The 72,089-nt window shown below is 41.9% G+C and overlaps 3 protein-coding genes and 1 long non-coding RNA gene across 4 annotated transcripts; 3 read left to right on the top strand and 1 right to left on the bottom strand.

The window, feature by feature from the left end:
• The first annotated feature begins 43,458 nt into the window (after positions 1-43,458).
• On the top strand, positions 43,459-45,764 carry LOC124661957 (pentatricopeptide repeat-containing protein At5g44230-like). The gene is given in 2 exon segments (XM_047199850.1): positions 43,459-44,998; positions 45,001-45,764. Coding segments are annotated over 2 exon segments (1,959 nt in total). The 3' UTR covers positions 45,420-45,764.
• On the bottom strand, positions 45,440-47,860 carry LOC124698298. Its single transcript, XM_047230794.1, has 3 exons — positions 47,269-47,860; positions 46,791-47,041; positions 45,440-46,441 (listed from the first exon to the last, which is right to left on the bottom strand). The coding sequence occupies exons 1-3, from the start codon at positions 47,285-47,287 to the stop codon at positions 45,986-45,988; spliced, it is 726 nt and encodes a 241-aa protein (XP_047086750.1). The 5' UTR covers positions 47,288-47,860; the 3' UTR covers positions 45,440-45,985.
• On the top strand, positions 47,190-49,875 carry LOC124698319. The gene is made up of 3 exons (XR_007000933.1): positions 47,190-48,057; positions 48,897-49,172; positions 49,353-49,875. It is a non-coding gene; the product is annotated as an uncharacterized LOC124698319 (long non-coding RNA).
• A 1,094-nt stretch (positions 49,876-50,969) lies between these two features.
• Positions 50,970-52,072, top strand: LOC124698307 (nifU-like protein 3, chloroplastic). Its single transcript, XM_047230803.1, has 4 exons — positions 50,970-51,152; positions 51,224-51,299; positions 51,396-51,685; positions 51,843-52,072. The coding sequence occupies exons 1-4, from the start codon at positions 51,069-51,071 to the stop codon at positions 52,032-52,034; spliced, it is 642 nt and encodes a 213-aa protein (XP_047086759.1). The 5' UTR covers positions 50,970-51,068; the 3' UTR covers positions 52,035-52,072.
• The last annotated feature ends 20,017 nt before the right edge of the window (positions 52,073-72,089 follow it).

Genomic DNA, 72,089 nt, shown 5'->3' with positions numbered 1-72,089 from the left:
ATTATCATATACTTTAAAAGAATAACTTTGGAAGAACATGTTCTTTAATAAAGAACAAATATGATAATTAGGTTGAGGGGTTCTATGGTTAACTATGGTTCCAATTGGCTCGGAGTAGATTTTAGATGGATCCAAACAAGGTTGGATTCATCAATACCAAGGGCTTGTAAGGTTGAGTTAAGCCTAAGCATCTTGAGCAATCTATTATAAATAGTTGCTATCAAGGTTGGTATACCTTGCTGGTGATAGCTGGCTAGGGTTTATAGGTCCTTATAAGCAGGGTTGATGATGATTCCTTATTTTCTTCAAAAGAATAACTTTTGAAGAACATACTTCTTAATTAATAAGAAGTATATCAATTAGGGTTGAGGTGGTTTAGGTTTTACTATTGGTTCTATTAAGTAAGGAGTAATTGGCTTCCGAATAGGATGGTTGATAAATATCCAATACTAGTAGGGTTTAGTGGAATATGGTTAGGTAATGCTCGGGTTTTGGCATAGTTGCTCTCGAGGTTCATCACATTGGTGTGATGCTAAGTAGGAATGAATATGGATGATGGCTTTGGTAATAGGATCTAGGGTTTACACTTGGTTCACCCTACTTTGATTATCTAGGTTTGATGAAGATGAACACATGGGATATCTATATATTAGTGCTAGGTCTTCTACATTTTATGTGGTCAGGACAGGTATTTACTTGCTACTAGGGTTCTATGCTTTGAACGAAGGTACCATGATCACATGTTCTAACCTAGGGTTTAGGTTAGAAGCAATTTAGGGTTCACATGTAATAATGGAACTAGGGTCTAAATGAATTTAGGGTTTAGGGTTTCACATGAAATGATATGGTTGTATTATCATTCCATGTGGAATTTAGGTTTTGCTATTTATCATTTAATTCTATGATTAATAACTTCATGTTAAAGTTGAAGTTATTGATAACTTGGAAAATAAAATAATATGGAATTTGGTATTTTATTATTTTTAAACAATTTATAATTAAGGTAATTATTATTTAGGGTTTTAAATCCTCCTAATAAGGATTTAACAAGCTGATAGAAAAGGAAAATTAATTTTAATGTTTTCCTTATTTACTTACTGGTTTTTGTTTATTTTATGAAGTTTTCCTAATTATTGAATTTTAACTGAATTTAGAATGAAAATTAAAGGCTTAAATATCAAGTATTAAATAATTAAATTTTTATTAAAAATAAAAATTTCATTTTATATTTTTATTGGATAGAGTTTTCTTTTCTAAGAATTTTAATATCTTATTTATATTTTTTTGACTTAATATGAATTTTATATAAATTTGCAAAGTTGCAGTAATTATTGAATTGAAATTTAAAAGGAAATAACTAAATACACCCGGCTAACCTACCCACCCAGTCACTGACTGGTGGGGCTGCTGCCAGGTCAGCTGCCACGTGTGGCTGACCAGGTCAAAATAGGTGAGTTGGCCGGGGAAGCTCCTGGCCGGCGGGATTCGGCGACGGCGCCGCCGTTCCCGGGCTCGGGCGGACGATTCACTAGCACCAATCGAACAAGCACACCACCGTGAGCAATATGGTACTAGCGCCGCCCCTATTTGGTCACCGGAGCAAGCTCAACGGCGAGGTACTGCGGCAGCGAACACGGGCGAGTGGCGTGGCGACGATGCAGGGCGTAATCAAGCGAAGCGAGGGTACTGGGAGGCTCGTGAGCTCACCAGGAACACAGTGGTGAGGTCGGCGAGGCGACGGGAGGTCTATGGCGACGGCGAACGGCGACGGTTGATGGTGACCGGCGGGGCAGTGAGGTCGCAATTCGAGGTCCACGAGGCTTCCGGCAAGCGTGCGTCGACGAGGATGTTGCCGGGGCCTTGGCGGAGCTCCGTGGCTTCTCAGTGTGGCTCGGTGATGCTTCAATCGACGGCGACGAACAAGACCGGCGAGCTAGGTTTTCCGTCTGTGAGGAATTCGAGCGGAGGAGGAAGGAAACGGAGCTCATTTGTCGACCTGGGTTACTTATAGGGCTCCGCAGGCGAGCCTCGTCACCGCTTGGAGCAAGGGGAGGTCGACAGCACGACGGGGAAGACGAGCACGGCGTCGCCGTGGCCTCCTGCGCACGGAGGGGATGAGGACGACCCCCTCCCATTATTTTTTAACGAAAGGGTATCCAGGCTGCTCATGGGCTGGTGCTTGGGCCGCGTTGGTGGGCTACTGCTGGGTTGCTACGGCTTGGTTGCTGGGCTGCAGCCTGGGCTGCGGTGCAGGTAAGGTCCAGGTAGGTTTTTCCCTCCTCTCTTCTTTTTCTGTTTTATTTTCTGTTTTCAATTCTGTTTTTTTTTAAATTCTTGTTTTAATTCAAATTTAAATCATGTGATACCATGCAGGTATCAAATAATTTGAATTTCAGTAGGACTATTAAAGGATGAATACTTTCCTGCATTGTTTTTGGGATAAACATTTAATATATGTGAGCTACATTGTAAATTTTTATTAATCATGATTTTATGCACTCATTTTAACTTTCTTTTTCTTGTGTAATCAACTCTGTTTAAAATTATTAGAATTGATAATTCTAGCTCAAGGTATTTCAGGAGTTATCATTAGGGCTTGTTATCTTGTTTGAGGAGTTGGTTGTTCACATATGATTTTATGTGAGCATCAACTATTAGGGTTTTATGATTTCTATTACAACCCCCTTGTAAAGTTAACACTATTATTATATTTGAAAGTATCTAAGGTAGGCATTGTTCCATCATGGTTGATCTTGGTTACAAAGATAAATAGTTGATCACCATGTGTGGGTTTTAACTATAGGACTTATCATTAGATGTCTCTTTTGTTTAGTAATTGAGCATGAGAGTGCAATGCTAGGGTTCTAATGATGTTTACCTAATGGCCATGGGTTTGATTCACAATTATGGTCTAGGTTTATATTGCAATCTCCATAGTGGTGTGTAAACTAGGGTTGAGATACAATTCTAATTTATAGAATTGGGATGACATCATATTACATGTGCTAGGTTTAATCTCCCCAATGCATGGTAAAATGGTTACTTGTTTATTATTTCATGTGCTTCTCTAATTACTAAGGATTTGAGAATTGGTTTTATCTTCTACCAATTAACTTCTATTAGCATTCTCAATTAATCATTAAAGTAACTACAGTGGTTATAGTTCTTTTTATAGTTAACTTTGGTCATATGGATGGATGGTTTCTCACCATTTAGAGTATAGAGTTTAACTCTAAGGTTTTCTTAGGTTGTTTAGTTTCTGAAATATGGATATGGTAGGATTCTTCTTATAATCACCAAGTGGTTCACAAGTAAAGGTTGAGATATAAGTCTAGGTTTGCTTACTAGTTACCTCCCTATGATTTCATGTGGGGATGATATCTACGAATCATATAAGTGTTAGCATTTGAATTATTCTCCTATTTCTCCAAAGCATGGTCATGGATTAGGCATGATCCACTTGTTCTTAATATCTCTACCTCAAGTTCTTAGGGTTTATGATCATCACTCAATTTATAATGATCAAGGTTTGTATTCCTAGGGATCTCTCATTAAATGAGTTCTCTCTTCCATGATCAAGTATTGTCTTGATCAATCAAGGTATAGCACTTCTAATTTACCTTCTTGTATGGAACTACTATGGTTGTTTCAATAATTTATATCCCAGGAGAATGCTTGAGATATTATGTTAGGGTTCTACTTGATCAATGATGATATAATCATCTGGTATATGGATAGTTATCTTCCTTATATTCAAGTGTTGCCCCAACTACTTGTGTGTAACACCATAGCTTGGGCTCTCTTATAAAGGGATGGTTATTCTAGGGTTTATGGTGTACTCACAAGATCTCAATAGGTATTTAGTCTAAAACTCCACTTGGCTATCTTGGTTATCTCACCACTCCAAGATGAAATGGTTTACCTAATACTTTAGTTCAAAGTTTATCCTTGATTCTTAAATAGGTAAAGCTAGAATTAGTATGATTGGTCTCTCTCATTTGGGAAGGTCTTTAGTACTAACCTAGGGTTAGGCTCCCTAGAGGTTGATGTGATCATCAATATCTAGGTTTAACATAATTAGGTTCTCTCTCTAGGAATTGTCTTGAATAATATTCTAGGGTTCCTCTTAAAGATGATGGTTTGAATACTTGGATGTATATCCAAGGTTCGAGTTCAAGGTTTGTTATTGCTTCTATAATAAATAATATAGAGCTCTCACCTCTCTCGGTTTTGATGTATAATAATTTGGACTAAAGAAGAATTATATTCCTTAGTTGGATCTCCTTGTCTTGTTTTCAAGATTAAAGTAGAATGAATACCATGAGGTTCATGGTAGGATCAAGGATTAGTTTCAGACATGGAAAAGATAAGTTAGGAATAGTTACTCCTAATTATTGTTACTTGATTTCCAATTAAATGGATGTTCATATGTTGTGGCAAGGATTATCATATTATAATCTTTTATAAGATCAAGCAATTGATCATTGAGTAAAGTGTTGTTGTGTTGATTATTAGTTCCATTTGATCTAACCTCTTAGATCAAATCATCTCTACCCAAAACAATGTTCTAACCAAAGTCACATTGAGGTTTATAGCGCTTGACTTGATGAGCTACTTCAATTCCACCAAGGTCAAGTGAAACTTCAGTTACTGTGACTGTTTTACTTTAAAGCGCGAAAATTCCCCGGATTTTCTATGCATGAATGCAATGCACACATCTGTTTCCTCTATTTTTGTAACCCCAATACCTGGGATATTACAGCCTCTACCCCTTAAACTAAACTTCGTCCTCGAAGTTTGATCTCTCTCACGTTTCCGGAATGTGAATCTGACTTGTGCAGACTACGACTTTTCTCGAACTCCGTGGTGATCTCACTGGATATAATTGAATATATCCCTTGTCCAGATCCTTCCTGGAATCCATTAGTGTCTGACATCAAACAACTATTACTTCCTTTACTTCCATGATTTCTTCCCATATTATAAGCTTGTTTCCTTTCTCATTGAAGATTCAATGATTGAGACTTCTTCTGATACTGCTAGTCTTAACTGAAGACTAGTTTGATAACATATTCCTAATTGGTAAATAGGTCTTTGTTTTCCCTTACTACCAAAACTGCAATAATGGTACTAGTAAGGTACTTAACATGGAAATGATCATGATGGTTTATTCCTCTAAGAATGGATTAGACTCATTTAGTCCATCCAATCATGGTTTATAGTTGATACCTCTAACTATTTTGGGTTATTTAGGTTCCATGAAAGGAATCATTCTATTAGTCTATGGTTCTAGAATGGTCAATCTCCTTCGGTCTTTGGCCTTCTTGAGTTGTATTTGGTCTATGGTATTTTCTTCGTCCAACTTCTTTATGATTAACTTACTTGAGTTTCCGTACTTTTGAGTAAATACTACTCACTTTCTCAAGTTATAGTCCACTTCTTACTTCCTCGAGGTATGAACCTCGGCTTCTGGTTTGACATACTTCTGAAAGTAGTGTTCAACAATCTTATGAAAATAAGATCGAACTTCCTCTCAGTTCAGACCTTCTGCTTCTATCTAGCTTAAAGTATTGAGTTATTGTACATCCAACTCAATCTTTACTCTACCCCTTTGAGTTTTCTTATGGTCTTCAACTCCTTTTCTTCCAACCATTATGGTTAGAATATTGGTCTGGGTCTAACTTATGATTTATACTTTTCTAATACTCTCACGAAGAATGTTTGTGGTGTATCCACTCAATTGTGGACATCCAATGTGAATCCTTCGACTAAATGATTATAGGTCATTGCTATTTGGCTAACAAAGTTTTATTTGTTCATAATTTCTTGGTAAAAATAATCTAATGGTGGACTACTTGATACCAATTGTGGCTATTTGTTATCTAAAAATGGATTCTATTATAGGTTCTGATCAACTGGACGAGACATCTTCTACTCTATCTCGCAGTATTGATCCAATACCACAACTGTGGTCTTCTGTTACCAACTATGGTCTTCTTATATCTGTTATGGTTTCATAAGTCATCTTCCTTTCTTCGAGGGTTTATTGTTGCAAGAAAACCACTAGCTGACACTGATACGTCCAATTTGCATCACTATTTTATATCATAATTTGCTGTTATTCATTGATATATTTCATATTGGGACACAATACTTATGTTATTTCATCTATTTTGCATGTTTCATCATTATTGGAGGATCAAGCACCGGAGCCAGGATTCTGCTGGAAAAAGCACCGTCGAACGCAATATTTCGGAAGATCAACTCGTGGAAGGAAATTATACCAAAAATCCTATTTTTCAAGATGACGAAGGAAGCCGAAGGAGGGGCCAGGAGGACCCGGGGTGGGCCCACACCCTAGGGCGGTGCGGCCCATGCCCCGGCCGCGCCGCCATGTGGTTTGGGGGCCCACGACCCCTTTCGCCTCCTTTTCTTCGCGAAATCCTTCGTCCCGAAAACCTAAGCCACGAGAGGGTACCTCGCGAAGAGTTACAGCCGCCTCGCGGGGCGGAGAACACCGAGAGAGAAAGAGCTCTCCGGCGGGCAGGAATCCGCCGGGAAATTCCCTCCGGGAGGGGGAAATCGACGCCATCGTCACCGTCATCGAGCTGGACATCATCGCCATCACCATCATCATCATCTCCACCATCATCACCGCCGTCATCACCGCTGGACACCGTCATCGCCGTAGCAATTTGGGTTTGATCTTGATTGTTTGATAGGGGAAACTCTCCCGGTATCGATCTCTACTTGTTGTTGATGCTATTGAGTGAAACCATTGAACCAAGTTTATGTTCAGATTGTTATTCATCATCATATCACCTCTCGATCATGTTCCGTATGATGTCTCGTGAGTAGTTCGTTTAGTTCTTGAGGACATGGGTGAAGTCTAAATGTTAGTAGTGAACTATGGTTGAGTAATATTCAATGGTGTGATATTTAAGTTGTGGTGTTATTCTTCTAGTGGTGTCATGTGAACGTCGACTACATGACACTTCACCATTTATGGGCCTAGGGGAATGCATCTTGTATTCGTTTGCTAATTGCGGGGTTGCCGGAGTGACGAAACCTAAACCCCCGTTGGTATATCGATGCGGGAGGGATCGCAGGATCTCGCAGTTTAAGGCTGTGGTTAGATTTATTCTTAATTACTTTCTTGTAGTTGCGGATGCTTGCAAGGGGTATAATCACAAGTATGTATTAGTCCTAGGAAGGGCGGTACATTAGCATAGGTTCACCCACACAACACTTATCATAACAATGAAGATTATTTAGCCGTATGTAGCGAAAGCACTAGACTAAAATCCCGTGTGTCCTCGAGAACGTTTGGTAATTATAAGTAAACAAACCGGTTTGTCCTTTGTGCTAAAAAGGATTGGGCCACTCGCTGCAATTATTACTCTCGCACTTTACTTACTCGTACTTTATTCAACTGTTACATCAAAACCCCCGAATACTTGTCCGTGAGCATTTACAGTGAATCCTTCATCGAAACTGCTTGTCAACACCTTCTGCTCCTCGTTGGGATCGACATTCTTACTTCTCGAAAATACTACGATACACCCCCTATACTTGTGGGTCATCAAGACTATTTTCTGGCGCCGTTGCCGGGAGTGAAGCGCTATTGGTAAGTGGAATTGGTAAGGAAAACCTTTCATCGTTGTGCTGATTTTATTTCTGCTCGCTGCTATAAGTCATTATGGAGAGATCTTCTCTTCAATTTTTATTTGGGAAATCTACTACTACTGCAACGGTAGTGGATGAGGCGCCAGGTGAGGAAGTAATACCATATAAAATACCTATGAAAATTATTGAACGTGTTATGGATAACCGCTATGAAGGGGATGGAACCGTCCATCCTGGTGATCATTTACTGTTTTTGCATGAATTATGCGGGTTATCCAAATGTGCAGGTATTGCTATGGATGAAGTGAGGAAGAAACTATTCTCTTTATCGCTGTCTGGTAAAGCGGCGCATTGGTATAAATTACTGGATAATGGGGATTCTCTTGAATGGAATGATATTGTGCCCCGGTTTTATTCTAAGTTCTATCCTCCAAGTGAAATTCACAAGGATCGGAATCGCATATATAATTTTTGGCCTCATGATGGAGAGAGTATTGCCCAAGCTTGGGGAGATTGAAGTCTTTAATGCTCAAATGCCCCATTCATGAGCTTCCTGGTAATGTTATTATTGATAATTTCTATGCAAGACTTTCTTTTCAAGACAAGACCTTGCTGGATACTTCTTGTTCTGGATCATTTACATGCAACAAAGAAGAGTTTAAAAGGGACCTTCTTGATCGGATCCAAGAAAATACCGAAGGTTGGGAGAACGACAAGGATAGAGAATCGGGTATAATTTATGATTATAAATGCATTGAAGCTTTTATGGATACCGATAAATTTCGTAATATGAGTGCTACATATGGTCTTGATTCTCAAGTTGCTGCAAATCTTTATAAAGCTTTTGCCTCTCATTATGAATTGCCAAAGAAGAATTTTGATAAGTATCATGAACCGTATAAAGATAAAATTGATTCATCTATTAATAAATGCGTTGTAGTTGAAACTGCTGATCATGTTATTCCTGAAGCTTATATTGAAAAAACTCCTTTCCCTGCTAAAATGAAGGAGTACTCTGTTATAAATAGTGCGGTTCATAAAAGTGAAAAGAAACCTGTAGAACTCGAAGAACAAATAAAAGTTGAACTCTGTTGTTGCAATAGTTAAAGATCTTGTGATCGAAAATGTGGAGGATGGTCATATTATTTTCCGTGAAGATGCTTCTAATATTGTTTCACATCCTAATAAACCCAAACAAGCTAGTGTTCCTATGCTATCCGTTAGAATTGGTGATCATTGCTATTATGGATTATGTGATATTGGTGCAAGTGTTAGTGCTATTCCTTATGAGCTTTACACGGAGATTATGCACGAAATTGATTCTTGTGAACTTGAAGATATTGATGTGGTTATTCAGGTAGCTAATAGAGAAACTATTTCTCCAATTGGTATTGTTCGAGATGTGGAAGTTTTATGCGGTAAGATTAAATATCCTGCTGACTTTTTGGTACTTGGTTCTACGCTGCTAGTGATTATTGTCCTATTATTTTTGGTAGACCTTTTCTAAATACTTGTGGAGCTATTATAGATTGCAAGAAAGAGAAAATTTTGACTAAATTTGTCTGGTGAATCTTATGAGTTTAACTTCTCTAAATTTACTAAAACTCCTTATAAAGCTGATTTGCCTAGTAATGATTTTAAAATGGAACAGTGTGCATCTATCGTTCTTGTTCCTAACAATCCTTTGCAGCAACATTTGGAGGATAGCGAGAGTGAAGTTTTTAGGAAAGAAAGAGATGAGCTCGAGGAAATTTTTCTCCGCCAACCTATTCTGAAGCATGATTTACCGGTGGAAGATCTGGGTACAACACCGCCACCAAAGGAAGATCCTATTTTTGATTTAAAGCCTTTGCCTGATAATCTTAAATATGCTCATATTGATGATAAGAAAATATATCCTGTTATTATTAGTTCTAAGCTTTCAGAGATTGAGGAAGAAAGGTTATTGGAAATATTGAAGAAGCACCGAGGCGCTATTGGCTACACTCTTGATGATTTGAAAGGGATTTCTCCTTCTATTTGCCAACATGCTATTAATATGGAAGATGATGCAAAGCCTGTTGTTGAACATCAGCGTTTTCTAATTCCGAAGATGAAGGAAGTGGTAAGGAATGAGGTATTACGACTTCTTGAAGCTGGTATTATATATCCTATTGCTGATAGTAGATGGGTTAGTCCTGTGCATTGCGTTCCCAAGAAAGGAGGAATGACTGGTTGTGCCTAATGATAATGATGAGCTCATCCCTCAAAGAGTAGTTGTAGGGTATAGAATGTGCATTGATTTTCGAAAAGTTAATAAAGTTACTAAGAAAGATCATTACCCTTTACCATTTATTGATCAAATGCTAGAAAGATTGTCTAAAAATACTCATTTTTGCTTTCTTGATGGTTATTCGGGTTTTCACAAATTGCTCGTTAAAGCTAAAGATCAAGAGAAAACCACTTTTACTTGTCCTTATGGAACTTATGCTTATAGACGCATGCCTTTTGGTTTATGTAATGCTCCTGCTACTTTTCAAAGATGCATGTCCGCTATTTTTCATGGTTTTTGTGAAAGTATTGTAGAGGTATTCATGGATGATTTTTCCGTCTATGGGAATTCTTTTGATAGTTGCTTGCGAAACCTTGATAAAGTTTTGCAGAGATGTGAAGAAACTAACCTTGTTCTTAATTGGGAGAAATGCCACTTTATGGTTAATGAAGGAATTGTATTGGGACATAAAATTTCTGAGAGAGGTATTGAAGTTGATAGAGCTAAAGTTGAAGCAATTGAGAAGATGCCCTATCCGAGGGATGTTAAAGGTATTCGTAGTGTTCTTGGTCATGCTTGGGTTTTATAGGAGATTTATTAAAGATTTCTCCAAGATTTCAAAGCCTCTTACTAATCTTCTTCAAAAAGATGTACCATTTGTTTTTGATGATGATTGTAAGGAAGCTTTTGAAACTCTTAAGAAAGCCTTAACAATCGCTTCCTATAGTTGAACCTCCCGATTGGAACTTACCCTTTGAGATTATGTGTGATGCTAGTGATTTTGCTTGTAGGCGCTCGTTCTTGGACAACGAGTAGATAAAAAACTGAATGTTATTCATTATGCTAGTAAAACTCTTGATGTCTGCTCAAAGAAATTATGCTACAACTGAAAAAGAATTATTAGCTGTAGTCTTTGCTTGCGATAAATTTAGATCTTATATTGTTGATTCAAAAGTTACTATTCATACTGATCATGCTGCAATTAGATACCTAATGACAAAGAAAGATGCTAAGCCGAGGCTTATTAGATGGGTACTTCTTTTGCAAGAGTTTGATTTACATATTGTAGATAGGAAAGGTGCTGATAATCCTGTTGCTGATAACTTGTCTAGATTGGAAAATATTGCTTATGATCCTGTTCCTGTTAATGATAGTTTTCCAAATGAACAATTGGCTGTGATAAAGGTGAACTCGCGAGACAGTCCTTGGTATGCTGATTATGCTAACTTTATTGTTTCCAAGTACTTGCCTCCAACCTTTTCAGCTCAAGAAAGGAGGAAATTCTTTTATGATTTGAGGCATTATTTCGGGATGACCCACACTTATATAAAGAAGGAGTGGATGGTATTATGCGAAGATGTGTTCCCGAGTATGAACAACAAGAAATATTGAGTAAATGTCATGGTAGTGCTTATGGAGGACATCACGCCGGAGAAAGAACCGCACATAAGGTTCTACAATCAGGTTTTTATTGGCCAACTCTCTTCAAAGATGCGAGAAAGTTTATTTTATCTTGTGATGAATGCCAAAGGGTTGGTAATATCTCCAGACGCAATGAAATGCCTATGAATTATACTCTTGTTATTGAACCGTTTGATTGTTGGGGATTTGACTTCATGGGACCTTTTCCGTCTTCGGAAGGTAACACTCACATACTTGTTGCTGTTGATTATGTTACTAAATGGGTGGAAGCTATACCTACAAAAAGTGCTGATGGTGAGACCTCTTTAAGAATGCTTTTAGATATTATTTTTCCTAGATTTGGAGTACCTAGATATATTATGACCGATGGAGGTTCTCATTTTATTCATGGAGGTTTTAGAAAAACTCTTGCTAAGTATGGTATTAATCATAGAATTGCTTCCGCTTATCATCCTCAAACTAGTGGTCAAGTAGAATTATCAAATAGAGAGATTAAATCTATTTTGGGAAAGACCGTTAATAAAACTAGAAAGAATTGGGCTAGTAAATTGAAGGACGCACTATGGGCTTATAGAACTGCTTATAAAAATCCCATGGGAATGTCACCTTATAAAATGGTTTATGGGAAAGCTTGTCATTTACCTTTAGAACTAGAGCACAAAGCTTATTGGGTCGTTAGAGAATTAAATAAAGATCCAAAACTTGCCGGTGATAAGAGGTTGTTGCAATTAAGTTCTCTAGATGAATGGAGAAGTGAAGCTTATGAAAATGCTAAACTCTTTAAAGAGAAAGTTAAAAAATGGCATGATAGGAGGATTATCAAAAGAGAATTTAATATTGGGGATAAAGTCCTATTGTATCGGTCTCGTCTCGATTCTTTGCAGGAAATTACTCTCGAAATGGGAAGGACCGTATGTTGTCGAGGAGGTGTATCGTTCAGGAGCAATCAAAATTAGCTCTCTCCAAGGCAATGCCACGCAAGTGGTGAATGGACAAAGACTCAAGCATTATATCTTAGGTGATTCTTATAATGTTGATGTTGATATTATTCAAGTGGAAACACCGGAAGCTTTCATCAAAGGGCAAATTGACAGTCCGCCAGAACTCGACTTTGAATAGGTAACAGTCCTAGTAATGAAAAGCACGCAATTTACTTTCCGAACAAAATTTTTGCTGTTTTTGGAAAATATGAGAAATTACGAGTTCGAAACGGAGTGGAAAGGACGCACGAGGGTGTGGCACCATAGGCCGGCGCGGCCTGGCCAGGGCCCGCGCCGCCCTATGGTTTGGCCGCCCCGTCGCTCCTTTCCGACTCTGGTTCGATCTGGTACTTTCCTTGTGTCGCGAAAAATTTTGCTATATAATCCCCCGGACCCCTGGAGGTCCGTATATCGTGTTTTCGACGTGTTTTGTTTCGAGCTGTTTCTGCCAGGATCTGTTTTCAGTTTAGAAGCACCATGGCCTCCAACAACAAGGGCAAGGGGCTTTCGGAGGAAGAAGTGAAGGAGGTGCCATCAAGACAAGAGCAGCAAGCCGGAGGGAGCAAGCAAATCTTGGTGGGATCTGTTGACACTCGACGTTCTTTTTCTCATAACCTCGCGGGGACCTTTACCACCCGCTCTTAGCCTCGACTCCTTCCCCATGTTGGAAGAAGTTCTACGGACTACCGATGAGTTTTGTGATCAATATCGGGCTCTAAGAAGAGAAGTGGAGATACTCCAAGAGGAGAATTGCCGTCTTCGAAGAATGCTGGAATACCACTCGATTCGCATCACAAGGTCGTCATCGCCAACTTCAGATAACAATGAATCTCTCCGAATCTTAGTGCAGAATTGTCAAGCTGAGAAACTGAAGATGAAGGAGCTTATTAAGAAGCGCGGGAGGAGTTCATCACCACCATCGCCGAAGGAGTAATTCATCATCGGTATTGGCATCCCCTTGGTTTGTTCCAAGCTTGGGGGAGTGCCGCGGTATCACATTATCACTACCTTTTACTTTTATTGTCGAGTAGTGTCATATCATGAGTAGGGAAGTTATCATATAAGATGGGTTGCGTTTGGAAGTATCTCTTCTTTAGTTGGTTGTCTATGTATCCCTTGGTGTGAGTTATCGTTATGGAATATTAATGAGAAGTCTTATCATTTACATATTGCACATCTTATTTTAGTTTGCAATCTCTACTATATGATTTACCTTGTTGTTAGTATTGGTATCACTTTGGGAGCATTGAATAAATCTATTTGGTTTTGGCAAACTTAGCATTGGTCAATAGCAACAACACTTTGAGTTTAGTTAGAAAAGAGAAATACATATAGATGTTTCATTGTCTTTCTTTCTTGTTAGCTCATAGCTTATTATTCTGAAGTTAAGATTGTTTGTGCTTACAAGGAAGATGCCTGATTGTTTCTATCACATGTATATTTGTTTGTTTCCCTCGACTCTTATGCTTGCTAAATAACCTTGCTAGCCAAAGACCTGTACTGAGAGGGAATACTTCTCGTGCGTCCAAACCTTAACCCAAACCTATGCCATTTGTGTCCACCATACCTACCTACTACATGGTAATTTCTGCCATTCCAAGTAAATACTTCATGTGCTACCTTTAAACAATTCAAAACTTAGTATCTCTTATTTGTGTCAATGTTTCATAGCTCATGAGGAAGTATGTGGTGTTTTATCTTTCAATCTTGTTGGGCAACTTCCACCAATGGACTAGTGGCTTCATCCGCTTATCCAATAATTTTGCAAAAAGAGCTGGCAATGGGGTTCCCAGTCCCAAATTAATTAAACTAAATAGACACTCCTCCATGGTATGTGATTGATGGACGGCACCCGAAGGTTTCGGTTAGCCATGGCTTGTGTAAGCAAAGGTTGGGGGGAGTGTCATCATCATCATAAAGCTAAAATAAAAAGGCACTCCTTCATGGTATGAGATTGTTGGCAGGCACCCGAGGATTCTGTTAGCCATGGTTTGTGAAAGAAAGGTTGGAAGGAGTGCCACACAAAATGAAAATAATATGGGAGCCGCTCTTAGGAGGTTGTCTGGCAAGGGGGTTAGAGTACCCGCTACCAGTCGTTGACAACAACAAACACCTCTCAAAATGTTACTTTTATTCTCTTTATATGATTGCAAAACTGAAAAAGCTCTAGCACATGATTTAATCCCTGCTTCCCTCTGCGAAGGGCCTGTCTTTTACTTTATGTTGAGTCGGTAAACCTATTTCCCTCCATCTCAAGCAAGCATTTGAGTAGTTGTGATCAAACCATTATATTGTGATTTGCTACATCATGTCTTTTATTCTTCCTTGTTTAGTACAAGTTTTATCCGAATGAATATAGCTTTGCAAGTTATCAATGATCATGAAAAGACCATTATGATTGAGTATGCAAGTTGTGCCTTATAAACTTTAACATGAGAGCGCTGCTCAATGAGATAAATATAATCTGTTAATTGTTCTCTGACCAAGAACGAAGTTTGCCATCACCAATTATGATTTCTTATGCACCTTTACTTGTGATTACCTTATACTTGTTTCAAGATGAGTTATAAGAGGTTGTTTACTATAATGTCCTGTGTGAATGAATATGATGCTTCTTGTCCGTATTTTATTTATCGACTCTTCACTCCATAAACATGTGGTCCCGTCTATCGAGTTCGGTTTCGCTTGGGGACAAGCGAAGTCTAAGCTTGGGGGGAGTTGATACGTCCAATTTGCATCACTATTTTATATCATAATTTGTCGTTATTCATTGATATATTTCATATTGGGACACAATACTTATGTTATTTCATCTATTTTGCATGTTTCATCATTATTGGAGGATCAAGCACCGGAGCCGGGATTCTGCTGGAAAAAGCACCGTCGAACGCAATATTTCGGAAGATCAACTGTGGAAGGAAATTATACCAAAAATCCTATTTTTCAAGATGACGAAGGAAGCCGGAAGGAGGGGCCGGGAGGACCCGGGGTGGGCCCACACCCTAGGGCGGCGCGGCCCATGCCCCGGCCGCGCCGCCATGTGGTTTGGGGGGCCCACGACCCCTTTCGCCTCCTTTTCTTCGCGAAATCCTTCGTCCCGAAAACCTAAGCCACGAGAGGGTACCTCGCGAAGAGTTACGACCGCCTCGCGGGGCAGAGAACACCAGAGAGGAAAGAGCTCTCCGGCGGGCAGGAATCCGCCGGGGAAATTCCCTCCGGGAGGGGGAAATCGACGCCATCGTCACCGTCATCGAGCTGGACATCATCGCCATCACCATCATCATCATCTCCACCATCATCACCGCCGTCATCACCGCTGGACACCGTCATCGCCGTAGCAATTTGGGTTTGATCTTGATTGTTTGATAGGGGAAACTCTCCCGGTATCGATCTCTACTTGTTGTTGATGCTATTGAGTGAAACCATTGAACCAAGTTTATGTTCAGATTGTTATAGAAAATACTTGATGCTGTCCAGGACTGGCGCGTGGTTGACGAGGGAGGAAATTCCTGTTGTGTAGCTTTCTGGTCCCCGGCAACGGCGCCAGAAAATAGCTTGATGTCTACTTCCCCCTCCTTTTCCTGTAGACGGTGTTGGGCCTCCAAGAGCGAGAGGTTTGTAGAACGGCGAGCAAGTTTTCCCTTAAGTGGATCACCCAAGGTTTATCGAACTCGTGGGAGGAAGAGGTCAAAGATATCCCTCTCATGCAACCCCGCAACCACAAAGCAAGAAGTCTCTTGTGTCCCCAACACACCAAATAGGTGCACTAGTTCGGCGAAGAGATAGTGAAATACAGGTGGTATGAATATATATGAGCAGTAGCAACGGTGCCGTAAAAATAGCTTGTCAGGCGTGTAGTTGATGGTGGTAGTATTGCAGCAGTAGTAACACAGTAAAACAGTAAACAAGCAGTAGTAACGCAGCAGTATTTAGGAACAAGGCCTAGGGATTAGAGTTTCACTAGTGGACACTCTCAACATTGATCACATAACAGAATAGATAAATGCATACTCTACACTTTTGTTGGATGATGAACACATTGCGTAGGATTACACGAACCCTCAATGCCGGAGTTAACAAGCTCCACAATAATGCTCATGTTTAAGTAACCTTATAGTGTAAGATAGATCAAAAGACTAAACCAAGTACTAACATAGCATGCACACTCGTCACCTTCATGCATATGTAGGAGGAATAGATCACATCAATATATCATAGCAATAGTTAACTTCGCAATCTACAAGAGATCATGATCATAGCATAAACCAAGTACTAACACGGTGCACACACTCGTCACCTTTACACACGTGCAGGAGGAATAGAACTACTTTAATAACTTTGCTAGAGTAGCACATAGATAGTAGTGATACAAAACTCATATGAATCTCAATCATGTAAAGCAGCTCATGAGATCATTGTATTGAGGTACATAGGAGAGAGATTAACCACATAGCTACCGGTACAGCCCCGAGCCTCGATGGAGAACTACTCCCTCCTCATGGGAGCAGCAGCGGTGATGAAGATGGTGGTGGAGATGGCAGCGGTGTCGATGGAGAAGCCTTCCGGGGGCACTTCCCCGCTCCGGCAGCGTGCCGGAATAGAGACTCCTGTCCCCCAGATCTTGGCCTCGCGATGGCGGCGGCTCTGGAAGGTTTCTGTGGTTTTCGTCGAACGTGTCGAGGTTTTTAGGTCAGGGGCTTTATATAGGCGAAGAGGCGGCGCGAGAGGGCTTCGGGGGGCCCACACTATAGGGGGCGGGCCCCCCCCGGCCGCGCCGGGGTGTGGTTTGGTGGCCCTGTCCCCCTTCTCTGATCCTTCCCGGGTGTTCTGGATGCTTCCGGTGAAAATAGGAACTTGGGCGTTGATTTCGTCCGATTCCGAGAATATTTCGTTACTAGGATTTCTGAAACCAAAAACAGCAGAAAACGAGAACCGGCACTTCGGCATCTTGTTAATAGGTTAGTTCCGGAAAATGCACGAATATGACATAAAGTGTGCATAAAACATGTAGATAACATCAATAATGTGGCATGGAACATAAGAAATTATCGATACGTCGGAGACGTATCAGCATCCCCAAGCTTAGTTCTGCTCGTCCCGAGCAGGTAAAACGATAACACAGATAATTTCTGGAGTGACATGCCATCATAATCTTGATCATACTATTTGTAAAGCATATGTAGTGAATGCAGCGATCAAAACAATGTATGTGACATGAGTAAACAAGTGAATCATATAGCAAAGACTTTTCATGAATAGCACTTCAAGACAAGCATCAATAAGTCTTGCATAAGAGTTAACTCATAAAGCAATAATTCAAAGTAAAGGCATTGAAGCAACACAAAGGAAGATTAAGTTTCAGCGGTTGCTTTCAACTTGTAACATGCATATCTCATGGATATTGTCAACATAGAGTAATATAACAAGTGCAATATGCAAATATGTAGGAATCAATGCACAGTTCACACAAGTGTTTGCTTCTTGAGGTGGAGAGAAATAGGTGAACTGACTCAACAATGAAAGTAAAAGAATGGTCCTCCATAGAGGAAAAGCATCGATTGCTATATTTGTGCTAGAGCTTTTATTTTGAAAACATAAAGAGAGCATAAAAATAAAGTTTTGAGAGGTGTATGTTGTTGTCAACGAATGGTAGCGGGTACTCTAACCCCCTTGCCAGACAAACCTTCAAAGAGCGGCTCCCATTTTATTTTATTTTGGGTGGCACTCCTTCCAACCTTTCTTTCACAAACCATGGCTAACCGAATCCTCGGGTGTCTGCCAACAATCTCATACCATGAAGGAGTGCCTTTTTATTTTTAGTTTTATTATGATGACACTCCTCCTCACCTTTGCTTTCTCAAGCCATGGCTAACCGAATCCTTCGGGTGCCGTCCAACAATCACATACCATGGAGGAGTGTCTATTTAAGTTAATTAATTTGGGACTGGGAATCCCATTGCCAGCTCTTTTTGCAAAATTATTGGATAAGCGGATGAAGCCACTAGTCCATTATTGAAAGTTGCCCAACAAGATTGAAAGATAAACACCACATACTTCCTCATGAGCTATAAAACATTGACACAAATCAGAGGTAATAATTTTTGAATTGTTTAAAGGTAGCACTCAAGCAATTTACTTTGGAATGGCGGAGAAATACCATGTAGTAGGTAGGTATGGTGGACACAAATGGCATAGTGTTGTTTGGCTCAAGGATTTGGATGCATGAGAAGTATTCCCTCTCGATACAAGGTTTAGGCTAGCAAGGTTGTTTGAAACAAACACAAGGATGAACTAGTACAGCAAAACTCACATAAAAGACATATTACAAGCATTATAAGACTATACACCGTCTTCCTTGTTGTTCAAACTCAATACTAGAAATTATCTAGACCTTAGAGAGACCAATTATGCAAACCAAATTTTAGCAAGCTCTATGTATTTCTTCATTAATGGGTGCAAAGTGTATGATGCAAGAGCTTAAACATGAGCACAACAATTGCCAAGTATCACATTTACCCAAGACATTATAGCAATTACTACATGTATCATTTTCCAATTCCAACCATATAACAATTTAACGAAGAGGAAACTTCGCCATGAATATTATGAGCTAAGAACACATGTGTTCATACGAACCAGCGGAGCGTGTCTCTCTCTCCCACACAAGCATGATGTAATCCAATTTATTCAAACACAAACAAAAACAAAAGCACACAGACGCTCCAAGTAAAGTACATAAGATGTGACTGAATAAAAATATAGTTTCAAGAGAAGGAACTTGATAATTTGTCAATGAAGAAGGGGATGCCTTGGGCATCCCCAAGCTTAGACGCTTGAGTCTTCTTGAAATATGCAGGGATGAACCACCGGGGCATCCCCAAGCTTAGACTTTTCACTCTTCTTGATCATAGTATATCATCCTCCTCTCTTGACCCTTGAAAACTTCCTTCACACCAAACTTCTCATAAACTTCATTAGAGGGGTTAGTACATAATCAAAAACTCACATGTTCAGAGGTGACACAATCATTCTTAACACTTCTGGACATTGCTCAAAGCTACTGGAAGGTAATGGAACAAAGAAATCCACCCAACACAGCGAAAGAAGCAATGCGAAATAAAAGGCAGAATCTGTCAAAACAGAACAGTCCGTAAAGACGAATTTCTAATAAATACTTCCGTTGCTCAAATCAGAAAACTCAAAACTAATGAAAGTTGCGTACATATCTGAGGAACACGCACGTAAATTGGCATATTTTTCTGATTTTTCTACAGAGAGAAAATCCCAGATTCGTGACAGATAGAAATCTGTTTCTGCGCAGAAATCCAAATCTAGTATCAACCTTCGATTAGAGGCTTCACTTGGCACAACAAAACACAAAACTAAGATAAGGAGAGGTTGCTACAGTAGTAAACAACTTCCAAGACACAAATATAAAACAAAGTACTGTAGCAAAATAACACATGGGTTATCTCCCAAGAAGTTCTTTTCTTTATAGCCATTAAGATGGGCTCAGCAGTTTTAATGATGCACTCATAAGAAATAATATTTGAAGCAAAAGAGAGCATCAAGAGACAAATACAAAACACATTTAAGTCTAACATGCTTCCTATGAAGAGGAATCTTGTAAATAAATAAGTTCATGAAGAGCAAAGTAACAAGCATAGGAAGATAAAACAAGTGTAGCTTCAAAAATTTCAGCACATAGAGAGGTGTTTTAGTAACATGCAAATTTCTACAACCATATTTTCCTCTCTCATAATAACTTTCAGTAGCATCATGAGAAAATTCAACAATATAACTATCACATAAATCATGAGTCTCATGCATAAAATTATTACTCTCCACATAAGCATAATCAATTTTATTAGTTGTAGTGGGAGCAAATTCAACAAAGTAGCTATCATTATTATTCTTATCAAGTGTAAGAGGCATATTGTAATCATAATCAAATTCACTCTCCATAGTAGGCGGCACTAAAAGACCAATATCATTATAATCATCATAAATAGGAGGCAAAGTATCATCAAAGAAAATTTTCTCCTCAATGCTTGGGGGACTAAAAAGATCATGAAAACCAGCTTCCCCAAGCTTAGAACTTTCTATATTATTATCAACAATGGTGTTCAAAGCGTTCATACTAATATTACTACCAGCATGCAAATAGGATTCCATAGGTTTTTTAATTTTCGCATTAAACCATTCATGTCTTGACTCAGGAAATAGAATAAAAAGCTCACAGATGTTTTCCATTATGCCTTACTAGTGTAAACAAGAAACAAAAAGATGCAATTGCAGGATCTAAAGGAAATAGCTTTGAGTACTTACAGCGCCGGGAAATAGCTTAGTAGCCGAGGTCCGGAGTGTGAGTACCTTTTACCTTTCCTCCCCGCAACGGCGCCGAGAAAATACTTGATGCTGTCCGGGACCGGCGCGTGGTTGACGAGGGAGGAAATTCTGTTGTGTAGCTTTCGGTCCCGGCAACGGCGCCGTAAAATAGCTTGATGTCTACTTCCCCCTCCTTTTCCTGTAGACAGGTGTTGGGCCTCCAAGAGCGAGAGGTTTGTAGAACAGCAAGCAACTTTTCCCTTAAGTGGATCACCCAAGGTTTATCGAACTCAGGGAGGAAGAGGTCAAAGATATCCCTCTCATGCAACCCTACAACCACAAAGCAAGAAGTCTCTTGTGTCCCCAACACACCAAATAGGTGCACTAGTTCGGCGAAGAGATAGTGAAATACAGGTGGTATGAATATATATGAGCAGTAGCAACGGTGCCAGAAAATAGCTTGCTGGCGTGTAGTTGATGGTGGTAGTATTGTAGCAGTAGTAACACAGTAAAACAGTAAACAAGCAGTAGTAACGCAGCAGTATTTAGGAACAAGGCCTAGGGATTAGACTTTCACTAGTGGACACTCTCAACATTGATCACATAACAGAATAGATAAATGCATACTCTACACTTTTGTTGGATGATGAACACATTGCGTAGGATTACACGAACCCTCAATGCCGGAGTTAACAAGCTCCACAATAATGCTCATGTTTAAGTAACCTTATAGTGTAAGATAGATCAAAAGACTAAACCAAGTACTAACATAGCATGCACACTGTCACCTTCATGCATATGTAGGAGGAATAGATCACATCAATATATCATAGCAATAGTTAACTTCGCAATCTACAAGAGATCATGATCATAGCATAAACCAAGTACTAACACGGTGCACACACTGTCACCTTTACACACGTGCAGGAGGAATAGAACTACTTTAATAACTTTGCTAGAGTAGCACATAGATAGTAGTGATACAAAACTCATATGAATCTCAATCATGTAAAGCAGCTCATGAGATCATTGTATTGAGGTACATAGGAGAGAGATTAACCACATAGCTACCGGTACAGCCCCGAGCCTCGATGGAGAACTACTCCCTCCTCATGGGAGCAGCAGCGGTGATGAAGATGGCGGTGGAGATGGCAGCGGTGTCGATGGAGAAGCCTTCCGGGGGCACTTCCCCGCTCCGGCAGCGTGCCGGAACAGAGACTCATGTCCCCCAGATCTTGGCCTCGCGATGGCGGCGGCTCTGGAAGGTTTCTGTGGTTTTCGTCGAACGTGTCGTGGTTTTTAGGTCAGGGGCTTTATATAGGCGAAGAGGCGGCGCAGGAGGGCTTCTGGGGGCCCACACTATAGGGGGGCGCGGCCCCCCCCTGGCCGCGCCGGGGTGTGGTTTGGTGGCCCTGTCCCCCTTCTCTGATCCTTCCCGGGTGTTCTGGATGCTTCCGGTGAAAATAGGAACTTGGGCGTTGATTTCGTCCGATTCCGAGAATATTTCGTTACTAGGATTTCTGAAACCAAAAACAGCAGAAAACGGGAACTGGCACTTCGGCATCTTGTTAATAGGTTAGTTCCAGAAAATGCACGAATATGACATAAAGTGTGCATAAAACATGTAGATAACATCAATAATGTGGCATGGAACATAAGAAATTATCGATACGTCGGAGACATATCAACACTATGATTATAGTATCCTAAGTGATTTCCCATGCATTCCCTCTTCTATATTAACTATGGATCTGCTTGAGCTTCACCATAATCATTATATTTCTCACCTTCATGCTTCTTCCGTACTAAAGTACTCCTCTGTTGAGGTAAAGCATGAGTTTTAATTGGTACTTCCTTCTGAATATTGTGGTTACTTCCCACAACTTGGTTTCGTTCTTCTGATTAATCTTCATCTTGTCTTCGGAATCTTCCAAAATTCGTCGCTTCCTCACACGAATACCATTACCCTCTAGATCTATAACATCAAGTAAGGACTTGATATTGCAACATGCATTTGCATATCAATGTCAAACTTCATGTATGTATCTAGTCAAACATTGAAAATCCAATAAAATCCAAGAAAATTCAGCTTTGTGTTTATAATACACATCATCATAAGCCTGAATATAATAGTTGAGTAAGACATCTCTAGACATCAGGCTGAGATGTGTAGTATATAACACCACATAAGATAGGTTTATATCGTGATACTTACCACGAGTATATGGGATTCTACTATTTGTCTTGACATTTACCTGAATTGCACAATTGCAATGAGATAAACTTGAAACAAAGTGGTCTAGGATGGTTAAGGTTAACCTAATTTTCTTTGGAAGTACTAATTTAACTTCTATCTTGGTTGAGGACTATTTCACATGGTATATCTGGGTTCTAACATTGCTATTCTAAACACATACTATGGAAATATAGCTCCTAAACTTCCAAGTGTTTATATCATAAGCATATGGTCATGATGTGCTTGGCACACTTCCCATATTTTTGGAACACAGTTCTTGCACTATCGTTTCACGTCTAACTTCTTATCAAACTTCTCCTAAGTATTTATGATGTTCTAGTCCATCATATAACGATTCTCAGGTGAATCATATATGATTTCTATCTCTACCATGTAAGTAGACATATATTATTCCTATCTCTTTCTTACCTCCCATGATTGACTCATCATGGTTTATACTACCTTATATGACTTACATTTATCACTTATTATCAAATGTTTCACTTGTCTAGATAATTTTAATTACTCATTACTTAACTTGGTCTACATCTTCTATTAGGATTTCTTAATTATCTTCATCACTTGATTCACTCCTATTACATGTCTGAATAATTCTTACTTAATCATAACTTGAGTTGGTACACACCTTCCAATAGGATAGCTTCCTTATGGTTGTATCCTTTCTTTGGACTACCATGTATTGTATACCAACTGTGATCTACTCATCTATTGTTTTAAGGACTTAATGGTATGCTACATACTTGGGATTAGCTAACTATCTTTACTTAGAAAAGATAGATAAAAAGGTTGACTCAAGTGTGTCAGGATTATTCTCAAGTGAATATCCATCTCAAGTCATAAGAGGTATTTGGTTTAGCTAAACCAACTTCCTATAGACACTACCAATCCTATAGGTCTCCTTTAAAGGGTTTTAATCCTAAGGTCAAAGCATTGGCTCTGATACCAACTGTGGTGACCCGGCATACCACTGCATGGTGTAGTATGCAAGTCTGATATAACACCAATGAAACACCGTTCCACTAGTATTATATCGCTCAGAGTGGTACAACAGAAACATATGCGGGTCCAAGGCATGTCTATAGAATTACAACATCGACTCTTTACAAAAGATCCACACAGACCTCCTACTTTACAATGAGGTAAAACTGCAGATAACTCCAGAAGAACGACTCGTAGTCTAATCCTATCACGAACTCTATTTGTAGAGTGTTTAACTAGCTATAGAGGCTAAGAATAGATTCTAGCTAAATAGGAGCTAGGTTTAGGAAGCTAGTTCCCTTCTATGGCTAAACTAGGTTTTTTCCTTGATGGATGTGATATCTGACTCCTCTGACAGGGTCCTGTATCTTGAAGTAGTTGTTGACTCCTCGGTCTTCGAGTTGCACGGTAGATCCTCCTTCGATGCCTCCATATCTAAGCAGGGGATTTTAGAGTGGGATGAGTACGAGCGTACTCAACAAGTTCATTATAGGAAAGAGGTGTTTAATGCACTAGCTACAGCATTAGACCGTAAAGTCTAATACCAATGCAAGTTTTCATAACCATTTCTTCAAAAGGTTGCTTTTATTCGGAAGAACTATGTCCGTCAGCCTTCACCGGTTTACTAGAACTTCATGGAGCTCCTTTCCGGCCGCGTTCGCAGCTTCCATATCCCGGAACGAGGAGTGACAGGTCACGGTTCTTTACACTCTGCAGAGGTGTGTTGCTTTACCCATAAGAGATCTTAACCTTGGTGCCAACCGAGCCGCGAGCTCGTCCACACTTCCTATGGTGTGAGGCCCGGTATAAGGTCTAGCCAATCATGTTCCTCCGCTACCTCGAACACCCACCCTTTGTTGCATGCCCCGACCCCGGGTCCTCGCCGGTCCCATTATTCCCACTCACGGGTGGACCCCGACCACGACGACAGCTTGGGATCGAACCAAACTCCTTCGCCGGTAGCCGCAACCCATCATAGACCGCAATACCGTGGGGACTTAAGGCTTCCCCAGCCAACCGCTTGCTCTTCGAGCGACAAGTGTCTACGGACTATGCCGTGGGGACTTAAGGCTTCCCCAACCAACCGCTTGCCCTGACAGATACAAGTGTCTACGGTAAAGCGCATCCGTTGATGAACGAGAGGTGGAAACACTTTTGACTATTCCGTCCCACTCCGGATCTTATGGTTAACACGGGTATTACGGCACAAGAATCACTGGCGACATTTGTTGTTTAATCCTAGATGGATATAAACCCTTGCAATGGAACCTCCACCATATCAACACAATCCATGGTTCCATTGCCCACCACATAGTCATATGCATAGTTATGAAAGTAGTGGTTTTGATTTTTATGCAATAGTGGTAACCATAATACTTTGCAAGTAATTTGATAGAAATACTCAAATGACATGGGCAAGTGATGAACTTGCCTTTCTTGACTGCAAGATTACGCAGACAAGGTCTTCGATACGCAATAACTCCAAATTCTGAAATAGCATCATCGTCCGGTAAGGACGATGTTTAAAAGATTGGCAAGGATGCAATAATGCATAAGAATGAGATGCAATCACTCTAAGCGTGACCTAACCCCGATGATTTAGGATTAGTGAGTTGTAATGATTGGTTCAGGGTGTGTTGCACTTTTAGAGTGATTCACTAACAAGGTTCTTATTCAGGTGTGATTACTTGGTATTATAAACAGGTAGTTAATAGAGCATAATAATCAATTGAGCAGACAAAGAGTGATAATTGGCATAATGTTAACAAGTAAAGAACAGTGGTCAGTTTTAGTACTATATGGCATGGTTGATGATTAATTATCATATACTTTAAAAGAATAACTTTGGAAGAACATGTTCTTTAATAAAGAACAAATATGATAATTAGGTTGAGGGGTTCTATGGTTAACTATGGTTCCAATTGGCTCTGGAGTAGATTTTAGATGGATCCAAACAAGGTTGGATTCATCAATACCAAGGGCTTGTAAGGTTGAGTTAAGCCTAAGCATCTTGAGCAATCTATTATAAATAGTTGCTATCAAGGTTGGTATACCTTGCTTAGTGATAGCTGGCTAGGGTTTATAGGTCCTTATAAGCTGGGTTGATGATGATTCCTTATTTTCTTCAAAAGAATAACTTTTGAAGAACATACTTCTTAATTAATAAGAAGTATATCAATTAGGGTTGAAGTGGTCTAGGTTTTACTGTTGGTTCTATTAAGTAAGGAGTAATTGGCTTTTGAATAGGATGGTTGATAAATATCCAATACTAGTAGGGTTTAGTGGAATATGGTTAGGTAATGCTCAGGTTTTGGCATAGTTGCTCCTGAGGTTCATCACATTGGTGTGATGCTAAGTAGGAATGAATATGGATGATGGCTTTGGTAATAGGATCTAGGGTTTACACTTGGTTCACCCTACTTTGATTATCTAGGTTTGATGAAGATGAACACATGGGATATCTATATATTAGTGCTAGGTCTTCTACATTTTATGTGGTCAGGACAGGTATTTACTTGCTACTAGGGTTCTATGCTTTGAACGAAGGTACCATGATCACATGTTCTAACCTAGGGTTTAGGTTAGAAGCAATTTAGGGTTCACATGTAATAATGGAACTAGGGTCTAAATGAATTTAGGGTTTAGGGTTTCACATGAAATGATATGGTTGTATTATCATTCCATGTGGAATTTAGGGTTTGCTATTTATCATTTAATTCTATGATTAATAACTTCATGTTAAAGTTGAAGTTATTGATAACTTGGAAAATAAAATAATATGGAATTTGGTATTTTATTATTTTTAAACAATTTATAATTAAGGTAATTATTATTTAGGGTTTTAAATCCTCCTAATAAGGATTTAACAAGCTGATAGAAAAGGAAAATTAATTTTAATGTTTTCCTTATTTACTTACTGGTTTTTATTTATTTTATGAAGTTTTCCTAATTATTGAATTTTAACTAAATTTAGAATTAAAATTAAAGGCTTAAATATCAAGTATTAAATAATTAAATTTTTATTAAAAATAAAAATTTCATTTTATATTTTTATTGGGTAGAGTTTTCTTTTCTAAGAATTTTAATATCTTATTTATATTTTTTTACTTAATATGAATTTTATATAAATTTGCAAAGTTGCAGTAATTATTGAATTGAAATTTAAAAGGAAATAACTAAATACACCGGCTAACCTACCCACCCGATCACCGACCGGTGGGGCCGCTGCCAGGTCAGCTGCCACGTGTGGCCGACCGAGGTCAAAATAGGTGAGTTGGCCGGGAAGCTCCTGGCCGGCGGGATTCGGCGACGGCGCCGCCGTTCCCGGGCTCGGGCAGACGATTCACTAGCACCAATCGAACAAGCACACCACCGTGAGCAATATGGTACTAGCGCCGCCCCTATTTCATCACCGGAGCAAGCTCAACGGCGAGGTATTGCGGCGGCGGACACGGGCGAGTGGCGTGGCGACGATGCAGGGCGTAATCAAGCGAAGCGAGGGTACTGGGAGGCTCGTGAGCTCACCAGGAACGCAGTGGTGAGGTCGGCGAGGCGAGGGGAGGTCTATGGCGACGGCGAACGGCGACGGTTGATGGTGACCGGCGGGGCAGTGAGGTCGCAATTCGAGGTCCTCGAGGCTTCCCGACAAGCGTGCGTCGACGAGGATGTTCTTCGGGGGCTTGGCGGAGCTCCGGGGCTTCTCAGTGTGGCTCGGCGATGCTTCAATCGACGGCGACGAACAAGACCGGCGAGCTAGGTTTTCCGTCTGTGAGGAATTCGAGCGGAGGAGGAAGGAAACGGAGCTCATTTGTCGACCTGGGTTACTTATAGGGCTCCAGAGGCGAGCCTCGTCACCGCTTGGAGCAAGGGGAGGTCGACAGCACGACGGGGAAGACGAGCACGGCGTCGCCGTGGCCTCCTGCGCACGGAGGGGATGAGGACGACCCCCTCCCATTATTTTTTAACGAAAGGGTATCCAGGCTGCTCATGGGCTGGTGCTTGGGCCGCGTTGGTGGGCTACTGCTGGGTTGCTACGGGCTTGGTTGCTGGGATGCAGCCTGGGCTGCGGTGCAGGTAAGGTCCAGGTAGGTTTTTCCCTCCTCTCTTCTTTTTCTGTTTTATTTTCTGTTTTCAATTCTGTTTTTTTTTATTCTTGTTTTAATTCAAATTTAAATCATGTGATACCATGCAGGTATCAAATAATTTGAATTTCAGTAGGACTATTAAAGGATGAATACTTTCCTGCATTGTTTTTGGGATAAACATTTAATATATGTGAGCTACATTGTAAATTTTTATTAATCATGATTTTATGCACTCATTTTAACTTTCTTTTTCTTGTGTAATCAACTCTGTTTAAAATTATTAGAATTGATAATTCTAGCTCAAGGTATTTCAGGAGTTATCATTAGGGCTTGTTATCTTGTTTGAGGAGTTGGTTGTTCACATATGATTTTATGTGAGCATCAACTATTAGGGTTTTATGATTTCTATTACAACCCCCTTGTAAAGTTAACACTATTATTATATTTGAAAGTATCTAAGGTAGGCATTGTTCCATCATGGTTGATCTTGGTTACAAAGATAAATAGTTGATCACCATGTGTGGGTTTTAACTATAGGACTTATCATTAGATGTCTCTTTTGTTTAGTAATTGAGCATGAGAGTGCAATGCTAGGGTTCTAATGATGTTTACCTAATGGCCATGGGTTTGATTCACAATTATGGTCTAGGTTTATATTGCAATCTCCATAGTGGTGTGTAAACTAGGGTTGAGATACAATTCTAATTTATAGAATTGGGATGACATCATATTACATGTGCTAGGTTTAATCTCCCCAATGCATGGTAAAATGGTTACTTGTTTATTATTTCATGTGCTTCTCTAATTACTAAGGATTTGAGAATTGGTTTTATCTTCTACCAATTAACTTCTATTAGCATTCTCAATTAATCATTAAAGTAACTACAGTGGTTATAGTTCTTTTTATAGTTAACTTTGGTCATATGGATGGATGGTTTCTCACCATTTAGAGTATAGAGTTTAACTCTAAGGTTTTCTTAGGTTGTTTAGTTTCTGAAATATGGATATGGTAGGATTCTTCTTAGAATCACCAAGTGGTTCACAAGTAAAGGTTGAGATATAAGTCTAGGTTTGCTTACTAGTTACCTCCCTATGATTTCATGTGGGGATGATATCTACGAATCATATAAGTGTTAGCATTTGAATTATTCTCCTATTTCTCCAAAGCATGGTCATGGATTAGGCATGATCCACTTGTTCTTAATATCTCTACCTCAAGTTCTTAGGGTTTATGATCATCACTCAATTTATAATGATCAAGGTTTGTATTCCTAGGGATCTCTCATTAAATGAGTTCTCTCTTCCATGATCAAGTATTGTCTTGATCAATCAAGGTATAGCACTTCTAATTTACCTTCTCGTATGGAACTACTATGGTTGTTTCAATAATTTATATCCCAGGAGAATGCCTGAGATATTATGTTAGGGTTCTACTTGATCAATGATGATATAATCATCTGGTATATGGATAGTTCTCTTCCTTATATTCAAGTGTTGCCCCAACTACTTGTGTGTAACACCATAGCTTGGGCTCTCTTATAAAGGGATGGTTATTCTAGGGTTTATGGTGTACTCACAAGATCTCAATAGGTATTTAGTCTAAAACTCCACTTGGCTATCTTGGTTATCTCACCACTCCAAGATGAAATGGTTTACCTAATACTTTAGTTCAAAGTTTATCCTTGATTCTTAAATAGGTAAAGCTAGAATTAGTATGATTGGTCTCTCTCATTTGGGAAGGTCTTTAGTACTAACCTAGGGTTAGGCTCCCTAGAGATTGATGTGATCATCAATATCTAGGTTTAACATAATTAGGTTCTCTCTCTAGGAATTGTCTTGAATAATATTCTAGGGTTCCTCTTAAAGATGATGGTTTGAATACTTGGATGTATATCCAAGGTTCAGTTCAAGGTTTGTTATTGCTTCTATAATAAATAATATAGAGCTCTCACCTCTCTGGTTTTGATGTATAATAATTTGGACTAAAGAAGAATTATATTCCTTAGTTGGATCTCCTTGTCTTGTTTTCAAGATTAAAGTAGAATGAATACCATGAGGTTCATGGTAGGATCAAGGATTAGTTTCAGACATGGAAAAGATAAGTTAGGAATAGTTACTCCTAATTATTGTTACTTGATTTCCAATTAAATGGATGTTCATATGTTGTGGCAAGGATTATCATATTATAATCTTTTATAAGATCAAGCAATTGATCATTGAGTAAAGTGTTGTTGTGTTGATTATTAGTTCCATTTGATCTAACCCCTTAGATCAAATCATCTCTACCCAAAACAATGTTCTAACCAAAGTCACATTGAGGTTTATAGCGCTTGACTTGATGAGCTACTTCAATTCCACCAAGGTCAAGTGAAACTTCAGTTACTGTGACTGTTTTATTTAAAGCGCGAAAATTCCCCAGATTTTCTATGCATGAATGCAATGCACACATCTGTTTCCCCTATTTTTGTAACCCCAATACCTGGGATATTACAAAAAGGGAAGAAGTTGTTGCTCAAGGTGGAAGAAGGGCTATTTATAGTCTAAGGAGAAAAATAACCGTTGGGGAGAAAACCGGGTGTAAATCGCATAAAAAAACGGGCTGAAAATGTGCCCGAGCCGGCTGCCGGGCCGGTTGGCCGAGCTCGGGCCGGGAGACCGGAGGCCTGCCCGGTCCGACCGGCCCAGCAACCGGGCGGGGCGGAAGCAGCGCACATGCGGCGAAAAGGCTCTGGCCGCGCGGGGAAGCGGCCCAGGACGCGTGGGCGGCGGCGGCCCAGCAGCGCTCGGGCGGCGCGGAGGGCAGGCCGCGCGGGGCGCGTCGGGGGCGCGGCCGCGTGGGCCTCCGGACGGAGAGGCGGCCCGGTCAAATCCCGGTTGGACCGGAGGGGCAGCTGGGCTAGGCCGGCGCGTGGGCCGGTGGCCGCCCGGTTCGGTTGGCGCGCGGTGCGGACCGGGTGGGCCGGCGTGCGGCCCGGCAGGCCGGGCGCCAACCGGCAGCCTTCCCCTTTTTTCTTTTCTTTTTCTTTTTCTTCTTTTACCTTTTCTTTAATAACTATTGCTCCCGAACTCCGATTGACATGAAACTAATTTCGTTGGAAAGATAACAACAAATGCTATCCAATAGAAAGTGCAAACTCAAGAAACTGTAGGAGGGGATTTTATCATGAATATAAAAGGGTAGAACCTTATATCATGAATAACCGGTAAAATCACCCAACCTCGAAAACGCAATAGAAGATGCATGCGAACTCCGTTTTCGATGAACTTGGGCTTGTTGTAAAGCTAGCAACAAGCTCAAGAACCTCACATAGAGAAACACCAAGAAGCAATAAGGATATGCAAAGTATGCAAAGGATTGAGCTCCCTAAGACGATGTGATCAAGTTACTCAACCGAAAGCCCCTCTTAATAGTGCGACTATCTATCCTATAATCCGGTCTCCCAACATCCACCTTGAGACCGGTAAAGGAAAACCTAGCAAGGCCATACCTTTGCCTTGCGCATCCCGCTTGATCTTGATGATAACTCTTCAAGCTTCACTCAAGCCGGAATGCCTCACTTGACCGATGTTGCTTCGTGAAGACTAACAAATGCTCCCCCATACACTATGATGGGAAAGCTCCATTGATGCACATCTTCACTAGTCCATTATCACCAAATGGACGGCAAGCTTCAAGCATGTGATTCACTTGAGATGCTCATCTTGAACTTGCCCAACTCAACCTTGTATCTTCTCATACTCACATAAGATAGAGCATGGCTAATATTGAGTTCCACATAAGAACTCCATCTTCATTTCTTCTTATTGATCATATCACATATATGTATCTTCATACCGATGATCTTGATGCCAATACACAAAGAATACCTTTTATCTTCATGGCATCCATACTTGAATCCAACACATGGAGTACAAGTAGTACCTATGGAATATTCCTTCATATAAACTCAATGAAAACATTAGTCCATAGGGGTTGTCATTAATTACCAAAACCACACATAGGGGCAATGTACCCTTACAATCTCCCCCATTTTGGTAATTGATGACAACCACAATAAGAGGGTTTATATAATGAATATTAGTGACAAGTATGCAACTTATCCGAGAATAAGTTGTATACAAGGGGTTGTATTTGATATGGTCAAGTAACACAAAGCTACTAGCCCATATCAAAAACCGGCTCTACTCACACAACTACAACAAATGCAAGAGATGTGAGTAGAACCAATATATATAGAGAAAATTCCCCCACAATGTATGCACGTGTGATGAACATGAATGCATTGCATATATTTTCAAGATTAACCTTTGGGATAGTTTCCACTATATATATACAACCATGCAAGACATATAAATATGGAATGCATGAGAGGCAAAACACTTAAGCACAAACCAAACTTAAGTATAAAACCATTCCCTTAAACCCTATAAACTTCTCCCCCATTGGCATCGATTGTCAAAATGGGTGAAAAATTTAGAAGACCAATATAATGTGAGTTCCTCCCCAAAGGGTGCACTTCTCATAATTTGAGTGGAATCAAGTGCACATATCCAATGATGAATACTTGAAGGAAGTCAAACTATATTGAGGATCAAAGATTGCATAAAGATAACATGGTGAAATGAGCAATCAAAGATCCACTTGGACTAATAAAGATATCATGATAAGAGAGATATAGTGCTCTAAAAATAAGAAAGCTCCCCAAGGTTCGTGCACAATTTATAATGTTTGCATTTGAATACAATATGCACAAACATGGAATCCTTACTCCCTATATATCATTTAGAACACAACAAAGATAAAGAGAATATGCTTATGAAGAACAACTTGAGTCCAACAATTACGAGATATGAGTGCATGAAGAGAAAAAAATAAACCAAGCACTCATAAATCTTCTTTACCAATAACATTAAAATCAAAAGGATAAGGAGATAGTTGGCAAAGAACAAGGATATCAAGGTGATGGATTAACGCTCTTATGTATATGAGTTTCTAAAGTGGACAAAGTGGTCCATAAAGAAACACGCACACACAAGATGTTAACAAAATAGATAAGACAAGATATCCAAGATGAAGTCATAAAATAGACCAAAGGATGTTTGCTTAAGAAGCATATATAGCCAATGGCTCCAATTTTCACTTATGGTATATGAATGAACTTCAACCAAGTTAAACCTCAAAAACATCACAACTAACAATAAGGGAAATAGAGCTAGTTGGAGTGTTTTGAGAAAAGGCAACAAGTATCATAAATATGGATTTATTTCGCAATTTCATCAATATTGCACATAAGAGCTCTTTGAGGAATTGATATGCAATAAATCGCTAGAGGGCATGTGTGGGTAGATGAATCATAAACATGATGTATATATATATTCCCAACATATGCATCTTCTCAAATTACTCAAATGTACAATAAGAAGTTTTACTTTAAAAATGATTTTTCAAGAACCGCAATATTTTCGAAATAAATAATTTCATGCCAAGATACAACCTACAATAGGTTGGATGCTATATGAGAGTGCATGAATAAGATACTTGTTACCGAGATGGCAATGGCTTGATGTAGTAGATAAGAGTTCATCGATCATCCTAGCTTGACTCCAATCCTCATATGGTGACAACACCTTCCTTATAGATGAGACAAGCCTCCATTGCATCTCCAATGTACCTAAAACATCATTCAAGTACATCTTGGTCCCAAACTTATTGGGTCCAACATGGTTAGACTAACCACAATATATAGGACACACTCCACATAAACATGTGCATATTTAGATGAAATTTGAATTTCATGCACATCTTAGCCATTTAGGATTTGATGGAGTATATCCTACATAATGGATCGAAAGAAAGCAAGCATGCTATAAATATAAATAAATTACATATAAGCACGCACAAAGACTTTTAAAGATCCAAGAAAGATATACTTTGGACAAAACACCAAAAGAATTGAATAAGGCATAGAGGTTTCACAAAACAAATTTGTTGTCCAAATTATATCTAAGAAGCAAATCACAAAATATTTGTTCAACAAAGTTCAACAAATGAACTAAGAAGAGACCATTGAGCATAAAGGATGAAATAAAGCAAACATGCTCAAATATTTTATCTCATTCAACAAATAAAGCATAGAAGAAGGAATGAGATAGCAAAACTCCCAAGGGAGCAAGGTTCGAACAAATAAACCAAACCCACTACACTTTTCACAATGGCACAATGTACCGTAAGGAAAAGGTATGTATTCCAAAACAAACACTTAATATGAATCAAGGGGATTTATAAAAAGATTTTTCAAAGGGACAAGGAAGACATATGGGAGCTATAAAGATTTCTTGGAAATAAAATAAGGAAGTAAGAAACAATCCAAGGTGAAGATGATCCAAAAATTCAACCACATACAAGGTTATCAATTGTCAAAGACAATGAGTATATTGGAAATAATTTCCGGTGGAGTATTGACAATGATAGTAAGGATCAACTTCACAATAAAAGGCATAGGATAAGTATATAGAATTAAGCACTATGCACGGATGAAGATTCTTGATAACTTCAACTAGTCACATAATCACGCACGGCAATGATTAGAATAACTTGAAGCAAACGGTGTCCCAAATAAGATATAGAGATATGTATTTGAGGAAAAACCGCACCAAGAATTTCATATTCAAACAAGAGCCCACAAGATGAGTAATAAAGTATTTTTATTGGGAATGGATCTTGTTTGAGCAAACATGCCACCTAGGAACAAGATAATTAAGAGCATCAACTCTAAGTGGCATAACCTCATATGTTCACATTTTCTAGGCTTGTGATATGTACAAAACATATTACTCCCCCATAATGTGATAAAACATTTCTTCTAAATAAGAGGCAACTAAAATTCAACTAGAGATGATTAATGGATATTTAGAATTTGAATTTCTCATGAGTATGACACACCACATAGTGACTAGATAATCTTGCAATATCAATACTAAGTGGTGGTACTCATGTACACACATTTTAAAGAAAGAGAGATGCACAAAGCATATCACTCCCCCAAAATAGGATGTTCCATTAATCACCTCAAAGAGAGCCAAATAAGATATCATCAAGATGCATTAGGCTCAAAACAATACACAAGTATATGATGAGTCAAACAAACATACTTGAATACACAAGATAAGCAAGTAAGACACAACACATACAAACACATATTTGGTACAAAACCAAACATGCAAAGGGGCAAGTAACTTACAATAAATATGATGAGTTGAAGTATAAGTTACCGCAAAGAGGAACATTGGATATAAGTTATAGATGATAATCCATACGACTTGGCTTGGTAAAAATATAATATATGAAGATCCCTTAATTCTTCATGAAATAGCCAAGTCTTCAATGCCCTCCACTTGTACCTATTGATCAAGTTTGAGATTGTTGGTCCCCAACCAAGTTGGGTCCTAAGAGGTTAGTCACAATAGGCTTGGCAACCCAAATGGTTCTTTTCTTGAAACCACTTTGAGTTCCAACAAACTTGGCAAACACATTGCCATCCTTATCCTTCCCTAGAGAATAATCATCATCAACAATTATAGGGTTAGATAAGGTACCACCTAAGCAAGAAGAAGCAAAGTGCCCCTTCTCACGGCATAAGTAGCAAGTGTTCCCCTTTCTCTTCTTTATTGATTTCTTCTCTTGGGGAACAATATCTTGATTCTTCTTGGGAAGTGGCCTATCTTCAACTTGAGGTCGAGCATGAGCTTGACTTTGACCTTGTGGCCGTTTCCCTTGTTGTTTCTCACTCAAGTGCTTCTTCTTCTTCAATGGGCATGATCTAACATGATGCCCTTCAACCTTGCACTTGAAGCAAACCAACTTGGCCGGATCATCGACCTTATCTTGGCCCTTCTTCTTGTTGCTCTTTCTCTTGGACTTGTTCTTGTTATTGGAGTTGAATCCAAGTCCACTATTGTCATTGGGGGATTGTTGCGCACTCAACATCTTGTCAAGTGCGGATTTCCCTTCATGACGCCTTTCCAAGTCTTTCTTCAAAGAAAGGACTTGAGCCTCGAGCTCTTTTATTTCCTCTACATGGTTAGTTGAAATACAAGTACTAGAGGAAGTAGAAGCTTCATTGTTAGAGCAACAAGGCAAAGTGAGTAATCCAACACAAGGTGTATCACTAGTTTGACTAGATGGATTACAAGGACTAACACATGGCAATATAGTATTTGTAGTAGAGATTGTGCTAATGTCCACATGAGGCTCACAAGATATTACCTTAGTGATACTAGCCTCATGAGCTAACTTTAGCCCATCATAGGAAATTAGAATATCATCATGAGAGCTTGAGAGCTTTTTATGACTTTCTTCCAATTCCCTATAATTGCTAGTTAGCAACTCAAGTTGAGCCCTTAGCTCAACATTTTCCTTTAAGGTCGATGCTTCACAAGAATTAGAGTTAGTAGCACAAGCATCATCAATAGATTTTTCATTTTCAAGCTCATAGGATTCAATTTTTTGTGTAAGCATAAAATTAGTATGCTTCTCATCTTTTAGCTCATGCTTGAGGAGAGTGAATCTCATTTCCCCATTTTCAACATGGGACTCCAACTCCACTATGGTTTCCCTATATTTATACAAGGTATCCATAGAGTGTTCGAGATTAGCACGAGCTTCTTTATTACCACGAAGAGAAGCATAAACCATTGCCATATTATGCACCAAGGTATTATATTCTTCATCATTATCATCATCATCGTTCTAATCATTAGAGGATGTGTTAGGAGTCAAAGTAGGAGATAGCTTTGATCCTTTTGCCATAAGGCACATGTGCAAACCGGAGGATGAAGATGAAGATATTCTTGAATCCTCATTCGAAGTCGTGTCTTGATCCATAGAGTGTTCGGTTTCCTCTCGTGTCTTGCTACACGTTGGTGAAGTGGAAGAAGATGATAACTCATCACGACCGGAGGTGGAAGCAACTTGGAGCTCTTCATGATGTGAAGGGGAAGAGAGCTCCTCGGAGTCACCACCGACCAATTGAGAAGTGGATCCACCAAACATTTCCTTAAGCTTGATCCACATCTCATGAGACGATTTTCGCTTTATATATATCAAGAACCTACGAAAATCGGGTCTCAAAGAGAATAAAAGCTCATTAGATACTTGAGCTTCAAGATGTAAGTTTTTCTCATCCTCTAAAGATAGATTTTGAGAATCCATCGGAGGAGAAAAACCGACATCTAGAAATTGCTCTATATGTGGACACAAGGTCCGAAGCTTACAAAGCAAGCAATTTCTCCACAAGAGATAATTTGTGCCATTAAAGACAATTGTGTCATTGTGCACTATACTAGACGACATCTTTACTCTCAAGGCGGTGAAGCCTTAAACAAGGAGAGACCTTGCTCTGATACCAATTGAAAGATCGAGATGTCGCCTAGAGGGGGGGGTGAATAGGCAATTACAAACTCTTGCGGATTTGTCTTGTAAGAATGCGGAATTAAACTATCGTTTAGTTTACAAGCACAAACCCTAAATATGCTAAGCTCAACTAAGTATAACAATAGCAACTAGAGCTAAGCAAGATAGGCACAAGATATATGTAGCACAAGTGATAGCAAGATATATGTACTTCAACCACGATGGCTATCACAAGGAAAGAGAGCTCGGGTATAGAAATAACCGAGGCACGCGGAGATGAGGATGTATTCCCGTGTTCCCTTGCTTTGCAACAAGGTACGTCACGTTTGGAGGAGTGGAGGTCCCACGAAGGATTCCCCGCGCCACGAAGGCTCACCCTATTCTCCGAACCACACCCACGAAGGATAATGGCCCTTTCCTTATGGTTAGCTTTTCCTCCGCTCCGGAGATGGCAAGCTCCACAACCACTTCACAAGCTCCACGAAGGAGAAGCCCGGGCCCCTTCAGAATCTTCCACGAAGAGATCACCGGGACACCAACCAAGCCAACTAGGAGGTCACCTTCCAAGAGTAACAAGCTCACGGTTTCTCACTCGAACAAATCATGGTGGAGAGCTCAACACTATGCAATGATGCAAAGCAAGAACACCGGAGGTGTTCAAGTCCTTCACACTCAAATCCCACCAAAGCAACGAATGCTAGGATGAGATTGGAGAGGAAGAACAAGGGGGAAAGTCAACCAAAGACTCCAAGATCTAGATCCCAAGAGATTCCCTCACATAGAGAAGAAATGGTTTGGTGGAAGTGTAGATCTAGATCTCCTCTCTCAAATCCTCAAGTATGAGCAAGAATGGTTGGAGGAATCAAGGGAGAGAGCAACTTCTTCAAATGCAACAATGGAGGTGAGAGAAAAGGGAAGAAGTTGTTGCTCAAGGTGGAAGAAGGGCTATTTATAGTCTAAGGAGAAAAATAACCGTTGGGGAGAAAACCGGGTGAAAATCGCATAAAAAAACGGGCTGAAAATGTGCCCAGGCCGGCTGCCAGGCCGGTTGACCGGAGCCTGGGCTGGGGAGACCGGAGGCCTGCCCGGTCCGACCGGCCCAAAGAACCGGGCGGGGCGGAAGCAGCGCACATGCGGCGAAAAGGCTCTGGCCGCGGGGGGAAGCGGCCCAGGCCGCGTGGGCGGCGGCGGCCCGAGCAGCGCCGGGCGGCGCGGAGGGCGGCCGCGCGGGCGCGCGTCGGGGGCGCAGCCGCGTGGGCCTCCGGACGGAGAGGCGGCCCGGTCAAATCCCGGTCGGACCGGAGGAGCAGCTGGGCTAGGCCGGCGCGTGGGCCGGTGGCCGCCCGGTCCGGTTGGCGCCCGGTGCGGACCGGGTGGGCCGGCGTGCGGCCCGGCAGGCCGGGCGGCAACCGGCAGCCTTCCCCTTTTTTTCTTTTCTTTTCTTTTTCTTTTTCTTCTTTTACCTTTTCTTTAATAACTATTGCTCCCGAACTCCGATTGACATGAAACTAATTTCGTTGGAAAGATAACAACAAATGCTATCCAATAGAAAGTGCAAACTCAAGAAACTGTAGGAGGGGATTTTATCATGAATATAAAAGGGTAGAACCTTATATCATGAATAACCGGTAAAATCACCCAACCTCGAAAACGCAATAGAAGATGCATGCGAACTCCGTTTTCGATGAACTTGGGCTTGTTGTAAAGCTAGCAACAAGCTCAAGAACCTCACATAGAGAAACACCAAGAAGCAATAAGGATATGCAAAGTATGCAAAGGATTGAGCTCCCTAAGACGATGTGATCAAGTTACTCAACCGAAAGCCCCTCTTAATAGTGCGGCTATCTATCCTATAATCCGGTCTCCCAACATCCACCTTGAGACCGGTAAAAGGAAAACCTAGCAAGGCCATACCTTTGCCTTGCGCATCCCGCTTGATCTTGATGATAACTCTTCAAGCTTCACTCAAGCCGGAATGCCTCACTTGACCGATGTTGCTTCGTGAAGACTAACAAATGCTCCCCCATACACTATGATGGGAAAGCTCCATTGATGCACATCTTCACTAGTCCATTATCACCAAATGGACGGCAAGCTTCAAGCATGTGATTCACTTGAGATGCTCATCTTGAACTTGCCCAACTCAACCTTGTATCTTCTCATACTCACATAAGATAGAGCATGGCTAATATTGAGTTCCACATAAGAACTCCATCTTCATTTCTTCTTATTGATCATATCACATATATGTATCTTCATACCGATGATCTTGATGCCAATACACAAAGAATACCTTTTATCTTCATGGCATCCATACTTGAATCCAACACATGGAGTACAAGTAGTACCTATGGAATATTCCTTCATATAAACTCAATGAAAACATTAGTCCATAGGGGTTGTCATTAATTACCAAAACCACACATAGGGGCAATGTACCCTTACACTCTGGCCCCAGCGCCTCCCGGAGGAAGCTCCAGAGGAAACGGGCCGCAGGGCAAGAGAACATTATGTGGGCCGTCGTCTCCAGGATCGCACACAATGGACAAAGCCCGTCGCCCGGCCCGTGCCTCTTCGCAACCTCCACCCCAGAGGGGAGGCGATCCCTAAGCAACTGCCATAGAAAAATCTTCGTCTTAAGCGGGATAGGCTCTTTAAAAAGAGGGGTCGTCCAGAGCAGCAGGGGGCCCTAAACAAGGCCCTATAGGCAGTCCACACGGAAAACGAACCGGAAGGCGTCAAGCGCCAAGAGGGCGAATCTAGTCCTCCCGGCAGAACGTCAGGGAGGAGGTTCCGCAGCAGGGCCAGACTCAGGGCCTCTCCATGGGTAAGGCCGCGACGGAACCGGATGTCCCAGCCCTCCTGGGCAGCGTCGGCGACAAGAATAGGGGGGTCGGCGCAAATGGCGAAAAGGTCCGGGAAGTCAAGGCAAATGGGGCGAACGCCCAGCCACGGATCAAGCCAGAACATGGTCCCTCTACCATCGCCTATGGAGAGGGATAGTCCTGCTCTAATCTCATGCTTAATGTCCTGGAGGGCCCTCCAAAACTGAGAACCCTCCCGGCGGTCACAAGCAAGAAGTGGCCGGCCCCGCAGGTATTTAGCCTTAACTAACTTAAGCCACAGACCCCCGTCATCAGAAAGGATCCTCCAAACCCATTTCAGCATGAGGGCCACATTCATGTGACGAGAGGAGATAATCCCTATGCCCCCAAGATCCTTGGGGGCGCACACATCGGCCGATTTGACCATGTGGTATTTTTGACGGCCTGTCATGTCCTGCCAAAAGAAGCGAGAGAGCTCTTTGTCGAAGGCCGCATATACCCCTTCAGGAAGGATGTACATGCCCATGATATACATGGGAAGACTAGACAGGCACGAATCAATGAGGATCGTCTTGCTACCCTTGGAGGTGAACCGTCGGCACCACGGTTCAGCCTTCGCTCTAACTCTATCAAATTTTAACCATGGATATTTTTGAAGCTTGCTTAGATGGTTGCTAAAATTGCTTCTTCACCATTTTTTGTTAGGGGAATAGTTGTGGGCGGCCCTAGCTGGCGCTCGATCGCCAGGTTTAAAGCGAGCGATCGGTTTCCGACAGTCCAATTAGGGAAAGCCGTGTTAGCAACTCTAAATCCGTATTTGAAAATTTAAAATGTTTTATCTCACAAACGACAACTCCGATTTAAGATCTCATTTTCACCAATAAATCCGTCTCGACGAGATCTTCAAAACTAGCACCCATGTTGATATGTTTCGAGAAACTTTTTTTCGGGCTAAAAGTTATCAACCCTCTCTATCTGAATAATCAACCCATCCGTACTTGAGTGATCAATGGTAAATGTATAAAATTATCAACCTGGTGCAGGCTATTGAGAGAAAGTTCTGCATGCATGCACAAATAGACGAATCTGCTGATGTCAGCGGAATCTTTTTCAAATTTGTAAATTCAAAATATTTTATCTCACAAACGACAACTCCGATTTAAGATCTGTTTTCACCAATAAATCCGTCTCAACGAGATCTTCAAAACTAGCACCCATGTTGATATGTTTCGAGAAACTTTTTTTCGGGCTAAAAGTTATCAACCCTCTCTATCTGAATAATCAACCCCTCCGTACTTGAGTGATCAACGGTAAATGTAAAAAATTATCAACCTGGTGTAGGCTACTAAGAGAAAGTTCTGCATGCATGCACAAAAAGACAAATCCGCTGATGTCAGCGGAATCTTTTTCAAATTTGAAAATTCAAAATGTTTTAACTTTCAAACGACAACTCCAAATTAAGATTCGCTTTCACCAATAAATCCGTCTCGACGAGATCTTCAAAACTAGCACCCATGTTGATATGTTTCGAGAAACTTTTTTTCGGGCTAAAAGTTATCAACTCTCTCTATCTGAATAATCAACCCCTCCGTACTTGAGTGATCAACGGTGAATGTATAAAATTATCAACCTGGTGCAGGCTATTGAGGGAAAAGTTCTGCATGCATGCACAAATAGACGAATCTGCTGATGTCAGCGAAATCATTTCCAAATTTGTAAATTCAAAACGTTTTAACTTTCAAACGACAACTCCAAATTAAGATTCGGTTTCACCAATAAATCCGTCTCGATGAGATCTTCAAAACTAGCACCCATGTTGATATGTTTCGAGAAAACTTTTTTTCGGGCTAAAATTTATCAACCCTCTCTATCTGAATAATCAACCCCTCCGTACTTGAGTGATCAACGGTAAATGTAAAAAAATTATCAACCCCAAAGTTAATTTTATTTGAAAGAGTTTAGCGATTTTTTTAGTTTAGAAGCTATCAACCCAGTGTCCTGTTATTTATCAACAGTAAATATAAATAACTACCAACCCTAAAAATCTAATTTTATTTTGAATATTTTGGCGACTCTTTTTAGTTTACAAGTTATCAACCCGGTGCTCCGTTATTTATCAATGGTAATTATAAATAACTACCAACCCTAAAAAGTATTCCATTTAGAATATTTTAGCGAACATTTTTTTATTTTACAAGCTATCAACCCGGTGTCTCGTTATTTATCAATGATAAATATAAAAATAAATAATAACCCTAAAAAGTATTTCATTTAGAATATTTTAGCCACTCTCTTTTAGTTTAGAAGCTATCAACTCGGTGACCCTCTATTTATCAATGGTAAATATAAATAAATATCAACCCTACAAATTTAATTTAATTTAAAATATGTAGGGACTCTTTTTTTGTTTACAAGTTATCAACCCGGTGCCCCGTTATTTATCAACGGTAAATATAAATAACTAGCAACCCTAAAAAGTAATTTTCATTAAGAATTTTTGAGCAACTTTTGTTAGATTACAACTTAAAACAATACTTAATTTGAGTAGCAAGTGGTAGTTCATTTGAGTTGCAAGTGGATCTTCCCACCCGTTATTTTCCCCCTTAAATACCACTGCCCGAAAAAGGGAATTGCAAAAGGACCCCATTAAATCTGAATTACCATACGAAAAAAACCCAAAAGGGAATTGTAAAAAGTGAATTGAGAGTCCACTTCGTGCTGAAGAAAAAGAGTGAGATGCTATGTGTATGCATGCAACAACTTATGAAAGAGTGCTGAAAAGTTGGCTCATTAAATGCAAATCCATGAGATACTCTATGCATGTGCATGCATGAAGTGTGAACGCTAATGCAACTTGCAAAGTAGTAATACAAGCTGTTAGTGTGAACACATGTGAACACAATTAAAGCACTACGTGATACAAAGGGAATTGAGTCACGCTTTCGCGTGAGCGCTCCGCGCCATAGAAACCGATCGCTCGAGCGAGCGATTGCCAGGGAGGGGATTCGAATAGTTGTTGCTTTACCCCCACATTCACCCAAAAAAAAAAGCAAAGAAAACCATATTGGATTGGACTCAAAACGAAACACACCAAAAGTGACCAGCCCCATGCACAGAGAAAGTTACTAGGCCCAATAGCCCATAGCGCTGCCTGGGCGGGCGTTTCAATAGTTTTTGCCTCGCGCCGCCGCCCGCGGAACAAGCGGCTCACCGCGAGCGCAGCAGCTCCACCCCGCCGCCGTCCTAGAACACCGCTCGCATCACCGCCGCGCCGCGCCGCACGGCCATGCCGGCATGGTGCACCTCGTCCGGCCGCGTCCCCCACCCGCACTGCTCCTCCACGCCCCGCCGCCGCCGCCGCTCGCCAGCACGCTGCTGCTGCCCCTCCTCCCGCCGCCCGCGCTCGCCTCGCTCCTGCTCGCTGCCGTCGACTCCTCCGCGTCACTCCGGCACCTCCGCAGCCTCCACGCGCTCCTCCTCCGCCTGCCGCTCCAGCCCCGCTCCCAGCCCTACCTCCTCTCCCGCCTCCTCCGCCGCCTCGCCGCCCTCCCGCCCCCGCACGCCCCGCTCCCCTACGCGCTCTCCGTCTTCTCCGCGCACACCCCCCCGGACCCCTTCCTCGCCGCCGCGCTCCTCCGCTTCGCGCTCCTCACGCAGCCGCCGCTGACCCCCTTCCGCGTCTTCTCCCGCCTCCTCGGCATCACCCACGGCGGCCACCTCCCCTTCCTCCCGTTCGCCTTCTCCCCGCTCGCCAAGTCCGCCGCGGCCGCCCGCTCCCTCCCCGCCGCCGAGGCCGCGCACGCGGTCTCGATCCTCGTCGGCGGGTTCGACAAGCACCGGTATGTCGAGAACTCCCTGATCGGCGCCTACGTCGCCTGTGGCGACGTAACCGCTGCACGTAAGGTGTTCGATGAAATGGTGGTGAAGGATGCCATCTCCTGGACAAGCATCGTGGTGGCGTATTCCAGGAGCGGGGACATGGGTTCCGCGGAGGAGGTGTTCGCGCAGTGCCCGGAGAAGGACTTGGTGGCATGGACAGCGATGGTGACCGGGTACGCTCAAAACTCCATGCCGATGAAGGCGTTGGAAGTGTTTGAGCGGATGGCCGCGCTCGGCGTGGGCATTGACGAGGTCTCCTTGACGGGTGCGATCTCGGCTTGCGCTCAGCTTGGTGCGGTGAGGCGTGCCGCTTGGGTTAAGGAGATCGCGGAGAGGGGTGGTTTTGGGAGCAACGTGGTTGTCGGGTCGGGGTTGGTGGATATGTTTGCAAAGTGCGGGCTTATCGATGAAGCACGCAGTGTTTTTCATGGGATGCAGGAGAAGAATGTGTACACGTATAGCTCGATGATTGTTGGTCTAGCTGCTCATGGGAGGGCAACGGAGGCGATTGCTTTCTTCAAGGACATGGTTAGGAGGGCTGATGTGGTGCCCAACCATGTGACCTTTATAGGGCTATTGACGGCTTGCAGCCATGCAGGGATGGTTAGAGATGGGCGCTACTACTTTGCACAGATGAAGGACAAATATGGGATATCGCCATCTCCAGATCACTATACTTGTATGGTCGACTTGCTTGGTCGTGCTGGATTGGTGGATGAAGCTTTTGGTCTTGTGAGGTCAATGTCCGTGGAGCCTCACGGTGGTGTGTGGGGAGCGCTGCTTGGGGCTTGTCGGATCCATGGGAATACTGAAGTTGCCAAGGTTGCGGCTGAGCATCTTTTTAAGCTTGAGCCAGAGGGTATAGGGAACTACGTGCTGTTATCGAATACACTTGCATCGGCAGGAAAATGGGATGAAGTCTCCAAGGTTCGGAAGCTAATGAGAAGCCGGAGGCTGAAAAGGATCCTGCTGTGAGCTGGTTTGAAGGTAGAGACGGTCTGGTCCATCAATTCTTTGCTGGTGATAACTCACATCCGAGGACCAATGAAATAAAGAAGGCATTAATAGAGCTAGTAGCAAAACTGAAGCAAGCTGGTTATGTGCCAATCCTGAGTTCTATTGTTTATGATGTGAGCAATGGAGAGAAAGAGCGGATTTTAATGGGGCACAGTGAGAAACTTGCTCTCTTGTTTGGATTGCTGACTCTTGGATCTAGATGCACAATTCGAATAGTAAAAAATCTAAGGATCTGTGAGGACTGTCATTTGTTTATGCGACTAGTTTCAAGAGTTGAGCATGTTGACATTATAGTCAGAGACAATATGAGATTCCATCATTTCAAAGATGGAGAATGCTCATGTGGTGGATTCTGGTGAAAGCAGATAAACAAATAACATGGCAGAATAGGAACTTTGGTGTTTGATTGCAAAAGGTCCCACAATCATTCTGAACTTCTGTACGTGAACTTACATGGGTGATGCAGATAAACAAGAATGCAAATAACAAAGCACTGCGCATGGTAGGTTAGCCAAAACTCCTTTCAGGGCATTGGTAAATATACGTATTGCAGGAGGACGGAAGTCTAGTAATTTCCTACTCGTTCTTGTCTCTTTCAGTCTGAGTAATAGTGGGAAGAAAAATAAGAAATGAATTGCTGCCAATGTTTGCTATCTTCACACTAGATTGGCGTGCTCCTAGCAAGTTCTTGTGCTTGATAACCTGAGAAGTGAGAAGCTTTATACTTTTGCATACAGGTTACTTGTGACCAGTGACCGAGGCATAGTTTGGATCAAAATTTCAGGGCAGCATGTCAGGGAGATATGATTTCTTGTGAGATAGCTTGGAAGTGTTGTGGTCCATTGTTAGGATACTCTGTCTTCCTAGGTGTTGATCCCATTGCTTCTTGTTCCATGTATAACTAACTGATCTAAGATGCCAGTTGTCATCGATGATGACCAGAAGGTTTTCTTTCCCTGTTATCTGAGAAGAGCCAGTGTGGTGCTTTTGTTTCATGTGAACTGGGCGCAATGGTTAGCTTGAGGTCAAGATCACTTTCCATAGAAACGCTCCAACTTTCATCTTGAACTGATTTACTGCTTTCTGGTCTTCCTTCTTGGCTTCTCGAGGTTTCTTCGTTGAAGAGGTTTAAGCATGACACGGGCTTGCATTCTTGAAGAAAAAAATGTTCAGGTACTTGTCTAGGAGCAGAGTATTGTGCACCAGCAAGACGAGCAGATTGGCTGGTCTCTGATGTACAGGGACTATTCTTCAGGTTTGACCTGTGGCCCTGCATCATTTCTCTAGTTTCTTCTGTTCTGGATTGGAAACTGTGCTTCTCACCACCTAATTCAGCCATCAGTGATCTCTGTACACTATATAGCCGATGCAGTTCGTGCACCTGATGCAAGAGAACATGAATGTAAAATTATGATGTGCAGAATGACAAGACAATCACAGAGCAGCATAAAAATTGCTCAGCAACTTCTCAGATGAATGCCTAATGTCGATGCAGGTTAACAGTACTATGCACTGCATTATATCGTATAGCTGGAACACACCTGTTAATAATATTCTTATTGATGACTGCAAGCACATCTTTCGAATTCAAGAGTCTCAAATTTTAATCTGGTATTTTAACTTTGATTTCCTTACTGTCACAATTCCTTTTTTTGTAATGCTGTATAGATGTCTTGTAAATCTGGTGCTTTATGAGATAAATGATGAATAGAAAAATTACTCCTTGTTACCTGTTGTCTGAAGACCTCATCATGTTCCATGATTGTTCTCCGAAGTGATTCCTTGCTATATTGTTCGGAATACTTGTCCATTGGATCTATCAAGGTGTCGTTCAAAAGCCTTCGCCCACTAGCTTTCAGCAGTATTTTAGCTAGCTTCTGAACAGAACCTTCACTTTCTAGCTCTCTAATGATGGTTACGCCCTCTTTCTCCAACAAGGCAAAGAGGATTCTACTAGTACCAAATAAATCAGTTTCCATTCCTGAAACAATCAGAGTCAAAGGTCAGGCCCATCGCCAATATTGTTTGCATGGGTGAGTTAATTATCACATGAAATTTGAACTAAAATAAACTTGATTCTACTATTTGCATGGTAATTATGATATGCCTGACTGCAGAGTAAGAGAGGAAGAGAGCGATGCTGGATGCTGGGCCAATAGAGGATTGCGAGAAGCAAACACGGAGCAATTCACATGAAGATTCACTCACCTGAAAATTGGCGTCTCATGCTGCAGCAGCTGCTTATCTCGCATCTTCACTCTCCTCTGGTTATTGCTCATGAACAGTCGGAATCTCCATATATCAGCAAGGGCACTGAACGGGATGCGGCTTGCGTATATCTCTCCTCAGCACCCATTACTCATTTCAGAGCAGTGGATAGGGCCCGAACTATCGGAGAATTCTGGGGAAGACAGTCTTGGAGTCTGGATGTAGCAGCAAGGCTCTCTCTCATGCTCATGAAGTGAACTGCATCCTTTTGTAGGAAGAACAATAGCTAGGCCAACCAAAAGGAAAGGCAGTAATGCAAAGGGTTGACAGGCTGTGTGTGATGGCTAAGCAGGATGCAAGGGCAGCAACAAGGGAAAAGTTCAGGATTTGAGATCGTTGGCAGGAGGCACAAGTATTTGTTTAACAGGCTCAAGGAAGGATCAGGGAAGTGCAACAACCAATTGGAAGGCCAAATCTCGCTGGTTTAATGAAACAACAAGGCCAACCTATAAGCATGTGGAGCAGATATTTCACGCAGGCCTTGCCGGGACTAAGGATATCAAGGATTTGAACTTTGCAGCCCCCCACCCCACCCCACTCCCCTCTGATATAGATAAGCAAGGCCAGACATATCTTCACATGTTTGCAGTTTGTAGTAGTACAGATCTGCAGATACCGTGGGCCTACACGGCAATGAGTTATCCTAGGCTGTCCTTGGTAGTCGTCACAGTCCCAGCCCTGGGATCTGGCCACAGCCTTGGAAAAGTGAACTACCGTTTGAGTATCCATGTGAGTTGCAAACCCCTTCCTTACTTTGCGTTTCTTTTTTAACCGGGATAGGTTGTTGCTGTATTGCTGCTTCAGCATGTTCCATCCCTGCCTTCCCAAGATTCTAGGACGCCCCGTATCTCAAACTAAGCCTTTGTTAATCCCTTAATTGCACCGACAAGACACTAAACTAACCTCTCTTGTTGATCTTAATTACATTTGGGTTGACTTAAACAGTAGCTAGGCTGTTCAATGATCAGTTTTGGATTTGAGCTGCAGTCCAGATTCCATATAGTTTGACTTTTATTATTTCATGTGTGCCCTTGATGGATCTGTGCCTTGATTTAAGCCTCACCATATGGGCGGTATCCTGAGCTAGCTAAAAGATTTTTTTGTAAACGGTTTAATCATTTTTTTCAGATGTCGTGCGTACATAGGACAGTAGTGCAGTACAACGTAGGATAAGATTGAGCTGCCCATCACTTGGCCATCCAAGAATCCTATGTCAATAACTAGGATTTATTGTTGGGGCCATGTTACATCCTAGCCACTCCATCTCCAAGCTAATTTTCTTTCTCATGTTTCCTTCTCCGCAAAAGAAAGGGATCTGGATACCAGATTGTCACTGTTGCTGAAAAGGATTTGCACTTGGATATATCACATGATCATAGTTTTGACCCAATCTGTGTCTTGCAGTTTGTTTTCGTTGATGAGCCCTACCTCGTGGTTAGACTTTGAATTATACACCCAACGTTAACGTACGCATGAAGTTTGGTCTTTCTGTCTTTATAGTGAAGTTATTATTTGACCTTCTGCTGCTTCGATATGGTGAGAATCTAACAGGCTTTTCTGTCCAGCAGCATAACTTGTTTATTTGTTCAATTCGGCTCTCTATACCATATGCTGCTAAGGGCCCGATATCACTATATCAGACAAGAAAATATCTAACATGGAAAGGAACTTTGCAACGTCTTGGCGCTCATGGCCATCCACGTACCACTCAAAGTCAGACAAGCAGCATCAACTCTGGATAACTTCGACAACAATCTACTGGCTCTTGTTGCACCCTGAGACCAGATATTCGATAGTTCCTTTCAAGAACGACTAGATACGCATGGACAACTTGCTCATAAAAGGTACGAACATATTAAATCTCTATTTTTGCTCGCCAATTCTTTACCCTATATAACACTGCCTGTTCCTCGGTGGCTTGTTGATAAACATCAATCTTTTCTCCATCAAGCGTAAAGCGTCTGCCTTTTTTCGGGAAAGAAGTCTCTAACGCATATATCCTCCCGAAAACCTGTGATATGCAGCTCTCCTGCGTGTGCTCGATCGAAAAATAGCACCCAGATTCTCACGGGATGGAACTGGCCATTTGCTAAGGCCTGATTCTACTATTGCTGGGATAGAATCAAGTAGTAGTGAGGATCCTAAATAAGGAGCAGCAGCGTTCAAATAATGCAAAGCGACTGTCGCACTCGCGTCCAAGGCCCGACAGGCTACCTGCCGCTGATCCTTTCCCTCGCTGTCGAGAGCTGCGGCCAATCTCTTAATGAGTATTCCTGTGTGTGTATGTGTAGGTGCGCGCTTGGTGGCCAGCACAAACAACATCAAACTGGCTGGATCACATGGACCACACCGTGGCGTCCAGTCCAGTTGTTCGCGTACGTACGTGCAGCTTTCGTCCTCGGATGCGCTCGGGGGATCTGGACATAGATTATTGGTGGCTTCTCGCCACGCCATGAGTGAGTACTTTGGACCTTTCCTGGCCTAGTTTTGTAATAGATCTGTTGGAGTGGATTGTAAAGTGATTTGATGAAGTGATGCGTCGGGGTGGTTACGAGCATCCTGAACTGTACTGTGAGCGTCGTCATGTGTACTGGGCTATGGTTCCCTTAATCCCTTTTTACTTCTGTTGTAATGAATGGACGCAGAACCTTTTGCTATTCAAAAAGGTTTTGGGCAGCAATGATTTTGCCGAGTTTGAGATGAACCGAGCTCTGTTTACCTGCCCTAAATGTGTACCATATCTCGCGAGTGTACGATTTTTGCACTCGTGCACATACCACGCAGAGAAAGAACTGGATTTTATGCAGGATGTTAGCTATGGAACGAGATCTATGCACCTCTCCCTTTTGTGGGCGTTGTTGTGTCATCTCTTTGCAAAAAAAAAAATCACTTTGGAACTCGGGTTGCAGGCAGCCCTTTACTTTACGAAGTTTTAAAAAAATTCTAAACAAAATTTCTAGATGTAGATGCTGATGTACTCTCTAACCATACAAAATCTGGACCCCAAAATACCTTATATTCTAGGATTAACAAAATGACAAAATTTGGAGGTTTGAAACTTCGCAGTTTTCACTACTTTAGATGTCATACTAGGTATTTGGAGTTGAGATATTTTCAGATTGGTAGAGTACATTATTTTCTACATCTAGAATTTTTTCATTGAATTTTTTGAAACTTCAAAACACAGTTATTGAACCGTTCAAAAAATAGGCTACTAAATCTAAAAAAAGAGAGAGAAAGAAATAGGCTAGTGTAGAGACCTAACGTACCCGTCACCTTCAATCTTACCCATCACTCGTACCCATACCCGTCTTTTTCACATACCCGTCACCCAGTAGGGTAAATGGGTAACTGCAGGTAAAAATACCCGCGCTTACAACACATCAAATTGATAAAAAAAATATGACATGAGCTCAAGCGATCCTAAATAGGGAACTAATCCTCACTAACCTACAACAATTCTGAGACCGGAATACGTGAGGTTCAACCTTTTCAACAGGCTTTTCATACCATTAAAAAACAGGCTTTTCAATTTGATCATGGGCCTGGAGATGGATCACATATTTACATTAGGCCCAACAAAACTTCTCCCTGGGTGAACGGTGAACCACATCCTGACATCCAGGAAACGAAAGGAATCACGAACGGGTGAGCCTGCCGCTGGCTGGACGTCCACGATACCAGCTCACACCCGTCGTCTAATTTGCCTCGCGACGAGCTTGTAAAAAAATCTGGTTCAGATGAGGCTCTGCTCGCCCAATCTCCGGCAAGCCACCGCTGCCGGAACCGGCGCCAGCACCCCCCTCGCAGCAGCTCTCGGCAAGGTAATTTCACTCACCAGCCTCTTCCTTTCCAACCATTCTTCTTGGCACTAACCGATCCTACTTCTGCACAGAACTCTTCAAGCTCCCATATCCATGGCCGACTCAGCTTCAGCCACACGTTACTGAACCACCGCGCCAAGAGAGCAGGTACACAAAGAAAATGATTAGAGCTACACCATGCCACAGACGTACAGTATACATGCCAGAATTGTAGTATTGACCATGTTTTGACGATACCTGAAGGATGGGCGGTGCGTGTGCTTCCCCTGACGGAGGAGAACGTGGAGAGGGTGCTGGACGAGGTGCGGCCGAGCCTGATGGCCGACGGCGGCAACGTGGCCCTGCACGAGATCGACGGCCTCGTTGTCGTGCTCATGCTCCAGGGCGCCTGCGGTTCCTGCCCCAGCTCCACCATGACACTCAAGATGGGCATCGAGACCCGCCTCCGCGACAAGATCCCCGAGATCCTCGAGGTCGAGCAGATCCATGATACCGAGACTGGACTCGAGCTCAATAACGAGAACGTCGAGAAGGTAAGCCAGATACCCTGTCATATGCTCACTTACCAATCAGTGTTCATTGTGCACGCCACTCGTCTGTTTTCTGAGCCTGTTACAGTTCAGATAGTTCAATAAAGATGCAGTTTTTGGGTGATCAAACTATAATCCTGAATTTTGCTTGACATTGTAGCTGCTAGATGAGATCAGGCCATACCTTTCTGGCACCGGAGGTGGAAGCCTAGAGCTTGTTCAGATCGATGGTTTTGTCGTGAAGATTCAAATCAGTGGACCTGCAGCCGGTGTGATGACAGTACGTGTAGCTGTGACACAAAAACTGAGAGAGAAAATACCATCGATCCTGGCTGTTCAGCTGATAGATTAAACATGAATTCAGTTGCGCATCAATAAAAGAAAGATAAATTCAGCTTTCTGATGAGTTTTCCATGTCAGTACTTCAGTCTTTTAGTTCCGAATCACAGCACTGAAATAGTGAATAGACTAATACAGTTATGTACAAGGATTCTGTGGCTAGGAGAGAAGAAATCTTCATGCCACTGTTAAGTGTAAAAAAAATGTAATTCAACAAAACTTTCAACCAGTGTTATGACAATAAATAAATAATATTTAACATTATCAATATATTGTATCAATTTTAGACTCAGTGCATTGCCTTGGTAAAGTCTAAGCCAAAACTTTCTACAAGGAAATGGCAAATTCAGTTTCTTTAGTAGAACCTGGCTGCACAAACATTCCTCCTCAGTCACTCGAACTCTTTAACAGTCAAAGTTTCTCTAATCTTCAGTTCTTTCACTAAAATTGGCAGCTTGGGACTATACTTTACACTCTGTTTGTCTCAGTCAAAGCAAGTTTGGTCATGCAAGGCTATCTCTGAGGCAAGTTCGGTCATTGCAACAACGAGCATTTCAAACCTCGACATCACAGGGTATCAAGTCTGGATACCTTATTAAACCATGGAGGCTTTGAAATTTTACACAGCCGAAGAAATAAATATGTTTCTTCCCAAAAGGAATCACAAGAGGGTTGATAGATTCACGCAGCTTCTTCTTCTTTGTCTTCTTCTTCTTCATTTTGATGTTCCTCCAATTGAGCTGCCTTCATCATTTGTCTAATCTCCTCAATCTTGCCAAACTCCCGCTTCTTCTTTAAGAACCCTTCGAGAACCCCAAATGCACGCTCTGTAGGTGCCATTCCCATCTCGACCATCTCCCGGAAGCACCTATATGCCTCACCAACCACATCTCTGCAGCATAAACCAGTAACCAGAACATCCAATGCATGGCGGTGAGGCACACATCCTTTCCCGATGAGATAATCCCACAGCTCAAGTCCAAGATCCGGCCGCCCATTCTCGCAAAAGACCTTCATGAGCAACATTGTCGTCCTGGTCCTTGGCATGAACCCCGAGCTAACCATCTTGCTATATATCTTCCATATGCCCTCCAAGTCGCCCACCCTACGAAAGCCGCACAGCATCGTGTTGTAGGTAACATCGTCCAGACCAATCCCCTTGCGCTCCATCTCGCCCATCAGCGCCATCCCGGACTGCAAATCTTTGGCCCTCACATAGGCCCCCATGAGGGCATTGTGTGCTCCACGGTCCGGAGCAACTCCGCCGCACTGCTCCATTTCGTCGAACAGGCGGCGCGCACGAGCCGCATCCCTCGCGATCCCAGCTCCGTAGATCAGCGTGGTGTAGACCTGCAGCGTGGGGTTGCAGTCCTTGCTGCGCATTTCGTCGAGCAGGTGGAGGGCGTCGAGGAACCGGCCTTTCTTGCATAGGGCGTCCATCCTGACGCAGTAGGACACGGCGTCCGGGACGAAGCCGCGCAGCACGGCGTCGTGGTAGAAGAGGTCGAGCGCCTGCGCGTGGCCGGCCTCCTTGAACCCGAGCAGCAGCGTGTTGAACGTGCGCGTGTCGGGCGGGTACGCGTCGCGGTAGCGGTGGAAGAGCGCGCGGGCCTCCGCGACGCGGCCCCGGGCGCAGAAGACGCGGAGTAAGGCGTTGAGCTCGCTGGCGCCGAACGAGCGCCCCGCGCGCGCCCAGACGGCGGCGGCGGACTCGAAGCGGGTGACGGCGGCGGCGAAGGACGCGCCCGGGGCGGAGGCGCAGAGGGCGGTGGAGAGGAGGACGGAGAGGGCCGGCACGGAGAGGAGGTGCGGGTGGGTGGGCGGGAGCGACTCGAGGAGCTGGAAGGAGAGCGGCGCGTGGCGGCGGGAGCGCGCGAGGAGGCGGAGGAGGACCGGGAGGGAGGTCTCCGGGACTGGGAAATGGGGCAGGGCGAGCAGGCGGCGGAACAGGGTGAGCGCCGGGAGCGGCGGGGAGTGGGAGAGCAGGAGGTGGGAGAGGAGTGGCGTGAGGAGGGCCGGCGAGGCCGGCAGGATGGCGGTGAGCAGCGGCGGGATCGCCGGCGCGTGCGTGAGGAGGAGGCGGGCGAGGTGCGGGACCGTCGGGGCGAGGAGCCGTGGGGCGGCGCACGGCGGCGGCGGCAGGAGGGCGGGCATGGGCAAGAGGCGTAGCGGTCACTGCGCGTTGTGGGTTGCGAACAATGTAACCGGTAAATGTTTGGGCTGCGTTCGACTCGGATTCAGCCCAGCCGCAGCCACGGCAGCGATTCTCGTTTCGACAGTTTCACTACTTTACTCCTTGGTTTCCACTTCCACTTCCACCTGACTCGCATCCCAGTGATCCTCCTCCTCGAAATAGGCTTTCGCCCCGCTTTATAAATAAAACCACAATGGTCAAACCGATACAAGGTGGAGAGGAGAACCTCATACAAAGCAGATCAAAGAAAAGAAAGAAAAAACACAGAAAACCCCACACTTGCAACCGAAGACATTGAGGTGGGACAAAGTCGACTCGGGGCTCCACAACGGCGCCCCCAAGAGGGTAACGACGAATTCCGCCGCCGTCGCCGAGATCGTGAGGTCTAGGGTTTTCACCTGGAGCCGTAGCGCGGGACGGATACCCACAACGACGCCCCCAAGAGGGTTACGACACCCGCAGGCATCGCCGTCGTTGGCGCCAAGGCACTGAACTTTCGCTCGAAAGCATCCACACACCGCGCCCGAGAACTTAGTCGCCCGCTGTCTCCAAGATGGGATCTCCAAACACGATCTGGGGGTTGCCAAAGCCGAAGCGCTGCCAACTCCAGGAACTCCCATCGTCCGCTCCACGCCATCCTCATGACCGAAGAGTGAGACCACCACCGCTGCCACGTTGCCCGCCGTAGAGCCATCCGCGCAGTCCACCTTCCAGAGCCGCCGCCCCGGCATCCCCACGAACTCGAGCCCGTGACTCGGCCATCACATCCCAGTGATCTAGGTTAAAATCTCTAAATTTTCTTCCTTTCTTATCACCATGACGAGTTCTTTCCACGCCAATTCTGGATTCTACCTCCAGCCAGTCATGCCCCGAAGCAGCAATTTCCTAAATTTAAGTTGTATGTTACATTAAAAGTTTTTTCCTTTAGCTATTTCACGATTGCATACATTATATAGTGTATACACATGTATTTGTGTGTAGGTACATTTGTTCACATATATATTTTTATAATCCTCACAAATGATGACAGAGATTTTTTTTTGAACTGGTTATGATAGAGATTATTGAAGCGAACAGTCAACCAAATATCTTGGCAACGAATTCTAGGGTGTGTTTGGTAGGTCGGGCCGACCCAGCAATTCTCATCTCAACACAGATTTCTGAGATTTTGGCTGTTTGGTAGGTCGGCTCTCCCATGTGGGCACTGCCCAACTCACCCGGAAAAGGCCTCTCAGCCCTGCCCGGTAGAGAAGCTGAAATCGAGCTTCGCACCTGGACAGGGCTGACCTCGCCCGAAAAAAACCCCCGCGCCCCGCTGCTGGGCCAAAATCCACCAGGGGTCAGGATCTAGACTCGCTCATTCCCCCCCTAACCGCTCTCGCTCCAAACTCGCCCCGCTCTTCACGCCGGCCTCTGCGCCGCCTCCTCGACGCCGGACGCCACCGCCTCAACGCCGGACGACGCGGACGGCCGCCTCGCAACCCGCACCTTCACGCCGGAGCTCCCTCGCCTGGGACAGCCACGGTCAGCAGAGATCCTTCGCCACCGGAGCTCCCTCAACAGAGCACACGCGACCGGACTTTCTTCGCCACAGAGCACACGCGACCAACCACCGGAGCTCCCTCGCCAAGGCTCCACCGCGACGGCCGGCCACGACCAGCGCCGCGGCGGCCAGCCACGGACAGCGCCGCGACCGGCCGACCACGGACGGCCCGCGGACGGCCGGCCACGGACAGCGCGCGCGGCGCCGGCCACGGACGACGCCGCGGACGGCCGGCCACGGACGGCGCCGCGACGGCCGCCCACGGCCTCGCGCCGCCACCGGAGCTCGCTCGCCGGAGCATCCTCGCCGGAGTTTCCTCACCAGGGACCCGATTGCGTTTTTTACAGGGACCCGATTGCTTTGTATTTTGTAAACAGGAATCTGATTGCTTTTTATTTTGTATGCAGGGATCTGATTGCTTTTTATTTTTGTGTTCAGGGGTTTTTGTGCAAATCTTAGACCTCCTCAGCATATCTCACCCCATGCAGCCCTCCAAACAAGTGATGCACTCAGCATGTCTCAACCAACACGACCTACCATGTGAAAAAATCTGAACTTAGCTTAGTTAGGGTCAGCTTGTATGAGTACAGATAGCTATTCTCCCTTGGCCCAGGCTACCAAACACACCCCTAGTGTACCATTAGTCTGTTGGACACCACGACGGACCGATGTCCGATGTTTTGTTTCCCATCGGACTAGCTTCTTGTCGTAGGATTGCAAGCATTCTCTCCGTTGGTTTCCGTCCAGGCCCAGCGCAAGGAAATAATAGACACACGATGTCCCTTGTATAGCACTTCGCTCCCGTTAATCAGTTGCTTTGAATGCTCCACTCCCTTGGTGGTTCCCAAATACAAGATGCTTCTATATATACTCCTAAAATTGACTCCAGATATTTATAATCACGTATCATTCCATTTACGATAGACAGGCATGCTTCCTTTCCATTCCAAACTTGTTTCCACCACACAATGAACATGCGTCCTAATTGAGTCACATTTTTATCCAAGCAATGTCATTATTTGGTTCTACTATGAAGCCATATAGATGCATTTCAAAAAGGCAAAAGTCTGAAACTAACCTTGATCTCGTAGACCAAGTCTGAATCGAACCCTGATGTTCTAATCCCTGATTTTCAAACCCTGACCTCTTGCATCCTGGACTTCCTGGAAGTTTTCTGCCCTATTCCCGTTTGTGCGCTGGAATTAGCTGATGCGGCAGGGATTAAGGTATTCGGTGGTCTGGTCCAGTCAAGTAGACGGGCCTGGTCGTTTGGGCCCATAATCCACGACCCACATCTTCCTCAACAATGCATGTAATGCCGGATGCGCTCTCGCTGGGGAATGAGATAAGGTGAAGGGAGCGAGCGAGGAGAGGCGTCCGACGGCGGCGAAGTAAGGAGAGGCGGCCGGAAGTTTCCAGCGGTGGCGAAGTGAGCCGTTCGACGGAGGCTCGTCCAGTGCACCCATATCACGCGGAGACGGCGGCCGAACGAGAGGCGGCCGACCGGGGGCTCGTTCGATGCACCCAATCAGAGAGGCGGCCGACGGTGCCTTGTCCGGTTGCGTACGAGCCCACCATGAATTACTATGGCCTGTATACTGATTGGAAAACTTGATTTTTTAATCTCACGCTTTAGTTTCATCTGTTATACTTGCCTCGTATTTTATCTAATTTGTTCTCATGTAAAACAGATTGGTGGTTAGGTAGAGGATTGTGGTGACCCAGCATACCACTGCATGGTGTAGTATGCAAGTCAGATATAACACCAATGAAACACCGTCCCACTAGTATTATATCGCTCAGAGTGGTACAACAGAAACATATGCGGGTCCAAGGCATGTCTATAGAATTACATACAGACTTTGTTACAAAAGATCATCATAGCCTCCTACTTTACAATGAGGTAAAACTGCAAATAACTCCAGAAGAACGACTCGTAGTCTAGTCTTATCACGGACTCTATTTGTAGAGTATTTAACTAGCTATACGGCTAAGAATAGATTCTAGCTAAGTAGGAGCTAAGTGTAGGAAGCTAGTTCCCTTCTATGACTAATCTAGGTTTTCTCCTTGTTGGATGTGGTATCTGACTCCTCTGACATGGTCATGTCTCTTGAAGTAGTTGTTGACTCCTCGGCCTTCGAGTTGCACTGTAGATCCTCTTTCGATGCCTTCATATCTAAGCAGGGGATTTAAGAGTGGGATGAGTACGAGCGTACTCAACAAGTTCATTACAGGAAAGAGGTGTTTAATGCACTAGCTACGGCATTAGACCAGAAAGTCTAATACCAATGCGAGTTTTCATAACCATTTCTTCAAAAGGTTGCTTTTATTCGGAAGAACTATGTCCGTCGGCCTTCACCGGTTTACTAGAACTTCATGGAGTTCCTTTCCGGCCGCGTTCGCAGTTCCATATCCCGGAACAGGGAGTGACGAGTCACGGTTCTTTACACTCTGCAGAGGTGTGTTGCTTTACCCATAAGAGATCTTAACCTTGGTGCCAACCGAGTTGCGGTGCTCGTCCACACTTCCTTTGGTGTGAGGCCCGGTATAAGGTCTAGCCAATCATGTTCCTCCGCTACCTCGAACACCCACCCTTTGTTGCATGCCCCGACCCCGGGTCCTCGCCGGTCCCATTATTCCCACTCACGGGTGGACCCCGACCACGACGACGGTTTGGGACTCGTTAACCAAACTCCTTCGCCGGTAGCCGCAACCCATCATAGACCGCAATACCGTGGGGACTTAAGGCTTCCCCAGCCAACCGCTTGCACTTCGAGCGACAAGTGTCTACGGACTATGCCGTGGGGACTTAAGGCTTCCCCAGCCAACCGCTTGCCCCGACGGATACAAGTGTCTACGGTAAAGCGCATCCGTTGATGAACGAGAGGTGGAAACACTTTTGACTACTCCGTCCCACTCCGGATCTTATGGTTAACACGGGTATTACAGGCACAAGAATCATCGGCGACATTTGTTGTTTAATCCTAGATGGATATAAACCCGTGCAATGGAACCTCCACCATATCAACACATTCCATGGTTCCATTGCCCACCACATAGTCATATTCATAGTTATGAAAGTAGTGGTTTTGGTTTTTATGCAATAATGATAATTATAGTACTTTGCAAGTAATTTGATAAAGATACTCAAATGACATGAGCAAGCGATGAACTTGCCTTTCTTGATCGCAAGATTATGCGGACAAGGTCTTCGATACGCAATAACTCCAAATTCTGAAATAGCATCATCGTCCGTAGGGACGATGTTTAAAAGATTGGCAAGGATGCAATAATGCATAATAATGAGATGCAATCGCTCTAAGCGTGACCTAACCCCGATGATTTAGGATTAGTGAGTGGTAATGATTAGTTCAGGGTGTGTTGCACTTTTAGAGTGATTCACAAACAAGGTTCTTATTCAGGTGTGATTACTTGGTATCCTAAACATGTGATGCAATATATCATAATAATAGCATTAATAGCACACAACAATAACATTTGGTATAATCTTAACATGTAATGAATAGTGGTTGGTTTTAGCACTCTATGGCATGGTTAATGATTAATTATCATATACTTTAAAAGAATAACTTTTGAAGAACATGTTCTTTAATAAAGAACAAGTATGATGATTAGGTTTGTGGGGTTCTATGGTGTACTATGGTTTCCATCTGCTTCGGGAGTAAGTAGTAGATGGATCACATCCTCGTTGGATTCATCAGCTTGCTAGGGCTTGTATTGTTGAATTAAGCCTAGTCATCTTAATTACCAATAGTTGCTAAAAAGGTGGTATACCTTATTGGTGATAATTGGCTAGGGTTTATAGATCCTGTTAGGTAGGGTGGATGATGATTCCTTATTTTCTTCAAAAGAATAACTTTTGAAGAACATACTTCTTAAGTAATAAGAAGTATTACAATTAAGGTTGTGGTTGCCTAAGGTTTACCTTTGGATTCACTAAGTAAAGAATGTTTGGTTCCTAAATAGGATGGTTCATAAATATCTCACACTAGTAGGGTTTAGTGGAGTATGGAATGTAAGGTAATCATCAATCATGGTTACTATTAGGATTCATCCCAATATTGTGATGCTAATCATGGATAGTTAAGGTTGGTGGTCTTGGGAATAGGAATTAGGGTTTTACACTAGGTTGATCCTACTAGGTCAACAAGTTTGATTTAGATGAGAGCATAGCGTAGCAATTAACTAGTGATAGGGTTCTTACATTTTATGTGGTCATGGCAATTATTTAGTTGCTATTATAGTTCTATGTTTGAAAGGAAAGTATCATGATTACATGATCTAACCTAGGGTTTAGGTTAGAAGCAATTTAAGGTTTACAGGAAATAGTGGACCTAGGGTTTCTATTGGATTTAGGGTTTTGGGTTTTACATACAATTATGAGGTTGTGTTCTTTATTCAATATGGAATCAGGGTTTCCGAATCACCATATAGTTCTTAGCTTGATAACTTCATTATAAAGTTGAAGTTATTAATAACTTTGAATTAAAAATAATATTGGATTTGACTTTTTCTTATTTTTAAAGAATTAATAATTAAGACAATTATTAATTAAGGTTTAAATCCTCTTATTAAGTATTTAATAAGTTATAAGTAAAGGAAAATTAGTTTTAGTATTTTCCTGATTTACTTTCTGGTTTTTATTTAATTTGGAAAGTTTTCCTAATTATTGAATTTTAATTGAATTTAGAATTAATAATTAAGGCTTAATTAACAAGTATTAAATAATTGAATTTTTATTAAAAATAAAAATTTCATATTATATTTTTATTGGATATATTTTTCTTTTATAAGAATTTTGATATGTCATTTGTATTTTTCTGAGCTTTTATGAATTTTCTACAATTATTTGAAGTTTCAGACATTTTCACGTAAAATGAAAATAAACTAAAACACTAGACACACCCGTGCTCGTGCTACTCACAGACACAGACAGGTGGGGTCTGGCTGAGTCAGCTGCCACGGTGGCGTCGAGGTGGCAACTATGGCCACCACCGGCGGCCAGTGACGGTGATCGCCGGCGGTACGGCGCTCGCGCGGGCAATCTACCCATACAGCGAGGCTCAACGCGCCGAGGTGAACACGCAGGTACCATCGCCGCCCCTATTTGGTCGCCGGAGCAAGCTCGCCGGCGATGCCGCACGGTGGTGCTCACGGGTTAACGGCGCGGCGATGATTTGGGAAGCAATCGGACGGGCTAGGCATGCCAGGGGAATCAGGAGCTCACCAGGAGCACGCAGAGCTTGGCGGTGGAGTAAGAGGAGGTCTGGTTCGCCGGGATTGCCTGCTCCCGTCGTCGGAGAAGACGATGTCGATGGCGGCGCTACGGCTTGATGGAGGTCGATTCCTCTAGCAGACAGAGCAAGTCGAGGCCGCTGATCACGATGGTGCCCACCGCAAGGTCTGGGGATGCTCTGAACGACGGCGATGTTCAAGGTCTGGGCGTGCTAGGGTTTCGGGATTTTGGGGAAATCGAACAGAGGGAGAAGAAAGCGAGCTAGGGTTCGTCCTGGGGCTTTTATAGAGCTCCATGGCCTGCCTCGTCACGTCTACGGTCGCGGAGGAGCTGCCAGCGGCGAGGAAAGACGGCCACGGCGTCGCGCTGTCCTCCATGCGTGCTGGAGAGGATGAGGACGAGCTCGTCCCGATATTTTGGGACGAAGGGGTAACGGGCTGCCTATGGGCCGTGGTGTTGGGCTGCTAGGCAGGCTGCTGCTGGGCTGTGTTGCTGGGCTTCTGCGGCCAGGTGAGCCCAGGTAAGGTTTTTCTTCTTTCTTTTCTATTTCTCGTTTGTATTTTCTGTTTTTAAATATCACCTTTTGAATTCAAATTTGAATTCAATTCTGTTTACAAATATTTTTACATATTTTAATTATGACTTAACAACAATGACAATTTCATGGTTTTGTTGTGCAGAACAAATATTTAACATATCAAGTTTTGTTGAAACTTTCATTAAGCATGATTTTATGCACTCATTTTATTTTCCCTTTTTCTTGTGGAATCAAATTTGTTTTAATTATTAGAGTTGAGGAATTCTACTCCAAAGCATTTGAGGATCATTATGAAGTCTTGGTTTCTTATTTGAGAGTGTTGCTCACTTGCATATTATTTTATGTGATCACTTATTTATTATAGTTTTGTAAATTCTCTTATCACTCCCTTTCAAGGTTAACACCCTTATTATCTTTGAAAATGTATAAAGTAGATATTGTCCCCATACTGGCTTGGTCTTAGTTACAAAGGTAAGTGGTTGATCACCACACATGGTCTAATTAAAGGTTTTAAATTAGGTTTATCTTGTGCTCCATAAGTAAGTATAGGTTTTAACTAGAGTGCAATTCTGGGGTTCTAATTATGTTTACCTAATGACAATTGGTTTGAATCTCAATTATGGCCTGGGTTTATATTAGGATCATCATAGTGATACATCAACTAGGGTTGAGATATAATTCTAAGTTATAGAGATGAAATGACACCATATTGCATGTGCTAGGGTTAATCTCCCCTAACCAAGATAATATGGTTACTTTCTTAATTGCTTCTGTGCTAATTTAATTACTAAGGATTTGAGAATTGGTTTTATCTTCTACCAATTAACTTATATTATTATCCCTAATTTATCATTAAAGTAACTATACTAGTTATAGTTATTTTTTATAGTTAACTTTGGTCATATGGATGGATGGTTTCTCACCATATAAAGTATAGAGTTTGACACTAAGGTTTTCTATTGTTCTTTATTTGAGGAGTAAGTGGAACATAGATATGGTAGGATTTTACTTATGATCACCAAGTGATTCACAAGTTAAGGTTGGGATATAAGCCTGGATTTGATTACTAGTGATCTTCCTATAATTTCATGTGATGAATGATATCTACTTATCCGATTAGGGTTTAATTTATCCTCACATACTTCAAGAGCAAGATCATGGTTAGACATGATCCACTTGTTCTTGATATCTTTACCTCAAGTTCTTAGGGTTTATGATCATCACTCAATTTATAATGATCAAGGTTTGGCTTCCTAAGATATCTCTCATTTAATAGGTTTCCCACTCTCAAGATCAAGTGTTGTCTTGATCAATTAAATATATACTTTCTTTTATAGTTTCTTGAATGGGCATGGTTATGGTTGTCTCAATTATCTTGAGTATAACACCATAGCTTGAGCTCTCATATAGGCATAGTTATTCTAGGGTTTATGGTGTATTCACAATATCTCAATAGGTATCTAGTCTAAAGCTCCACTTGGCTATCTTAGTTGGATTAGTCTCCTCCCTATTTCATCAACTCATGGATATTATCTTATCCAATTGGATATTTGGTTATCTCACCCCTCCAAGATGAAATGGTTTACAAATCTATTACTTTAGTTCAGGTTTATCATTGATCCTCTAATAAGTAACATAGAACTCTCACTTCTCTAGGTTTGATGTATATTAATATGTAGTAGAGAGGAATATATATTTCTAGAGTTTATCTCCTTGTCTTGTTTCCAAGAATGAAGTGAATTGGTTACCATGAGGTTCATGGTAGGATCAAGGATTGGTTTAAGGCATGGAAAAGCTAAGCCAACACTGGTTTCTCCATTTTATTGTTCTTTGATTTATAATTGAATTGGTGTTCATATGTTATGACAAGGATTACCATGTTGTGATCTTTAATAAGATCTAGTAGTTGATCCATGATTAAGAAGTTCTTGTGTTGATTTTAATTCCATTTGATCTAACCCCTTAGATCAAATCATCACTACCCAAAACAGGTTTTAACAAAGGTCACACTGAGGTTTATAGTGCTTGACTTGATGAGCTACTTCAATTCCACCAAGGTCAAGTGAAACTTCGATTCATCGTGACTGTTTTATTTTAAAGCGCGAAAATTCCCCAGATTTTCTATGCATGAATGCAATGCACACATCTGTTTCCCCTATTTTTGTAACCCCATTACCTGGGATATTACAGTCTCTACCCCTTAAACTAAACTCCGTCCTCGAAGTTTGCACTCTCTCACGTTTCCGGAGTGTGGATCTGACTTGTATAGACTACAACTTTTCTCGAACTCCTTTGGGATCCTTTTGGATATAATTGAATATATCCCTTGTCCAGATTCTTCCCGGAATCCAATAGTGTCTCGTCTCTCGAACAATGGGCTTCGACTTCAGTTCCCTGATTTTTTTCCTGGAATCTAATAATACTTGTCTCTGAACCATGGCTCTAACTTTAAGTCATTGATTTCTTCCAACTCTATAAACTTGTTTCATTTCTCATTGAAGATTCAATGATTGAGATTTCTTCTGGTGCTGCTAGTCTTGACTGAAGACTAATTGGATAACATTCTCCTATTTGATAAAATAGGTCTTTGTTTTCCCTTAGTACCAAAACTGCAATAATGGTACTAAGTAAGGTATTTAACATGGAAATGATCATGATGGTTTATTCCTCTAAGAATGGATTAGACTCATTTCGTCCATCCAATCATGGTTTATTGATGACACCTAAAGCTATTTTGGATTCTTTAGGTTCCATGAAAGGAATCTTTCATATGGACTTTAGTTTTGGTATGGTCAATCTCCTTTGGTCTTTGGCCTTTTTGAGCTATATTGGTCTACGGTATTTCCTTTGTCCAACTTCTTTATCTTTGACTTACTTGAGCTTTCGTACTTCTGATTAAGTATGACTCACTTTTTCAAGTTATAGTCCACTTCTTACTTCCTCGAGGTATAAACCTCGGCTTCTGGTCTGACATACTTCTGAAAGTAGTGTTCAACAATCTTATGAAAATAAGATCGAACTTCCTCTCAGTTCAGACCTTCTGCTTCTATCAAGCTTAAAGTATTAAGTTATTGTACATCTATCTCAATCTTTACTCTACCCCTTTGAGTTTTCTTATGGTCTTCAACTCCTTTTCTTCCAACCATTGGGTTTATGGTTAGAATATTGGTATAGGTCTTGTTTACGATTTATATTCCTCTAAGCTTTTGCGAAGAAACTTAGTGGTGTATCCACTCAATTGTGGACATCCAATGTGAATCCTTTGACTAAATGTTTATAGATCTAGCTATTTGGCTGACAAGATTTTTATTTGTTCACAAACTTTTGTTACAAATAATTAAATCGTGGACTATTTGTAATACCAATTGATACCAGCTGTGGTTATTACACCAACTTTGGCTATTTGATATCTAAAAATGGATTCTATTATAGGTTCTGATCAACTGGACGAGACATCTTCTGCTTTATCTCGCAGTATTGATCCAATACCAATTGTGGTCTTCTGATATCAACTATGGTCTTCTTATATCTACTATGGTTTCATATATCATCTACCTTCATTCAGGGTTTATTTTGCAAGAAAACCACTAGCTGACACTATGAGTATAGTATTCGAAGTGATTTCCCATGCATTCCCTCTTCTATGTTGACTATGGATCTCGCTTCAGCTTCACCATAATCATTATATTTCTCACCTTCATGCTTCTTTCGTACAAAAGTACTCCTCTGTTGAGGTAAGCAGGAGTTTCTGCTTGCACTTCCTTCAGAGTATTGTGGTTACTTCCCACAACTTTACTTCCTTTTTCTGATGAACCTTCATCTTGTCTTTAAGATCTTCAGATTTCGTCACTTCCTCTCACGTTTACCATCACCCTCTAGATCTATAGCATCAAGTAAGAACTTGATATTGCAACATGCATTTGCATATCAAAGTCAAACTTCATGTATGGATCTAGTCAAACAATGAAAATCCAAATAAATCCAAGAAGATTCAGCTTTGTGCATATAATACACACCATCATAAGCCTGAATATGATTGTTGAATAAGACATCTCTAAACATCAGGCTCTGATGTGTAGTATAGAAGACCACATAATTTAGGTTTATATCGTGATACTTAGCACGAATATAGGGAATTCTACTATTTGTCTCAACCTTTACCTTAATTGCACATTTGCAATGAGATAAACTTGAAACAAAGTGGTCTAGGATAGTTGTGGTTAACCTAATTTTCTTTGAAAGTACTAACTTAGCTTCCATTTTGTTGAGGACTACTTCAATGATATGTCTGGTTCGAACATTGCTACTCTAAACACCTACTATGGAAATATAGCTCCTACACTTCCAAGTGTTTATATTATCATAAAACTATGGTCATGATGTGCTTGGCACACTTCCCATGGTTTTGGAACATAATTCTTGCACTATTGGTGAACACTCGACTTCTTATTGTACTCCTCCTAAGTATTTATAATGTTCTATTCCATCACATAATGATTCTCAGGTGAATCATATATGATTCACCACTCTACCATGTAAGTAATCATATTTTATTCATACCTCTCTTCCTTATCTCCCATGATTGACTCATCATGGTCTATACTACCTCATATGACTCATAGTTATTACTTACTATCAATTGTTTCACACGTCTAGATAATTTTACTTACTCATTACTTATCTCGGGTCTACATCTTCTATTAGGATATCTTAATTATCTTCATCAATTGATATAACTCCTATTACCGAGTCTGGATAATTCTTACTTAATCATAACATATGTTGGTACACATCTTCCACTAGGATATCTTCCTTATGGTTGTATCCTCTCTTTGGACTACCATGTATTGTATACCAACCGTGGTCTACTCATAATTATTTTAGGGTCTTAAGAGTATCCTACATAATTTGAGATTAGCTAGCTAACATTACTTAGGAAATATAGGTAAGAAATGTTGACTCAAGTGTGTCGGGATTATTCTCAAGTGAATATCCATCTTAAGTCATTAAAAGTATTGGTTTAGCTACGACAACTTCCTATAGACACTACCAAACCTATAGGTCTCCTTTAAAGGGTTTTAATCCTAAGGTCAAAGCATTTGCTCGATACCAACCGTGGTGACCCAAGCATACCACTCGCATGGTGTAGTATGCAAGTCGGATATAACACCAATGAAACACCGTCCCACTAGTATTATATCGCTCGAGTGGTACAACGTAAACATATGCGGGTCCAAGGCATGTCTATAGAATTACATACAGACTTTGTTACAAAAGATCATCATAGCCTCCTACTTTACAATGAGGTAAAACCGCAAATAACTCCGTAAGAACGACTCGTAGTCTAGTCTTATCACGGACTCTATTTGTAGAGTATTTAACTAGCTATACGGCTAAGAATAGATTCTAGCTAAGTAGGAGCTAAGTGTAGGAAGCTAGTTCCCTTCTATGACTAATCTAGGTTTTCTCCTTGTTGGATGTGGTATCTGACTCCTCTGACATGGTCATGTCTCTTGAAGTAGTTGTTGACTCCTCGGCCTTCGAGTTGCACTCGTAGATCCTCTTTCGATGCCTTCATATCTAAGCGAGGGATTTAAGAGTGGGATGAGTACGAGCGTACTCAACAAGTTCATTATAGGAAAGAGGTGTTTAATGCACTAGCTACGGCATTAGACCAGTAAAGTCTAATACCAATGCAGGTTTTCATAACCATTTCTTCAAAAGGTTGCTTTTATTCAGAAGAACTATGTCCGTCAGCCTTCACCGGTTTACTAGAACTTCATGGAGTTCCTTTCCGGCCGCGTTCGCAGTTCCATATCCCGGAACAGGGAGTGACAGGTCACGGTTCTTTACACTCTCAGAGGTGTGTTGCTTTACCCATAAGAGATCTTAACCTTGGTGCCAACCGAGTTGCAGTGCTCGTCCACACTTCCTTTGGTGTGAGGCCCGGTATAAGGTCTAGCCAATCATGTTCCTCCGCTACCTCGAACACCCACCCTTTGTTGCATGCCCCGACCACGGGTCCTCGCCGGTCCCATTATTCCCACTCACGGGTGGACCCCGACCACGACGACGGCTTGGGACTCGTTAACCAAACTCCTTCGCCGGTAGCTGCAACCCATCATAGACCGCAATACCGTGGGGACTTAAGGCTTCCCCAGCCAACCGCTTGCACTTCGAGCGACAAGTGTCTACGGACTATGCCGTGGGGACTTAAGGCTTCCCCAGCCAACCGCTTGCCCCGACGGATACAAGTGTCTACGGTAAAGCGCATCCGTTGATGAACGAGAGGTGGAAACACTTTTGACTACTCCGTCCCACTCCGGATCTTATGGTTAACACGGGTATTACGGCACAAGAATCATCTGGCGACATTTGTTGTTTAATCCTAGATGGATATAAACCCGTGCAATGGAACCTCCACCATATCAACACATTCCATGGTTCCATTGCCCACCACATAGTCATATTCATAGTTATGAAAGTAGTGGTTTTGGTTTTTATGCAATAATGATAATTATAGTACTTTGCAAGTAATTTGATAAAGATACTCAAATGACATGAGCAAGCGATGAACTTGCCTTTCTTGATTGCAAGATTATGCGAGACAAGGTCTTCGATACGCAATAACTCCAAATTCTGAAATAGCATCATCGTCCGGTAAGGACGATGTTTAAAAGATTGGCAAGGATGCAATAATGCATAATAATGAGATGCAATCGCTCTAAGCGTGACCTAACCCCGATGATTTAGGATTAGTGAGTGGTAATGATTAGTTCGGGGTGTGTTGCACTTTTAGAGTGATTCACAAACAAGGTTCTTATTCGGGTGTGATTACTTGGTATCCTAAACATGTGCTGCAATATATCATAATAATAGCATTAATAGCACACAACAATAACATTTGGTATAATCTTAACATGTAATGAATAGTGGTTGGTTTTAGCACTCTATGGCATGGTTAATGATTAATTATCATATACTTTAAAAGAATAACTTTTGAAGAACATGTTCTTTAATAAAGAACAAGTATGATGATTAGGTTTGTGGGGTTCTATGGTGTACTATGGTTTCCACTTAGCTTCGGGAGTAAGTAGTAGATGGATCACATCCTCGTTGGATTCATCAGCTTGCTAGGGCTTGTATTGTTGAATTAAGCCTAGTCATCTTAATTACCAATAGTTGCTAAAAGGTGGTATACCTTATTGGTGATAATTGGCTAGGGTTTATAGATCCTGTTAGGTAGGGTGGATGATGATTCCTTATTTTCTTCAAAAGAATAACTTTTGAAGAACATACTTCTTAAGTAATAAGAAGTATTACAATTAAGGTTGTGGTTGCCTAAGGTTTACCTTTGGATTCACTAAGTAAAGAATGTTTGGTTCCTAAATAGGATGGTTCATAAATATCTCACACTAGTAGGGTTTAGTGGAGTATGGAATGTAAGGTAATCATCAATCATGGTTACTATTAGGATTCATCCCAATATTGTGATGCTAATCATGGATAGTTAAGGTTGGTGGTCTTGGGAATATGAATTAGGGTTTTACACTAGGTTGATCCTACTAGGTCAACAAGTTTGATTTAGATGAGAGCATAGCGTAGCAATTAACTAGTGATAGGGTTCTTACATTTTATGTGGTCATGGCAATTATTTAGTTGCTATTATAGTTCTATGTTTGAAAGGAAAGTATCATGATTACATGATCTAACCTAGGGTTTAGGTTAGAAGCAATTTAAGGTTTACATGAAATAGTGGACCTAGGGTTTCTAAGTGGATTTAGGGTTTTGGGTTTTACATACAATTATGAGGTTGTGTTCTTTATTCAATATGGAATCGGGGTTTCCGAATCACCATATAGTTCTTAGCTTGATAACTTCATTATAAAGTTGAAGTTATTAATAACTTTGAATTAAAAATAATATTGGATTTGACTTTTTCTTATTTTTAAAGAATTAATAATTAAGACAATTATTAATTAAGGTTTAAATCCTCTTATTAAGTATTTAATAAGTTATAAGTAAAGGAAAATTAGTTTTAGTATTTTCCTGATTTACTTACTGGTTTTTATTTAATTTGGAAAGTTTTCCTAATTATTGAATTTTAATTGAATTTAGAATTAATAATTAAGGCTTAATTAACAAGTATTAAATAATTGAATTTTTATTAAAAATAAAAATTTCATATTATATTTTTATTGGATATATTTTTCTTTTATAAGAATTTTGATATGTCATTTGTATTTTTCTGAGCTTTTATGAATTTTCTACAATTATTTGAAGTTTCAGACATTTTCTGTAAAATGAAAATAAACTAAAACACTAGACACACCCGTGCCTGTGCTACTCACAAACACAGACAGGTGGGGTCTGGCTGAGTCAGCTGCCACGGTGGCGTCGAGGTGGCAACTATGGCCACCACCGGCGGCCAGTGACGGTGATCGCCGGCGGTACGGCGCTCGCGCGGCAATCTACCCATACGACGAGGCTCAACGCGCCGAGGTGAACACGCGGTACCATCGCCGCCCCTATTTGGTCGCCGGAGCAAGCTCGCCGGCGATGCCGCACGGTGGTGCTCACGGGTTAACGGCGCGGCGATGATTTGGGAAGCAATCGGACGGGATAGGCATGCCAGGGGAATCAGGAGCTCACCAGGAGCACGCAGAGCTTGGCGGTGGAGTAAGAGGAGGTCTGGTTCGCCGGGATTGCCTGCTCCCGTCGTCGGAGAAGACGATGTCGATGGCGGCGCTACGGCTTGATGGAGGTCGATTCCTCTAGCAGACAGAGCAAGTCGAGGCCGCTGATCACGATGGTGCCCACCGCAAGGTCTGGGGATGCTGCGAACGACGGCGATGTTCAAGGTCCGGGCGTGCTAGGGTTTCGGGATTTTGGGGAAATCGAACGAGAGGGAGAAGAAAGCGAGCTAGGGTTCGTCCCGGGGCTTTTATAGAGCTCCATGGCTCCGCCTCGTCACGTCTACGGTCGCGGAGGAGCTGCCGGCGGCGAGGGAAAGACGGCCACGGCGTCGCGCGGCGTCCTCCATGCGTGCCTGGAGAGGATGAGGACGAGCTCGTCCCGATATTTTGGGACGAAGGGGTAACGGGCTGCCTATGGGCCGTGGTGTTGGGCTGCTAGGCAGGCTGCTGCTGGGCTGTGTTGCTGGGCTTCTGCGGCCAGGTGAGTCCGGGTAAGGTTTTTCTTCTTTCTTTTCTATTTCGTTTGTATTTTCTGTTTTTAAATATCACCTTTTGAATTCAAATTTGAATTCAATTTCGTTTACAAATATTTTTACATATTTTAATTATGACTTAACAACAATGACAATTTCATGGTTTTGTTGTGCAGAACAAATATTTAACATATCAAGTTTTGTTGAAACTTTCATTAAGCATGATTTTATGCACTCATTTTATTTTCCCTTTTTCTTGTGGAATCAAATTTGTTTTAATTATTAGAGTTGAGGAATTCTACTCCAAAGCATTTGAGGATCATTATGAAGTCTTGGTTTCTTATTTGAGAGTGTTGCTCACTTGCATATTATTTTATGTGATCACTTATTTATTATAGTTTTGTAAATTCTCTTATAACTCCCTTTCAAGGTTAGCACCCTTATTATCTTTGAAAATGTCTAAAGTAGATATTGTCCCCATACTGGCTTGGTCTTAGTTACAAAGGTAAGTGGTTGATCACCACACATGGTCTAATTAAAGGTTTTAAATTAGGTTTATCTTGTGCTCCATAAGTAAGTATAGGTTTTAACTAGAGTGCAATTCTGGGGTTCTAATTATGTTTACCTAATGACAATTGGTTTGAATCTCAATTATGGCCTGGGTTTATATTAGGATCATCATAGTGATACATCAACTAGGGTTGAGATATAATTCTAAGTTATAGAGATGAAATGACACCATATTGCATGTGCTAGGGTTAATCTCCCCTAACCAAGATAATATGGTTACCTTCTTAATTGCTTATGTGCTAATTTAATTACTAAGGATTTGAGAATTGGTTTTATCTTCTACCAATTAACTTATATTATTATCCCTAATTTATCATTAAAGTAACTATACTAGTTATAGTTATTTTTTATAGTTAACTTTGGTCATATGGATGGATGGTTTCTCACCATATAAAGTATAGAGTTTGACACTAAGGTTTTCTATTGTTCTTTATTTGAGGAGTAAGTGGAACATAGATATGGTAGGATTTTACTTATGATCACCAAGTGATTCACAAGTTAAGGTTGGGATATAAGCCTAGGATTTGATTACTAGTGATCTTCCTATAATTTCATGTGATGAATGATATCTACTTATCCGATTAGGGTTTAATTTATCCTCACATACTTCAAGAGCAAGATCATGGTTAGACATGATCCACTTGTTCTTGATATCTTTACCTCAAGTTCTTAGGGTTTATGATCATCACTCAATTTATAATGATCAAGGTTTGGCTTCCTAAGATATCTCTCATTTAATAGGTTTCTCACTCTCAAGATCAAGTGTTGTCTTGATCAATTAAATATATACTTTCTTT

This window comes from Lolium rigidum, chromosome 1, assembly GCF_022539505.1.
Source record: "Lolium rigidum isolate FL_2022 chromosome 1, APGP_CSIRO_Lrig_0.1, whole genome shotgun sequence".
Taxonomy (NCBI): domain Eukaryota; kingdom Viridiplantae; phylum Streptophyta; class Magnoliopsida; order Poales; family Poaceae; genus Lolium; species Lolium rigidum.
This window is presented reverse-complemented; position numbering and strand designations above follow the sequence as displayed.

Coding starts and splice junctions, on each gene's coding strand:
- LOC124698298 (XM_047230794.1), bottom strand. Junction 46,442..46,790: donor ATGAGGTCTTCAGACAACAG/GTAACAAGGAGT, acceptor CTCTTGCATCAG/GTGCACGAACTGCATCGGCT.
- LOC124698307 (XM_047230803.1), top strand. CDS start 51,069: ATGAGGCTCTGCTCGCCCAATCTCCGGCAAGCCACCGCTGCCGGAACC. Junction 51,153..51,223: donor TCGCAGCAGCTCTCGGCAAG/GTAATTTCACTC, acceptor ACTTCTGCACAG/AACTCTTCAAGCTCCCATAT. Junction 51,686..51,842: donor ATAACGAGAACGTCGAGAAG/GTAAGCCAGATA, acceptor TTGACATTGTAG/CTGCTAGATGAGATCAGGCC.